Below are 72,089 nucleotides of genomic sequence, written 5' to 3' on the forward strand. Positions count from 1 at the left end.
TATGCTCTCTAATGTTGCCAAATGACCCACTTTGCCAAAGTTTTACTATCATCGCGACTGTTGTTAAGATAAACGCGTTGATGGGCGCTCTATAACAGACGGAATGCGCTGCCAGCGCGGAAGTACATGTGTTTCTCGCACTGGTCGAATTTCATGAGACAGCGCGCCTGTTATTCATATCTGATCACGCTGACATGACCTTCTTTGTTATTCGGCTGCGATGTCAGTGCTCTAGTGCAGTTGTGGACCCGCGTTGATCCAGTTTGGGCGAGTTTGTTCTAACAGCCGGCCTTCCAGATGGCTCCAGACCTGGTTGTTGGACTTGTAAATGTCACCCTCCTTTCTCTAGCATGTCTGTTTCGTCATTTGAGCCACCTTCCTTGGAGATAAGCTCATCCTCCCACCATTCATGGAGACTCCTTCTCCTATTTAAGCCTCTACCATTGCCATGAGCAGCTAGTTTGGAATTGATAGTGCTTGGAGTGTTGCTGCTAGTGTGTGAACTTGATAGGTAGTTGGTGTGACAAGTGTGGGATTGCTAGAGAGCTTAAGGAAGGTTTTGAAGTGTTTCTTTCTTGTGTAAACTTGTGTGAGAGAGAGTTTTTGTCTTGGGAGATCTACCTCCAAGGGTGAATGCTTAAGAGACTTGCTGGCTGGACCCTCTTGAGAAGGATTCGACGTCAGAACTATGGTTGTATTCTTCTTTGTTATTTATTAATAATAGATGACTATCATTATGGTTCCACTCTCATTGTTTTATGTTCGATTTTGAGTTATATCTTTTCTAACTGATATATAATTGCATCTACTAGATTTTATGCTTGTTTTCGTGTTGTTCTTTGCATGTGCAGGTGTCCAATCACGGAGATCGTGGGGACGTGACCAGTCAAGGCAAAGGAACGAGGGCGACATCTCTTCGACGAACACTAGCGTTGGAATCCAAGTAGGTTCTCACCATCTACTTTTTATTTGCAATTAGGAACTTGCGTGATAGCATTGTGTGATTGTTGCTAGACCCGGTCTGGGCTAGTAAGGATCGTCTCTATCCGCAGAGAGGATTTACCTCCATAACAATTTGGTGACTCCACTGGGGAGTTGGCCTTTGTCCCTTTTTGTTCATTCTTGCCTTGAGTTTGATTTTTGCTCTCTTTTCAAAGTTTGGGGATTAGTTCTCTGTTTTTGGATTTCCTGGTTCGGTCTGGGAGGTGCCTTGATTGTTTAAAGAGCGATTGCCTTGGTTTGGGAGTTTTTGGCTTGATTGTGCCTGTTTTTTAGCTTCAGCGCGGTTTATAATAAAACAGTCGTGCTGCCATCGCATAGCTGTTTCTTTGACTTCTTGATCATCGCGCTTATACACTGAACAGTCGCGACGGTTCTGGAAATCGGACCAGCACGGTTAAGCCGTGTACTTGCGCGCTGACATTGCTTTGTTGCTACGTGTGGTTTCTGATCAGCGCTTTGTTGCTGTGTATCACCCACGCTGATACCTGTAGAATTGGATTTCTTCAATTCTGCCTCCTGAGCCTGTTGGTCTGGCTATCCCCTACTGTTTTCACTTGGTTTATGACTTGATTTTCATTGTCTGAAGATTGAAGCACTTTCTTGAGAAGTCTTGTTGAGCGGATCTTGCTTTTTGTGTCTTCTGACCTAGTTTTATCATTCCAATTTCGTTGGATCGGCTTTGCTTGGTTACTCGCTCACAAAGGTTCGTTTACTGCTTGCTAACCTTCCTCTTTGCTTGCTTTTGCTAAGTTGTTTAGGTGATTGTTATTGAACCAGTCTTCGCATTGTTTCGATTACTTCTCACTACCCAGACACGGATCACAGTTGTTTGGGGTCAACCGGTTCTTTTCACATTTGTTTGTTATTATTTCTCAAAAGTTTGTTTAATGCACTTTGCCATCAACAAAAAAAAATCTCTTTTGCTTTGTATTGGTTAATGAGAACTAGAAGCTTTTCCTTTTGATTAATGATTAGTGATCTTAACGAAAAGATTGTGAATTTCCATTAGCTGCATTAGAGAAGCTGTTTGTTGTTTTGTAATCATTTCGTTTGTATGAAAGCCTTCTAACTCTCTCGTAATTAGCATTCATCGAATGGAATGACATATTTTGGCATATAGTTTGCATTTAGGCAGTTTTGAGAGTTTTCATACGGTAGGGCCTGAAAACCGAAACCTAATTCAAGATCAACCGTAAAATGAACTGAATGAACTTAAAAACGCATTGGAACATAACGCTCACTGTTTAGAGGTCTAGGCTAGAGACGTGCTCCGGCGTCGTTAAACCTAGTCACTGTTGTTTCACATTACGGTTGGGTGATTCCTCCTTTTGTGACTCGATAGTGGTCTAGCACGGACTTGAGCTCCCACGTACCGTTGCGTATATAGGGGAGACCCCACTAGGTTATCATCCTTTATCCATAGGAAGCCGTGTCTGCCGCCTTACAAGCCGTAACACACCGAACACAGCATTCGGGAAGATTGACTGCCGTACAGGAAGTCCTTGGTTTTCATATGACTGCCAAGGTGTATATGCAGTTTTACGGATTTGTTTGATAGACCCTTTCCCTAGTCTCTCCAGAGTAGTCACTTTTGATCCTTTTCAGACTCCTTAAAAGAAAAGGCTCACTTGAGAAGTTTGTCACTTTGGGCTCACAAAACATTCGAAGGCGACTAGAGTCACCTTTTTATCCTTTTCTCGACTCTTAAAACATGAAAAGGTCAAGTTGTGTCCTTGCGTCTTAAAATTTATTTGGCCACAATTAACATTACCCGGTTAGATCTTGTTTGTGTTCGCTTGAGTAGGTTTCTTTTTCGCTCTTGATGGCAACTTTTCCGGGGTTCACCAACCCAAGTATCCCTCCTGACGGGAATCCTGGCCATTTCCCTCCTCTCGAGAATGTTGGTGCTCCTTATATGGCAACGTTGTTCCTCCCAGGGTTAACTGTTGGGTTGCCGATGTGGTTGTTCTCAACCTCTTTGGTTCCTGCCGTCTCACCATCTAGTCAATCCGTCAATCCACCTGAACAACATCATGTTGATTCTAAGGTGGATCTCTCCCCTTCTACGCCCACTTCTATGTCCTCATCTTCCACTTCACCTGGTGAAAGTCTCGATTCGAGTAACCAGGTGGATAAGAAGAAGAAGAAGAAGAAGACAAAGAAGAAGAAGGCTCCTAAGGGAGAGGTTACAAGTGCAGCTACCCCCTCAAGTATACCTGAAGTCGGGCCCCCTTCCGCTCCTCCGCGGAAGGTCAAGTTTCCTTGTCGATTATGCAAGGAGGACCATCTTCTTCGCGATTGTCTTGGCATTCCCAGGGTTGTTATAGACATTTTTGTGCCTAACAGCATGAAGCATGAAATGTCAATAATCTAAGGGATCCAAAGTCCCTAAACATGTTGTTCCTACCCCTAGAGGAACAAGGTCAGCAAATCACAGCACTAAGTATCAGTTCTCTGCCTGAAAACACTCAAAAACAAGCTAATTCTGGATCATGTCAACTGCTCCACTGAGCATCTGCGCTGAATGTCAACTGCTCCACTCTGTACCTGCGCTGAATGTCAACTCTAATGAAGGCTACCTGCGCTGGGCGAGATTGGCCAAGTGGCACAGTCATTCCTCAAGGTGTCAAATGCCCAGGAAGCTTCCAAAATGACACTTGGATCAGGGAATTCGCCTTGTGATGAGTAAGAGGATCTAGATCTCCAAGTGGAAGCAAGAAACTCCAAGTGGACTCAAGAACTGAAGAATAACTGAAGTGGGAGAGGACACTAGTCAGCTTCATGCCAGCCTCAAGCTGACTCATCCTTTCTCCAAATCTCCTATATATAGAGCTCTCTCATGAGGTCTAGGGGGGCTGGAATCTTGTGAATGTAAGGAAGTGTTGTTGGTTTGAGTATAGAACTATTGGGTGATTTGCTTGAAGGAGGTGAAGAGGAGATTTCTTTCTGCTAGGAGGTGTTGCTGGATTGGGCCTCTTATGGTTGTAACACTCTCAGAACTTTACTTCTTCCATTAATAAAGCATTTGAGGTTCTTCTATATGCATGTGTCTCAATGGCGTATTGATACTTGTATATTTGATTTATTCTAATCCTTGAATCAATTATGAATGTATGCTTCTTGTAGTTTCCCTCTCTTGTCATTTTGCAGGATCTTGGTGTAGCTGGGCCAGTGAAAGAGCAAGGAGCTGGGAGCAAGCAGCAAAGAGGGAAGATTGGATCAATCATTAGCGAAAGATAACGGTTAGTGGATCTCTTTCTCCTCTCTCTTACATCTCATAAAGAAGTAATCTCGAATAGCTTTGCATTCGGTTGTTGCTGAGGTACTATCACCCTTAGAGTGGGATAGGGTCATTCCGTATTGGATACTTTTCCCAACAACAAATTGGCGACTCCGCTGGGGATCGTATCTTGTTGGTTGTTTGTGTTTTTGCTATTCATTTCATAAACACAGGGAGTACCGAATCGAACTGCATTTGGATCTTTCAAATGCAAAGTAGAGGGCAGCTACTCTAGCTCAGTTTCTGGGCAAGTTTATGATTTGAAGAGCTGATCCACAAGGACTCTAATAAGCTCTTAGTGATAGCCTTTCATCCTCCTTTTCATCCCTTAGTGTGTACTTGACTGATAGCTTCTGATTTGGCCAAAAACTGTGAATTTTTTAGCAATCTGTGACCCGGAAACCAAGAGAAACGAAAGTTTCGTTCTTCAGTGCAAGCTGTGTGAAGGCTGTTTGCATTTCAGTGCAGTTCCCGAAGGGGCTACCTGCGCTGAAGGTCAAACTGCCAGTGTACCACCTGCGCTGAACCAGTCTTGCCTTGTGCTACTGGGGTTCCTGTTGTTTCTTGCCCTGTTTTCACTCTTGTTTTTGCAGCCTGTTACCAGTCAATGTACCTATCTGAAACCAACTTTCCTTGCCACTATTCCGCCTCGGTTGTATAAAGGAACTGTGTTTGTTCTTTGTGTATTTCTTAAATCATTTACAGTTTCCCATAACGAAAGTGAACTAGTCTTGCTGTGGCCTCTTAGATCTAGACCTGTGATAAAGTGTTGTTTTGATCTTAAGAGTTAGTTTGTTTGTTGTTCATAGCTGATTGAGCTTTTGCTTTCGTCATATGGTTTGAGTTTATATATTTCTAGTGTCGAAACAAGTGAATCTTAAGGTGTCTTTTGATTTTGGACAAGCTTGTTTGCTTTCACTTGAAATTGAATTCAAAGTTATACAACAGCTTTCTTTTTGTGTCGCACAAACATTAAGAAAGAGAAAAGAAATACTTGCATTGTGCATGTGCATTATGACAGTTTGCATGTTGATTTAGGAAAAAGTGCATTAGTGTGTGCTCTATGATCTGTGTGAAAAGATGTTGTCTTTCTTTTCCCTCAGTAGTTAAGATTTTCAAAGTTGAAAGATTGAAAAGCTTTCTTATCATCTTAGACTGCATTTAGGAGTGTTATCATACATCTCGTGGTGATCCATAAAGGCAAACTGCTAAACAAGATCAACCTTAAAATAAATTGAATTTACATAACAACGCATTGAAACATAACGCAAACACATAGAGGTCTAAGCTAGAGACGTGTTCCGGCGTCGTTAAACGTGATATCTTAGCGTTGAGTGGTTGGGTGATTCCTCCACGGTGAAGCAATAAGTATCAATACGGACTTGTGCTCCCACGTACCGTCGCGTATATATTGGGAGACCCCTATAGGAAAAAAGCCTTTATCCATAGGAAACCGTGTCGGCCGCCGTCAGGGAAAATTTTAAGAACCCCCCCTAAATTTATAAATATAATAAATGGGCGAATCTCCATGGTATATAGGAAAAATGGAAGGCGATTTTATCAATAATATAATATGTATATATAATTTTTTGGCGAATCTCTCACTAGGCATGGCGAATATTTTACTCAATTATAAAATCTAGTAAGATCTTGGCGAGTCTTTCACTAAATAATAAAACTTTGTAAAGTCCTAGTGAATCTTAGCATAAGCTACATGCTGGTTTAATTCCCCCATTTAAATAGGCTACATTCCAAGTGAATACCATGGGTCAATACCATGTGCCATTTTGGTGAATACCATGGGTCAATACCATGTGCAATTTTTATTTTTATTAATTCTAATATTAGTGTTAATAATGGTTTTTTGCATGGTATTAATAACAATCTAGTCCATGGTATTTGTCCCATAGTATTTTGGCCATAGGTTTCACCTAAATATAACCCATTTTTTGAGTGTTCGTAAATATAAGGTGACTTATGGAGTAAATATAAAAAAATGTTTTATTTGTTTACCATACCTCTCATTTATTTATATTTTTATTAATTTACCATACCTCTTTTACAAATATGGTATTTGGCCCATAGGATTCACTTAAATAAAACCTCTTTCTTGAGCCTTCGTAAATAGAATGAGGGTTATGGACTAAATATAAAAAGAGGTTTTATTTATTTACGATACGTCTAGTTTATTTATATTTTTATTTATTTACCATACCTTTTGAGTAAGTATAAAAAGACGTTTTATTTATTTACCATACCTCCACTTTACTTATGTTTTTATTTGTTTACACCCTTACATGTATATAAGGTGACTTATGGAGTAAATATAAAAAACGTTTTATTTATTTACCATACCTCTCATTTATTTATATTTTTATTAATTTACCATACCTCTTTTATAAATATGGTATTTGGCCCATAGGACTCACTTAAATAAAACCTATTCTTGAAAATGGGCGAATGGATTCACTTAAATAAAACCTATTCTTGAAAATGGGCGAATGGAAGGTTGTAAGTCCTAATTTCAAGGGCTAAATTTACCTTTTTTACCCTCTCCCTTAAAATAAGGTGGGCTATTTGAGGTGATTTGTAAAAATGTACTATGATACAAAATATTCGCCCACTAAAAATTTAAAACCCATTAATTTCGCCAAAGGGCGAACATTCGCCCCTAAAATTATCCTTGGCCGCCGTACTGATCGCAATGCAGTGAACACAGCATTCACGAAGATCGACCACTCGTACCGTAAAACGTATTCTGTGGTTTTGCGAAAAGTTTGGCACACCCTCTGCCTAGAACTCCAGAGCAGTTTCTTTTGGCCTTTTTCAAACTCTATAACTGAAAAAGTCCATCCGAGCATTTGTCACTTCGGGCTCGTTAAAACATCGAAGGAGACTAGAGTCATCTTTAGCTTTTTCTCGACTCTTAAAAAGTGAAAAAGCAAGTTGTGTCTAAAGCGTCGTTATAAAATTTATTTTAAACGGAACATAATCACCTCCTATTCCTACGTTGATCTTTAGGTTGAGAACATGGAACGCCCCAACCAAGGAATTCCACATGATGGAAATCCTAGTCCTTTCTCCTCTTGGGGAGAAGTTGGTGCGCCCCACATGGCCACATTGTCGCTTCCAGGACTGACAATTGGCCTGCCAATTTGGCTATTCTCAACCAATGTAGTTCAGAACACCATGGGTCCTGAATAGTCGAGTCAACAGTTAGATGAGTCTAGAGCTGCCCACCAGCCTTCAACTTCCTATAACTCTTCCTCCAATCCTTCATCTTCGCAAGGTAGAGCCGGCAAAAGCCAAGCTCCCATGGAGAAGAAGGAGAAGAAGAAGAAAGAGAAGAAGAAGAAGGAGCCTAAGGCGACTGGGGGCAAGCAAAAGACATCTGACAAAAATCCACACACAGCAAAGACCGGGCCTAAATCACCATGTGTCATATGTAGAGGAGACCACTTCCATAGAGATTGTCCCTGTATTCCCCGGATACTAAGGGACTGGTCCCCTCGTTTGCACAATTCGGGAGCATCAACCTCTGATAGCCATGTTGAATGCTTACCGTCAACCAGCGAAAGTGAAGGTTCAAGACAAAGAGGGGGAGCAAGATCCCCCTGCAAACTGTGTAAGGGCGATCACGCCATCCACCATTGTCCCTTCTTAGACGAAGCGAAGAGAGTTTTGGAAGATCGTCCGGTTTCACCGTTGAGACTTCCTCCTGGATACAAAAAACTCATGCCAAGTCCTTCGTTGGTTGAAAATACAGCTGGCCCACTCAAGTGGTCAGCTGAAGTGTCAGTCATTGAAAATGAACCTACTGAATCCAGATCAGACGAAAGTCTAAAGGTCGATACGGCAGTTGACCCGGTTCTTCCTTCAGAGGTTTCATCTTCAAATGACACCGTCATTGAAGATTCATCTTCAAACGACACCCTCACTGAAGAGAATAAGGATGACACCATCCAGATTCTTTTCATCAACACCGACTCTGATGAGCATTAGGACAATGCGCCCATTCGTTTATCGCAGGAAGGAACATCGTCAGGGTCATATCCGGCCGTGTATTTGGTCCCACCACCAAGCAACCTAGTTGTGTCCTTTGATTGGAACCAACTAGGCAGACCCCGGTTACCAGCCAGTATACCATTCAGAATCATGGTCCAAATCTACAGAATGGTAATGGCTGGAACTATCATTGATGAAGGGGCATCTGTGAGTATCCTTTCCTCTATTGCTTGGAAAGCACTGGGTTCCCTGGAGCTTTTGCCTGAGATAAGAAATCTCTCGGGTTTTGATAAAGGAACCAGTCGACCATTAGGGATCCTCCCCAATGTACCTGTTACATTGAAATGGAAGACCGTTCAAATGAACGTGATGGTCGTTCAAGGACCCTTGGATTATAACCTACTCCTTGGACGAGACTATATATATTGCATGGGAGCTATAGTCTCCTCACTCTTTAGAGTAATGTGTTTTCCACACGAAGGAAGGATGGTCAAGCTCGTAGACCAACTTTCATTCCCGGGATCACGCATCGCAAATAGTCACATACCAACCCTGAATGGTCTATTCACTCAAGAAATGTCTCCACCCCCGGTCCTCCTTCCAGATGAGTGCGAGTGATTCGGAAAGATGGGACTGGAACCCAGGGGGCATGCATCCTGGTCTGCTTCGGGTAGAGGAAACCCTAGGTATAAGGTAGAATTTCCGCGAAAGAATATGACTAGTCCGTACCCCATCCGAAAGAAGGAAGAGGGGTTGTTCTGGAACAGGATTCTTTTGTTAAGGTTACTTGCTTGACAAAGGTCATTCACCATTGTCTACTTCGGTAGACAGTGCCGAGGAGATGTTTTCGTTTGATGGTGTTAACAAAACAATCTTTGGGTAGCCAGAAAGAGGCAAGCCTCCCTCAATAACATTAATGTTTTGTCTTTGAGTAGTGTTCTTCTCTTGTCGCAAGTAGCTGCTCTCTTGTCGCAAGTAGTTGTTCTCTTGCAATCTTGCAAAAGAGCTGTCAAAAGTTGGGCCGACGGGAAGACAAGTACTGCGTAAGACCCGTTTAAAATAACGAGAAGACAAGTATCGTTAACATTAGACTGGCAAGACGACAAGTAGCTGTGAACACCCAAAGAAAAGCAGAAGTGGGGGAGAGGAGGGGCAGCCTTGAAATTGTATTTTATACCTGGGGGCATGCGAACCTTTTGGAGTGCAAGCTAAGAGCGGTTATTTATCTGTTTTTTGGATTAGCCGTTTCCGAACTTGCATAAAGAAAGGATGAGAGGGAGCATAGCTTATGTGAGGTGCAAGCTCTATAAAAAATGGAATCTTGCAGGAGACATTCTTATCTTATGACTGGTATATCGAGCAGTTTTACCGCGGAATTTATGCTCGTTAAAAAATAGAAAAGCGAGATCCGAGCAGTTTTAGCACATAGTTCATGCTCGTTAAAAAATAAACATAAGATCGAGCAGTTTTACCGTGGAATTTATGCTCGTTAAAAAATAGAAAAGCGTGAGCAAGAGTTTCCTCCAGAGTTCAAGCTCATTAAAAAATGAACCTATTCCGGTAAATAACCATTGTGATCGTAAATTTATTAGCCATAAAAAGCCTTGGTCGTGTTTGCACCCGCCACCTCCATTCCATTTGGCCGATCGTTCACCTCCATATGATTGTTTACCCATTTTGAGGAACAGCTACGAAGAGTGATTTCACTTAGCCATCCTTGTGACACTGCCGTGATTGGAAAATTCCAACCTGTACCTGGAATCTGCTGCTATCCCTGTTTATCACTCGTTCCTCAAAAGACGAGTCTTCTTTGAGCTCTTTTCTCCTGACTCGTAAAATATGAAAAGTTTGCCGAGTTTTGGCCTTCCAGCTCGTTAAAGTGACCGGAAGAGCTATCCCTCCTCTAGATTTTAATCTTTTTGGACCTAAGGGATTATTACAAAAAAAGGTCGAGCGCTTGTTTTATTCGGCTCGTTAAAGTTATCGAAAACTCATCCCTTCTGTATTGTTTTATACTTTTTCGGACTTAAGGGATTAGATGACGAAAAAGGAATTTTGGAGTTAACTTTCTGTACCTTTTCAAACTCTCTAAAAATGAAAAGGACCGAGTTTTCCTTGTCGTTAGACTCGTTAAAATGATTAAATAGCGACAAACTTGTCTTTAGACGAGAACGAGTTTCCCTATCGCTAGGCTCGTTAAAACATAGCGATGGGCTTGCCCGAAGGGCAGGTTATAGAACAAGCATATGTTATCCTCCTCAAGCTTGACAAAAATAAAGAGGTACTGGTCAGAAATGACTGGGGAAAAATTGGGAGAACCTCGAAGCTTTAATGGTAGCAAGTCGCTCTTGAACATGACACTTTGTCCTCCGTATCACATCGGGTTGGGTTGTTTCATTCACCGGTCTCATCACCATGGTCCTTGCCAAACCATCCACATTTGGGGTAATGCTACCGATCCATCACATCAGTGTTGTTATATGTTCAAGAGATGTTGTTCAGAAAGAGTCAACCGTGTCCCATCCACTGCCATACATTATCCTTCATCCACCCATGATCGCCACCCTGAATCATATTTCGCAGATTGTTTTCACCTCCACTAAAATCATTAGCTCCGTTCCGTGTCACTGATGTGGGATTCATTAAGGCCCTCCTTTGACGGATCGCTTCTTGTCGACTTCAGCTCATTATCCAAGAAGTTGATCTAGGGACAAACCGCCCAGTACTTTGAAGCTTGCATGCCTCAATGGCAAGTTTCTCACTTCCGGCGACAGGTATACATTAATGACCTTCGACCAGAAGATTTTGCGTGGTGTTCGACGCCAAGTCCTTTATTCACACCACGTGAATTGTACTGCAGTACCTTGAGGGTCATTATCATTATCGGTGATTCCTCTCGCGCTTGTTAACGGTTTACATCATTGACCGGTAATCAAGCGATGTCTTTCCATGTTCGACTTCAGCGCAATTCTCACATGGATCGACTTGTACTTAGAGTGAAGATCGAACGAGTTTGAAGACCCCGGATCTAGTTTCATCCATCCGGGCTGCGATATATATTCAGGAGACATAAAGACATTTGATATGTACATCATTACAGCAGATGATCATCCTACTCAAAGGATGATAATTTCAACAGAGAATTATCAGTCTACCATCAGACGATCGTCTGTTATATGTACCAAAATAAATTTATAAAGCTGAGCATGGGAATGCCCGCCTCAGCTAGATCATGAAAGCAGAATGAAAAATAATGTATTGTATTGTATTTTATTACAGGTCACCTCTCAGCGATTGAATGAACTTCGGATCCTCCTGATAAAGCATTTCACCCGATAAACGACCTCATACTTTAGGGGGCAACTGTTATAGACATTTTTGTGCCTAACAGCATGAAGCATGAAATGTCAATAATCTAAGGGATCCAAAGTCCCTAAACATGTTGTTCCTACCCCTAGAGGAACAAGGTCAGCAAATCACAGCACTAAATATCAGTTCTCCACCTGAAAACACTCAAAAACAAGCTAATTCTGGATCATGTCAACTGCTCCACTGAGCATCTGCGCTGAATGTCAACTGCTCCACTCTGTACCTGCGCTGAATGTCAACTCTAATGAAGGCTACCTGCGCTGGGCGAGATTGGCCAAGTGGCACAGTCATTCCTCAAGGTGTCAAATGCCCAGGAAGCTTCCAAAATGACACTTGGATCAGGGAATTCGCCTTGTGATGAGTAAGAGGATCTAGATCTCCAAGTGGAAGCAAGAAACTCCAAGTGGACTCAAGAATTGAAGAATAACTGAAGTGGGAGAGGACACTAGTCAGCTTCATGCCAGCCTCAAGCTGACTCATCCTTTCTCCAAATCTCCTATATATATAGCTCTCTCATGAGGTCTAGGGGGGCTGGAATCTTGTGAATGTAAGGAAGTGCTGTTGGTTTGAGTATAGAACTATTGGGTGATTTGCTTGAAGGAAGTGAAGAGGAGATTTCTTTCTGCTAGGAGGTGTTGTTGGATTGGGCCTCTTATGGTTGTAACACTCTCAGAACTTTACTTCTTCCATTAATAAAGCATTTGAGGTTCTTCTATATGCATGTGTCTCAATGGCGTATTGATACTTGTATATTTGATTTATTCTAATCCTTGAATCAATTATGAATGTATGCTTCTTGTAGTTTCCCTCTCTTGTCATTTTGCAGGATCTTGGTGTAGCTGGGCCAGTGAAAGAGCAAGGAGCTGGGAGCAAGCAACAAAGAGGGAAGATTGGATCAATCATTAGCGAAAGATAACGGTTAGTGGATCTCTTTCTCCTCTCTCTTACATCTCATAAAGAAGTAATCTCGAATAGCTTTGCATTCGGTTGTTGCTGAGGTACTATCACCCTTAGAGTGGGATAGGGTCATTCCGTATTGGATACTTTTCCCAACAACAAGGGTCCTAGAAGTATGGTCTCTCGATCCGTCCCGCCCCTCATCGTCCTCTGAAGCTCACGGCGATGCTACCTTATCAGTTGGGAATGGTAAGGGAAAAGGGAAGATTCGAATCCCCTGTAGACTTTGTGAAGGCAATCATCCCCTTCACCTTTGTTCGCTCGTGGATAAAGCCTCCAGTGTTTTGGCAAGTCTTACAGCTCCTTCACCCCAACTACCCGTTGGATATCAACGTCTCTCTGCAGCTGTAGATCGTCCCCCTGCTGACAAAGAGATTGCTTCAAATTCTTCTCTTGTCCAGGCCCCTCTTCCCGAACCTGGCTGTCCCCAGCCTGTTCCAGACCAACCATTGGTCGGAAAGAGTGTCGACTCGAGTCCACCGCTCGCTCACTTTGTTTCGGAAGAGAATCACGCCCATGTTCTTCTCGTCTCTTCAGATTCTCCTGAGTCCCGAAATGACTCTCCTAACCCAGCTGCTCCCGAAGGTTCTCCTTCGGTTCCTTTAGCACATGGGGGCAATCATACGATTCCCCCACCAAGTAGTCTGGTCGCTTCCTTTGATTGGAATCACCTGATCGTCGGTCGCCTTCCATCCCATATGCCTTTCCAGATCACGGTACATGCCTGTGCTAAGGCAGTCCCTGGCACTGTTTTGGATGAAGGGGCGTCTGTTAGTCTTATGCCGTACACTACTTGGCAAGCCTTAGGTTCCCCGCAGCTTGGGCCAGTCACTCAGAATCTGTTGGCCTTCGACGGAGGAGCCTGTCCATCTCTAGGAGTTCTCCCGAAGTTCCCTATTACTTTGGGAGGCAAAACCGTCTATATAGACGTCTTGGTTACCCAAGGTGTTTTAGACTTTAGTCTTCTCCTTGGTCGCGTCTATGTTTACGCCATGGGGGCCCTCGTTTCTTCACTTTTCCGTGTGTTTTGCTTTCCGCACGATGGAATAATTGTGACTATCGATCAAGTGTCATTCGTTAGTCCCCCGATGCCTCCTACGCCGTTGTCGTCCCCTCCTAGTTTTCACCCACCAGTTGCATCTACCCCACCACAGATCAACTACGTGGCCACCTATCCCGTGCCTGTATCCAGTGATGACGCCGTCATGCATAGTGTCCTGGGGGCATTGGGCCCTGACTTCCAAGATGTGGTCCTTCCACCGAGAGTGACACTCTTGGAAGCAATGACTTCCTGTTCATTATGATGAAGTTCGTTTGGAGCATAGTTCCTGATCTTGTGTCAAGCTCGTTAAAAAATGAAACAAGGGTTATGAGGATAGTTCTTTTACTATGTCAACCTCATTAAAAAATGAAACAACTCCTTTTCTAAATCGAGTCTTTTGATTAAGATCTCGTAAACTACAAGTCGAGTCTTTCATCGATCTCGAGAGTGAACCTTCATTCCATCCACTTTGTTGAATGCAATGAAGCTTGGGGGGCATGTACCTCGATTTGCGTCATTATGCTGGGGGCATGCGAACTTATAATAAGCATAGTTTGTCATTTCAAGCTTGTGTAAACATGAAATTGAATCCAAGCAAAGTTCTCCATGGTTCAAGCTTGTGTAAAATGAACCCATACCCGATTTACATCTCGTGATTGCTATCTTTATCTGCTAAATTCTGCTAGATGAGCCTTGGTTGTTTTCATTCCATCGCCACCATCTCTTTCGACGATCATATGCTTTCACTTGGTTGTTTTACCTTTCCTGAGGGACCGCATTTATGAGTGGTTTTGTTAGCCAGCCTCTTGACCATTACATGTTTTGAGCAGTTCCACCATTGCCGGAACCAGTTGCTACCCTTTATACCGCTCGTTCCTCTAGGACGAGTTGCCTTTAAGCTCTTTTCTGACTCGTAAAATATGAAAAGATTGCCGAGTATTTTTCCCTTTTTGACTCGTTAAAGAGAATAAAAATGGAGGTCTGCTTTCAGCTCTTTTCCGACCGTTTAAAGACGAAAAGATAGCCGAGTCTCCCTCTCAACTCGTTAAAAAAAGCGAGAGGCGGTCGCCTTTAAGCTCTTTTTTCGACCGTTTAAACTAAAAAGATTGCCGGGTTCTTGTCGTTTCGAACTCGTTATTGGCTCCAAAACGACGTGCTTCTGACCACCTTTCTACTTTTTCGGGTCGAAGTCACAACTTACGAAAAGTACTCCTCGATCATACTGGCTGGGTGGTTCTTTCGAGCATTGTTTTATACTTTTTCGGGCTCGAGAGACATAACTTTACGAAAAAGGACCCCCCTGGAGTTGACTTTTCTGCTGTCTTTTCAGACTCTCTAAATAGGAAAAGGCGCTGAGTTCTTCCTTTGTCAGACTTGTTAAAACTCAATGACATCGGATTCTGTCAAAATGACGCCTTCCAAGCATATGCTATCCCCGTCAAGCTTGTCATCAAAAAATAATCGGGGTACTCGCCAGGAATGGTGGGGAAAATGGAATCATAATCATTGTCGTGTCGGCAGTATGTCGCTCTTGAACATGGCACTTGACCGCATTCGTGTCTGGGTGGGAGTCTCTCATCTTGTTTTACACTGGCCTCCGTGGGTTTGGGTTATCCTGTTTGACTTTTCATCTGCTCATTGACTTGTCACCATGACCCTTGATCATTTGAATATCAATACTGCCAAGTCCACTGTCGTGCCGCCGATATGTTCAAGAGAAGTTGACCTCTGCAAGAATACTCAACCCCCCTCTGATACCTCACACAAAATATCTTATCCTTCCTTTGTCTCGTGTCACTAATGTGGGAAACACTATGGCCCACCTTTGATCAAGGTCACTTCCTGTCAACTTCAGCTCATTATCCAGGAAGCTGATCTAGAGACTCCCTTCCGGTGCCTTGGAGCCTGCATGCCTCAATGGCAGGTTCTTCGTGTTCGACGAGAGGTTTTCATCATTGGCCTCCGATCGAATGATTCTGCGAGTGTTCGATGCCAGCTCACCTATTCACACGCCGCAGATTATACCTATAGTACCTTGAGGGCCATTGTCATTATTGGTGGTACCTCTCGCGTCTGTTAACAGTTTTCATCATTGACTGGTAATCAGACGATGTTCATGCATGTTCGACTTCAACTCATGTATTCGCATGCCTGAACTTGTACTTTGTTCCAGTCGAGATGGAGTGCAAGACCCTGGATTTTGTCTATTGCAATCCAGGTTGCGATTTTGTGGATTATTATGATCATTACATGACTCATTGATGGATGGCTGCGCCCATACTTGAGCCTTCATGGATGGCTGCGACCATACCTTTATTATCATCATGGTCTCTTTAGCTGGGTGGCTGCGTCCATACCACAGACCTTCTTCGTATGTCTTTTGGATGGTTGCGCCCATGCCTGAACTACATGTAATTGATTATGAGAGATATCAGTTGTACATACGTGCAGATTCTTCCTGGTGGTGTTCCAGTTCAGCGAGTTTTGTAAAGCATTTCACCCCTCCCACTCTCTCGGGCTTCATGCTTTAGGGGGCATCTGTTACACAGTAATTTGTCACTGTCTTCCTGTCAGTCTTCCTACTGCGTCATGAGTTCAAATTAATCATGCTCATGCTCTCTAATGTTGCCAAATGACCCACTTTGCGAAAGTTTTACTATCATCGCGACTGTTGTTAAGATAAACGCGCTGATGGGCGCTCTATAACAGACAGAATGCGCTGCCAGTGTGAAAGTACACGTGTTTCCCGTGCTAGTCGAATTTCATGAGACAACGCACCTGTTATTCATATCTGATCGCGCTGACATGACCTTCTTTGTTATTCGGCTGTGATGTCAGCGCTCTAGTGCAGTTATGGACCCGCGCTGATCCAGTTTGGGCGAGTTTGTTCTAACAGCCGGCTTTCCAGATGGCTCCAGACCTGGTTGTTGGCCTTGTAAATGTCGCCCTCCTTTCTTTGGCATGTTTGTTTTGTCATTTGAGCCACCTTCCTTGGAGATAAGCTCATCCTCCCACCATTCATGGAGACTCCTCCTATTTAAGCCTCTACCATTGCCATGAGCAGCTAGTTTGGAATTTATAGTGCTTGGAGTGTCGCTGCTAGTGTGTGAACTTGATAGGTAGTTGGTGTGACAAGTGTGGGATTGCTAGAGAGCTTAAGGAAGGTTTTGAAGTGTTTCTTTCTTGTGTAAACTTGTGTGAGAGAGAGTTTTTGTCTTGGGAGATCTACCTCCAAGGGTGAATGCTTAAGAGACTTGCTAGCTGGACCCTCTTGAGAAGGATTCGACGTCAGAAGTATGGTTGCATTCTTCTTTGTTATTTATTAATAATAGATGACTATCATTATGGTTCCACTCTCATTGTTTTATGTTCGATGTTGAGTTATATCTTTTCTGACTGATATATAATTGCATCTACTAGATTTTATGCTTGTTTTTGTGTTGTTCTTTGCATGTGCAGGTGTCCAATCACGAAGATCGTGGGGATCATGACCGGCCAAGGAAAAGGAACGAGGGCGACATCTCTTCGACGAACATTAGCGTTGGAATCCAAGTAGGTTCTCACCATCTACTTTTTATTTGCAATTAGGAACTTGCGTGATAGCATTGTGTGATTGTTGCTAGACCCGGTCTGGGCTAGTAGGGATCGTCTATGTCCGTAGAGAGGATTTACCTCCACAACAAAATCTATTATGTATTTATTAATTAATTGCCTACTTTTTTTATAATATTTTGAATTTTTAGGGTGTGGTGGGAGGGGGAGGGATTCTTCTAAATCCTGAAGGAATAATTGTGGAAATTTTTTTATGGGGACTTGGCAGGAAATCAAATAATAAAATAGAGATGTATGGACTTTACTTGAGGCTATCAATAACCCAAAAGAGTGGTATCAAGTACATAACTATTTGGGAGACTCCTTCCTAATTATCATTCGACTTCTAAGAGCCAATACACCTCCAAAAGATAATATGCTAAGCTTATTGTTCGATCGTATTAGAGATATCCTTTGCTCCTTTTCTAGTGCCCCCTCTTTCCATATTCTTCAAATTCTCAATAGTGAACCTGATATTCTCACCAATAAGGCTTGCCTCTTAGAAAAGGGGTGATAAAAAATTAATGGTATTGTTGGTCAAGTTGTCATCACCTAAATGAAGCTCATGATCAATCTTTGTAACCCCAATATCAACATGTGCCTTTATCCATTTATAGATCCACTGTCAAAATCCTTTTCTCATTTGAACAACCTTAAATTATCTTCTTTTCCCTAATTTCTATCTCCACGTATGATCATTAGGCATATTGATGATATGATCCCGCTTGCAATGATAATTTGGCTAGTCTTGTACTAGCCCAATGTGGCACCTCATGAGGATCAATTGCATGAAAACATGTTGCATTTATTGGCACCAATGCCACCCCTTTATATCCTTCAACTAAATCCTTTGGTATCTCTCTCCATCATCTTTATCAGTGTGCCTCATTCATGTGGACTGAGGAATATTAGATGGGAATGTAATGCATAGTTCATGGCATACGAGGAAGATGTATTCTCAATTAGTTGGGCGATGATTACTTCACCTTGGGACCCTAGCTCAAGTGATGCGAATTTGCAGAATCACATGGGATTATCTGTTGGTAGAGAGATTAAATTAAGGAGAGGTAGCTTTGCTCTTTCCATTCTGTGTGAGAGGGGATGGTTATGGTATGACCACCCTCTAAATTTAATAAAATGGAAGTTTTGTTAGCAGGGTTGTTGCATAGTTGGGGAAAATAAAAGCTCTTTGATGTGCTTTGGGTGGCTAACTAGGTCCTCTCTCACTGGGAATTTTGTTAAGGAGTCATGCATCATTGTAGTTGGGAAGTTTGGCGTCTCACTCTTTTGGGCCTAGAGGTAATTGTGTCCATTCTCTGGTTAATTAGTTTAGTGTGCACTAGGAATCATTTTATCTAATTAGAGTTCAAAACCTTGCATCTTGGAACGAACTGTATTTTCCTCTTCTGTTTCCCCTTTCCTTTTGGGTTTCCAGTCCCTAAATTGGCAATTAGGCTATATGGCCGAACATCTCTGAGCATAGGAAAAGAAACTGGAGGTTCCATTGCTACTTCATTTTCAATAGGTCCTTCTTCTTTCTTCTAGCTTCGGTCTTAGCAAGCCCTACTCATGGATTCCCGTTCAAAACCAAACTCCACTCCCTCAATCGTATGAAAACATTACATGAAGGCACATGAAGCAATGAACACTGAAATTTATGATTTACAAGTCATATTGTATCAACAACGAGCCTCTGATTGCACCACAATGGAATTAGTTGAAGTTCAACAACAACGGATTACACGCTTGGAGGATGAGGTTGAAGGTCTGCGTAGAATAATTATGGATCCGCAACACAAGAATAATCGATCGATGAGCCCAATAGGGGAACCTCCTAGAGTTCCCTACAGATAGTACTGATTAAGAATCTATGTAATGAATGGTGTTAAATGTGTATTGCTTATGTTTCATTTTTGTCAAATATATACTTTTAGGATAATAAAGTAATATCAAGGTTGGGAAATTTTGATGTATTCTGGGTGAGGGTAGATCACTGCAATTTGACAATCCAGAAGCCCATGAGAAGAACAACATTGTAACTCTCCCAAATATTTTCCATGACCCGGCATGGATTTAATATACAAGTACTCATTTATGTGTTATATTATATTTTTAGGCGTTTAAATTTATTGATAATTTTTTTTGGTGTAAGTTTGATAACGATGAGGCTGCACCATGGTCGTGTCCAAGAATAACACCTAAATAGGGTGGGAAATTGAACCAGTGACTTAATATGTAGGAGTGCCTTAACTGTGCACCTGATCATCGTCTATCCAAGACCCCATGGACAAATTTATTGATAATTCTTATAAAATAATATTTTTCCTATTATTTTTCAATGAGAGTGGGAAACAATAAGAAATACTTAACAAGTATTTCATGTTATTCCCTCCATTCCCATCTCCATCCTCAGGAAGGTGGGGAGATTAAGGACCAAAGATAACAAGTATTCCCCAATATTTCCACCCACCGCCATGAAGAGTGGGGTGGAGAGAAATACTTAATAATAAGTGTTTCCCCTGATCCCCCATCTCCATTAACACAAACAATGAGAAATACTTAATAATAAGATAGGTTTTCTTTGTTCATATTTTACAATTTCTATTGGTGTCACTACACTAATTGGATTTATCAAATTTTTAATGTATATTGTCTAAATCTTTTATGTTTTGAAGTATTTGGTTGGAATTATATTTTGAAGTGTTTAATTGGAATTAAAGAACATATTTTAGTATGATAATTTTTTATTATTATTTAAAATTTATTTTTAAATAGATCCAATAAAACACTCAATTTGTCTAGAATTCATAAATCAAACTTGCAGCAATTCAAAATAAACTTGACTAAGGAACTCCGAAAACATAGCACAGTCATGGCCGTATCTTTTGGAAATATATGTTTTATGGGAGTCCTCTAACGAGGCAGAGGAATTGCCCAGATGGCTAAAAGTGGCTGGAATCCGGGTAAATTTTTTTCAAAAAATCTTGTAGATACAGTGTTTGAATCGTGTGTTTGATGGTGGAAATAGATTCAGCACCATCAAAAACGCTTAAAACACCTAAAATTTTGAAGTTTCCTTAGACTAAGCGTGTTTTATGTTTCTCTTTATTGGGCATAACCTCAAAGTTGTCCATGGAATATTAATGTGCTTTCAACACACACACTAAACGCATATATTAGTTTTTTTTGAATAAATAAATTTTATATTTTAAAGCAAACGACCAGTTGACCAAAACCAAAAATAACACCGTCTGGGTAGACGAGATGGACGACTTGCAGTCAATAAAGAAAAATCCGCTAAAAAAAATTGAGTTCATACCATGTATTAGTATTAGTATTAGTTAGTTGAAATGGACGATATGAGTTAGACACACCACGTCTTACTTCAAATGGAGGATCTGGGTTAAGTTAACACAACTTGAGTCAACAAGAAAACGAAAATCCACCAAAATCCTTATGACTCCTTATGCCAGGAATTTCACAAATGTAGTTGATATCCACAATTGCTCAAACCCTCACAAATATTTTTGTAATTCCTTAATTTTATCGATTGCCCATCTGAGGAGCCGATGTCACCTTCCACGGATTTCATCCTCATCACCTCCACATTCATGCTCATCTTTGTTTCTGCAAACGCCCATCTTCTTGATCATTATCATGAGAAAAGTCGTGAACGACTGCAGGTCGATATAGAAGCCCTGCAAGCATTCAAAACCTCCGTCACATATGATCCTTCTCACGCCTTGGCCAACTGGGATTTTGATGCCAATCATGTCTGTAATTGGACTGGTGTCACCTGCAACCCTCACAAACTGCGCGTATCTGCCCTAAATCTATACAACATGGGCCTGCAAGGGACTATACCTCCACATTTGGGTAACATCTCCTTTCTTGGCGTGTTGAATCTCACTAGTAACAGTTTCTCTGGCACAATCCCGAACGAATTGGGCAAGCTGCGTCGCTTAAAACGTCTGTTCCTCAATAAGAATCACTTGATTTCGTCCATTCCAGAGGCTTTGAAAGATTGCACATCTCTCAGGATGCTTAATCTGTCCCACAATAATTTGACAGGAACTATTCCGAGTGGTCTCGGCCAATTGCAAAACCTGCGAAATCTTTCACTGTACACAAACCGATTGACTGGGAAAGTGCCGGAATCCTTGGGAAATTGTTCTGCGCTGGAGTTTCTGGATCTAGGAGATAACTTCCTTAGCGGCACTATCCCTTCTCAGTTTGGCTTGCTCGCTAGAATTAAAGGTCTGTATCTTGATGCAAACCATCTCAGTGGAGGAATCCCGCCTTCACTACTTAATTGCACGGAGTTACACGTCTTACAGTTACCTGACAACAGGCTCACTGGAGAAATCCCGTGGGAGATAGGTACAAAGCTCTCAAATTTAGAGTATCTGCTGCTCTGGGGAAACGAATTAAACGGTACCATTCCGAAATCTTTAGGAAATTGCTCTCAGCTTTTATGGCTCTACCTCTCTTATAATTTCTTAATGGGAGGCATACCTCAGGAATTTGGAAAGCTCCGTCTTCTAGAGAGACTTGGACTTTATGATAATCATTTGTATAGTGAGGAATCCATTTCCATCTTTGGAGCACTTTCAAACTGCACCAATCTGCAAATACTCGACCTTGCCATCAATGATTTCAAGGGGTACTTGCCTGGAAGCGTAGGCCGTCTTTCTCAGAATCTGCTTTATCTCTATTTGGGTGATAATCGTTTCACTGGTAAGATACCCCAGGAGATGAGCAACCTCACCGGATTGATCCTGTTAGCTCTAGACGACAATTTTCTCTCTGGAAGCCTTCCTTCTGCACTAGGACGGCTGTCTACTCTTCAGCTGCTGGACCTCTCCCGGAATAACCTGGAAGGTAATATACCCTATCAATTCAGTGAATTGAAAGCTCTGTATGAACTGGACCTTTCGGGAAACGCCTTTTCTGGAGAAATTCATCATGTTTTTGCAAGTTTGCAGCAGCTAAGAATATTAAATCTCAGCTATAACAAGTTCAGTGGTAATATACCGGATAATGATATAGGGAATTGTTCCAATCTCGAGCTTCTGGACCTCAGTTACAACCAGCTAAGCGGCGTGATGCCATCCAAAGTGGCTAGCCTTCATAACCTACAGTTCTACATTAATGTCTCACATAATGCACTCACAGGAAGGGTGCCTGCCGAACTGGGAGGAATGCACATGGTTCAAGCAATTGATCTCTCTGACAATAATTTTTCAGGGAGCATACCCAGCCAATTAGTGAATTGTGCTGGACTTGACTACCTTAATCTTTCTCACAATTCATTGGAAGGCACGATTCCGACATCAATCGATCAAGTTGCAGGACTTCAAGATTTGGATCTCTCTTTCAATAAGCTTTCCGGTCCCCTGCCTAGCTCTATAGAGAAATTACAGAAGCTTACGCATTTAAACTTGTCATACAATAACTTCACAGGAGAAGTACCATCCTCTGGAGCTTTCAGAAAACTGAATTTTACATCATTCTTAGGAAACACTGGACTCTGTGGCAGATGGATAGAGTTACCTCATTGTAAATTGACTACAAGGCACCATCGTGATTCCAAAAGAAGGGTAGTTATCTTGGCCACTTTGGTTGGTTTAACTTTGCTATTGGTATTTTGCTTAGCCTTCATGGTTTTGATATATTTTCGCAGAAAGTCTGCATTGTTGGAAACTATTTCAGCGAGATTAGGGAGGATGCTGAGGAGCCAACTCCGCGAGACGAAGATTGTAAGTGAGGAAGAGGTGAACAGAGCAACTAATGGTTTCAGCCCGGATAACCTAGTGGGGCGTGGCGGCCATGGGTCAGTGTATAAGGGCGTATTAGACAACGCCACAATCGTTGCTGTCAAAGTTATACAGTCTGCCACATCAGGAGGTGCATACAAGAGACTCATAAAAGAATGCAAGACGTTGGGAAGAGTCCGCCATCGGAATCTGGTGAGAATGGTGGGCGTATGCTCAAGTTTGCAGGTCAAATCTTTGATTATGGAGTTCATGTCGCAGGGAAACCTGGATAAGCATTTGCATTGTAGGGAAAATAATTGCAGGTTGGATCTGAAAAGACGGCTGAGCATTCTCAAGGACGTGGCCCATGGAATGGCATACCTTCACCATCACTGTTCTCCGGCCATTGTTCATTGTGATCTGAAACCTTCCAACGTTTTACTGGATGAGACGATGACGGCTCATGTTGGAGATTTCGGTATTTCACGCCTCATGAACGATTCAACAGCAGCAGCCTCAGGGGACACCTCCAGTCATGTGATCGGGTCTGTTGGTTACATTGCACCAGGTAAACACTGATACACTAGATTGATTGAGCAATGTTGTATATGGGAAATATTTGAGTCAGTGATAAAGGTTTTATATATAAATGCTGATATGGGATTATATATATAAAATTGGTTACAGAATATGGTACAGGAGGCCGCCCGTCCATGAAAGGGGACGTATACAGCTATGGCATCTTGGTACTGGAAATGATAACGGGAAAGAAGCCCACAGATGCAGTGTTATCAGAAGAAGAGCAATCATTGCAGAGTTGGGTGGGCGACGCATTCCCTGACAGATTGTTGGAGGTGATTGACAGGACTTTGGTGGAGGAGATTAGAATGGAAGATGAATCACATGATGTAAGTGAATTTATGGGGTTTGGAATTGTTGTGCTGTTGGCGAAGATAGGTTTGATGTGCAGCAAAGGGGATCCTCATGAACGACCGACTCTTCGAGAGGTTGAGGCATCGCTAGAGCAGCTAGTCGCCAAAATCCATAAGAATTCAGAAAATGAGTTGAACCGCCTTGGACAGGTGACGGACGAAGCCATTTCTGAATCTGATTAGGGCATGTTGTGGAAGAAAATGATTAGTGGTCAGCACATATATTTGGAGGAAAATGATTAGTTTAGATTAGATGAATAGTTCTGCATTTTCATTTGCTGTAAGTGTGATTATAGGTTTTTAGAAGTAGTTAAATCCAGAGATATTTTCTAGTTAATTAATCTCTTATATTCTTATGTGGCGAAGAGATTTGTTTAGTTAATTAATAATGTAATTAAAATAATTTTCCAAAATAACATATGTTATTAGTCGTCAGCACATATATTTGGAGGAAAATGATTAGTTTAGATTAGATGAATAGTTCTGCATTTTCATTTGCTGTAAGTGTGATTATAGGTTTTTAGAAGTAGTTAAATCCAGAGATATTTTCTAGTTAATTAATCTCTTATATTCTTATGTGGTGAAGAGATTTGTTTAGTTAATTAATAATGTAATTAAAATATTTTTTCAAAATAACATATGTTATTATTTAATTAATATACATGGCTTTTTTAATTAAAATAAAATTTTTATTTAAAAATAATCTATATTATTATTTAATTAATATAAATGTATTTTTTAATTTTTTAATTTAATATATTATTTTTTTAATCAATTTTTTTCTATATGAAATTTTCAATATAGGAAAAAACAGTATACATTTTTTGGAAGATCTCTTTATAAGTTAAAATATTTTTTTAAGATTATTGATTAAGATATTTTTTTTAGTGGTTCACAGTGATAATCATAGAATACAATTTATAATATTAAGTGGAAAGAGACTATATTGAAAACAATTTTATAAATAGTTTGAACGAGTACATTTTCTTAGTATTATCCTATTTTTTTATTTTCATTTTTAAGTTTTTAAAAATAATTGTTATTAAATAGAATTTATAGTAAACTAAAAAGTATGTATTAATTTTGGGATTTATGTATAGTTAATGGTTTAGGATTTGTTTTTTATTAGCTTATTTTATAAATAAAATTGACATGCTATTTTTTTTTGTTATATAGAGATTTAATATAGTTATAAAATTCTATAATGATTTAATTTTGACAAGTGGTCAAGGGCTAATTCATGTATGATGATAGTTTAGACCATCATTTCCAAAGTTTTATTGCCAATTTAATAGTGGCCTATAACTTGTATTTCAATATTACTAGTTATTTTACACATTAATATTACAATTGGTGGTCATCATCATACTTTGGACCAACACAAGTGGGATACTCAATAGTACATTCCTAAATTGACATTTCATTTATTAAACACTCGAATATTATGTATGCATTGTAAATATGTATATTGATTCGTTAAATATTTTTTGTTTTATTCTTGGCAATAATGCATTTATTCTAGACTTAAGGAACCCTCAATCTTGTGTATTTGGATTTGTATTCCTAATGTTCGTCAATACTTTGTGGAAGCAAAGATAGCGTGCTCAATTTACCTTGTTGTTGGTAGATTGTTGCAAGGTTTACAACATTGATGAATGTTGTCTACAAATTCTTGTGCCTTTTATTGATCTCATTATGATGGGTTGTCTATGATTCGTGGTAGTTTTCCTATATCTTTGAAAAAAATTATATAGTGGCAACTAAATATGAAATTGATATTTTATGAGAAAGGCTCACACAAATGGCTCTCAATTTACACAAAAATTTCAATCCCTATACTCCTAATCCCATTAATGAAAGTGTAATGAATATGCTTGCTTTCTTCTTGGAATACTTCCAATGATTCTCCTTGTAAAGGATGTAATGTTTCATTTATAGGAACCTTAAGGGATCCATATATAGTAGTTGCTTCTATGTTGAAAGCTACAACTCCTATCAAGGAAAGGAGTAGTATTGGTTTGCATCCATTGCGTTCTTGAGTAAGTAATGTAGCTCATAGGTTAGGATTTTCCAGTGTCTAATATTCTTTGGATGATCATATTTAGGAGTTGTTGTTTTTTCCTTGTTGATAATATTGTAGAAGTATGTGAATGTAATTACTCTACCTTTGACCCCTTGAATCTATTCAATTCAAATATGTATAAGCTGTAAATAAGTTATTATGATGATGGGAGTCAAACCGTATGAGCTTAAATAAATGAACCCTTGTGTAATTCATATAAATATTTCATGTCAATTCCTAGTGTATAGCTCAAGCCCAAGGCCCAACCCATGAGTGGCTAGGAATCTAATTCAGCTAAACATGTTTTTTATGTACCATGTGGTAGTGCATACCACGATGTACTCAATCTATGTAAATATTATTTCAAAATGTAATATAACTTGGTCCAACATTGCTATGGAGACAACATGAAAACGGTTATGGTTTCACTAGCGGGGAAGAGGAAAGGAGGCCCAAGGGCAGGGGTATACAACAATGAGCATCAATCACCATGCACACGCCTGAGGATAGTGTTTTCTTTGATTTCATTGCATTGTGGCCTATTGATCTCGTCCAATCCAATCATTTTCGATTATCATTGAGTTGCATTGCTAACCTACAAAAAATAAACTTAAAATGTATCAATGACCCTCAATTCCCTCTTAATCATGACATCAAGTGCTGACTTTATTGATTATTCATGGACCATCCAAAAACATAACCTACTATCTTTGATAAATGTAACCATTTAGATTCACATCAACACTCATTTTCCCATGTTGAGGGTATCCTACTTATGCCAAAGGCATTCGTAAAACAATAGTCTAAACATTATACTTTTTGAATTTTTCCTAACTACCTTTTTTTGATAACTTTTACCCAAAATTTGGCTAGAAATTTAAACGAATTGGTGGTTTCGCAAATATGAGTTGTTGAGATTGCACAAGTCAGGTGTGATAGGTTTTTTCAAGGTATTGAATCTGTTAATGAATTCAAAAATGCAATTTAAGCAATGGAAATTAAAACCTAACCAACCACTACTTAGTACAATTTCGATGATGTACTATAAAAGGTTTAAAAAGTAGAATGTTTAGAATTGTTCATTCCTAAAGGGCATATTCTTCTCCAAGTTTTCATCATTTTCTAATGCCATATGGAACATTTCCATCTATGTTTGTTAATACTTGGTGGGAGCAAAGATAGTATGCTCAATTTACCTTGTTGTTGTTAGATTGTTTGCGAGTTTACAACATTGATGAATGTTGTCTACAAATTCTCACTTGTATTGATCTAATTATGATGGTTTGTCTATGATTGGTGATAGTTCACCTATTTATTTGAAAAAAATATAGAGTGACAACTAAATATGAAATTTATATTTTATGAAAAAGGTTCACACAGATGGCTATCAACTTACACAAGAATTTCAGTCCTTATACTGCTAATCCCATTAATGAAAATGTAATGACTATGTTTGTTTTCTTCTTAGAATATTGATTCTACTTGTAAAGGATGTACAATGTTTCCTTTATAGGAATCTTAAGAGATGCATGTTATGAAACTAGCTCACAAAAAGATAGAAAAGACAAATCAACGACTTCAAAATCATCCTCTTCAAGGGGGCAACCTCCTTTACATTACACAAATGAACAATTCTTGGATGATACAAATGACAATACCTTCTTTCTATATATAGAAGTCTAAGTGGTCCCAATATAATTAGAGCCTACATAACAATAATATTGTAGGGACACAAAAATAACAATAGTGGGCTTTTATGGGGCACAATAATAACAACATGGGGACTACATGGGCACAACAATACCATAATGGGGTTGCACTAATAACAATAAGGGGCTACACTAGTAGTATAGGGACCTAACATGCCCCTCTCCTTCAAAAAGTGTTGTCCTCAACACTTGAGTAGTTCTATATGCTTCTGTATAAAATTCTCGTCCTCTCATGTGCAATCTTCAGCAGGTAAGTTCTTCCACCTGATGAGATACTCTGAAATTGATCGATTTCATAGTTGTCGGGTTCTTGCTTCCATGACTTCTTCAGATTCAAATATGATTTTTCCTTCCTCGTCAAGTTCCAACAATATTGTTTGAACTCGGAACTTGTCACCTATAACCTTCTTTAAGCATGAAACATGGAAAATTGGGGGCACTCAGGAAGATGCAGGAAGCTCCAATTTGTATGCCATAGTACCAATCTTTTGCATCACTTTATAAGGACCATAGTACTTTGGTGATAATATATTATCCTTCTTAGCTTGCTTGAGGGACATTTATTTGTATGGTTGTAGTCGTAAAAATACCCAGTTATCTATGTCAAAACTTTTTTCACTGCGATGTTGATCTCCCTGTTGTTATTCGATTCTACACGAAAGTGAGGTTATCATTTTTCTTCTTGATATGTCCTTCTATCTTGAGAGTTTGAGAAGTAGTAATTCCTGCCAATGAATTACAAGATATGGTCGGATTCATTTCTTCTTTCTCTCGGGTTGGTTCCTGGTGTATATCCTCTTCTTTTGACATTTCTTGATCCTTTTGTTCCTCCTCTTCACAATCAATGTAAAATAATTTCTTCTCAGCACACTTATGACCTTTAGTGTGTTTGCTATCACAACTATAACAAAGGTCATTTTCTCCTTTTTCTTCCAATTGCTGTGGTGTTAACCTTGTAGTTTGTGGAAGGCTAAGAGCAACAACACTTCCATCTTTATAATTGTGAGTGGTAGGATTTCTTCTTTCCATAATTTTGCTTTCAATTTTTCTTTCCAACCTGAATGCCTTCTCCAATGAATCAGGTTCCCAAAGATGAATGTCATGTTGAATGCTATCCTTTAAAATCCCTATGAAGACATCAATCTTCTGCTTATCTGGAATATCATTTACCTTTATATTCAATTTTTGGAAGTCCCCAATGTGCTCTTCCATTGAACCCCTTTGTTTGAGATTTATCAACTGGCTAAAAAAGGTGATGCTCTTTGTACCCTCATAACATGCTATCATTTCCTTCATGAAAACTGACCAAATGACAAGTGGTTTATGAGAACAAAGCCCTTTATACCATAAAAATTGATTTGGTTCTAAATATAAAGATGAAATACATACCTTTTGTAACATCATGTAGATCAAAATATTTGTCCATCTGTAGTATCCATGTTATGGGATCCTTGCCATCAAACTTCCTCATATCGATATTTGGAATATGGTGGGTTTTCAATCCAATGTTAGATTCTATGAAATCATGAGTAACATTTATTTTTTTCTCATCATGAGTTTCCTCTACTACCTTTTCATCATTAGGAGGCCTTTCTTATAGCAGCTTTGTCCCACCTTCCTTCAAACCTTCCATATCTTTCTTAAAATATTCCATGTATTTCTTCAAATATGCTTCCATACCATCAATATTAGCTTCCATGACACATATAAAACTATTTATCTTAGCTTCAATCACATTCTTCAAATCATCCATCCAATTTTGCTTACTAGGTGTTTCTATTTTCTTGATTCAAGTCATTATTTTTCTTGCTTTTAAGAGCTCGATATTTAAATGACCGTAATTGAATATCCTAAAGTTTTGAAATTGTGTCCTATGGTAGCTCTCTGAGTCCTATTTCTAACCCCACTAGTCTGATCGATATTGGATTCTTCAATAAAGAGTTATGCTAAATCTCCTACAATGACCCGATTATAGACTCGTTCAGTAGAGCTAACTTGTACGACCTACCATGTGTCACTATTTCGACCTTCGGACCATAAAAACATACACCGAAAATTAAAATCCATCCTCTTTCAGTAGCTTCTCATGAAATTTCAATCTTATGCTCAGAGAGAAAGTTATGATGAGTTTCCCACGGTCACCTATTTGGAATGTAATTCGGGAGTCTGCAAAAACCCTAAATTTCTTGGACCGTATCTCTGAAAATAGCGAAACAAGATCTAAAATTTGGACTCAAGCTTCACCAATATTTCAGCTCAAATGGGTTATAATTTCAAAGTCTGAACCTTCGCAGAAAAAACATTATAGCGAAAATTCCACGATAACCTGTTTGAGATGGAATTCTAGAGCTTGCAAAAACCCTAACTTCCTTAGATCATATCTCCGAAAATATAGTGAGACAATATCTGAAATTTGGACCCAACGTTCATAACGATTTTGGATCAAATGGGTTTTTTTTAGCTTCTGAAACTTCGTAGAGAAAAATTTATAGCGAAAATGCCACGATGACCTGTTTGGAGTAGTGAAACCCTAGAATCCAAAGCTCTGATACCAAATGTTATGAAACCAGCTCACAAAAAGATAGAAAAGATAGATCAATGACTTCAAACTCAGCCTCTTCGAGGGTGAAACCTCCTTTACATTACACAAATGAGCAATTCTTTGATGATACAAATGACAATACCTCCTTTCTATATATAGGAGTCTAAGTGGTCCCAATATAATCAGAGCCTACATAACAATAATATTGTAGGGGCACAACAATAACAATAGTGGGCTTCTATGGGGCACAATAATAACAACATGGGGACTACATGGGCACAACAATACCATAAGGGGGTTGCACTAATAACAATAAGGGGCTACACTAGTAGTATAGGGACCTAACAATGCATATATAGTAGTTTCTTCTATGTTGAAAGCTACAACTCCTATCAAGGCAAGGAGTAGTATTGGTATGCGTCCCATTGGGTACTTGAGCAAGTAATGTAGCTCATACGTAAGGATTTTCCAATGTCTATTATTCTTGGATGATATCTCTAGGTGTCGTTCTTTTCTCCTTGTTTATCATATTATAGGAGTATCTCAATGCTTATACTCTAGCTTTGGCCCCTTGGATCTATTTAATTAAATTATGTATAAATTGTAAATAAGTCATTATGATGAGGGTCAAAGCATATGATCTTAAATAAATGAACATATGTGAAAGTCATGTAAATATTTCATGTCAATTCCTAGTGTATAGCACAAGGCCAAGTCCCAACTCGTGAGTGGTTAGGAATCTAATTGTGCTAAACAGGTTTTCTATGTACCATGTGGTTGTACCTTCCAAGATTTACTCAATATATGTAAATATTATTTCAAAATGTAATATAACATGGTCCAATGTGGCTATGAAGAGGACATGAGGGTTATGGGGAAAACTAGTCGAGAAGAGGAAAGGAGGCCCAAGGGCAGGGGTTTATAGCAACATGAGCATCAAGCACCATGCATATGCCTGAGGATACTGTTTTATGTGATTTCATTAACTATGGCCTATTGATCTCATCCAATCCAGTGATTTTCAATTCTCATTGAGTTGTATTGCTAACCCAAAAAAATGACCTTAAAATATATTGATGACCCTCAATTCCTTCTTAATTGTGACATTCAGTGAAGCCTCTATTGATTATTCATGGACCATCCAAAAAATTGACCTCTTATATTTGATAATTGTAACCATTTGGATTCACGTAGGAAGTCCCTTTGTCATGTTGAGGGTATCCTACTTACGCCAAAGGAATTTGTAAAGAAATAGTCTAAACATTATATTTACTAAATTTTTCCTCAGTACTTTTTTTATGATTGCTTTTACCCAAAACCTGACTAGAAATTTAATCGAATTGTTGGTTTTTTTGTAACAATGGATACAGTTCCTGGCTACAAAGGGACTAGCGCCCAGGACATCTACAAGATTTATAAAATAAAATAAAATATAGGGTCAAAGAAACCTATCTAATTCTGAAACCTATCTTTACAACCAGATTGGCCAAGATAAGTGAGGGTTGCAGAGCTTAGGGTGTCAATAGATTATTAGAAGCAGATGGAGAAAACAAGGCTTAATCACTAAGGCACTTAAGAATCTCAACCTTTGTCCTTGTATAGTAAATGATGCAAAGAACAAGAAACATGGGTGAATGCTTGGTATGGTGGAGTTCCCATTAAGGGATTCAAACCAAAAATATGAGTGCCATTAATTCCAGGAAAATTCATAAAATTGATTTGAATCAACCTGCTGCATTGTTACACTCATATTAGTGGAATAAAAACAATAATGAATGATAAAAACATAAGAAGAAAATATTTTTGCAATTACCCCAATAATTGGAATCAAAACTGGTATTTATTTTTAAGTTTCAGAGAGATGCTTTCATTACATATCATCATCAGCTTCACACTCCAAACCCCTACTTTTTACTCATTTCTGATCTTTTGCTTCTCCCCCTGCGACCGATTGTCTCAATCAATTTCAAAAACGGATTCTTGAAACAATTATAAAAATGATTTTTTTGAAGTGTTTGGAAATAATAAAATTACAAGAAATATTAATTTAATATCATATATATTAAATATAACCCCTTGTTAAAAATAAAACTTCGGCCCTTTTAAAAACAAATCAATACAAACATATATCGGGCATTCTAATTAAAACAAAAATATTAAATCCATGCATGTCTGATCTTTGTCACACGCCATGTGGAGATGAGCTAGATGTATGGAGACCTTGGTGGCAGTGGAAAACTATGTGTGAGTCCTAGATTCGTTGTGTGTATATCATCAAAAGTCTTAGTGGTTTTATAAAACCAAAAACCATTTTTCACCACCCTCCTTCGTGGTTTTGGAAAAATGAGGTAGGGATGGTGCAATAAATCTGGACCGTCCATTAATCATATTGTTGGTTTTGCAATACCATTTTGTGAAACCTTGAGTCTTGTTAAACTTTGGATATGTAGACCCATCAAAATTTGGTCATCTGGAAAAGGAATATAATAAACATTGATTTCTTTTGGTACTCACACAAAAGTTAACTAATTTTTGTCAACTCATGATGCTTCAAACTCTTCATCCAGGCAACATCCACCAAATCATTATGATTTTTCAACTGAGCCCAGGTTGGTCAATACTAGATTTCAGAGTTTTGGAATTTCCTTTAAAACCAAAACATGAACATCTTGAAGTTGAGATAAATTCACTAGAAAAACATTATCATCACTAAGTTGAGTGCCAACATGGTCACCTATCTCAAACTCCTCATAAAACTGCAACAAATTCATTAGTTGTGCATAGAGCTTCTCTTTTCACTGCTAACCATTTGGTTAAAACCTAAGGTATGATCTATAGTTGGTGAAACATTACAGATACATGAATCAAGATAAGCATTGATAGTACCAAGCTTCCACACAAAGAATGTATGGTCCTTTAAAATATTAGTGACCTTCAAGATTGACTCAAATCCGAAAAAAGTAGCAGTGACAATCTCTATCTGATCCACTGAGCTCTTTCTCAAGGAGGATTCATACCCAAACAAAGGAAACTTTCAATCATAGGGTTCCAGTTTAGAGAATTACCTAGAAAATGTTGCAAGTAAAAGCTTTACCCCTTATAGGATGCATGTCTCCATCTCGTTCAATAGTTATAAGAGACTCAAACCATTGTTTAGCTGCGAGAAAAGTACCACGTGCACTTGTCTTTTTCTTCATAAGTGTCGAAGCTTGAGAATCTCATTGGTCCCATGCATCCTTCTGTTTATCTAGCTAGGCTTGACTTGCAAGCTCTCTGCTTCTCCCCAAGAAAGGTTTCCCTACACTTTTCGATAGCCATTTCAGGTGACACTTTCCATTTAGTGATTTCTTCAACATTTGCATAGTAGAATATCTCAAGTTCTTAGCCTTCGCATTTCAATGTTAGCCAATTGTTCAGGTGCCACATCAACAACTCCTCTTTTTTGTGAAAGTGAACCAAATGCCTCCATAATTGTAGGGTTGTGGAAAATAATTGATCTTATTGATTTTATAATTGCACATCCAACTAGGTGACCCACTAGTCTACGAATTTTAGTTAAGTAACCTTGAAAGCTCAAATTCCTATCTTCATCTACATAAGCCATTATGTCCCACCATCCTAATCCATGTTAGATTGAATTTTGTCTACTCATTCACTGAACTTAATTCACAATTCCTAAAATAAGCATACATTTTCCAACTTGCTCCTCCAAATTAGGTAAACACCATTTCCAATTTTGGTGTCCTTTATATTCTCCCGGACCTACCGTAATTCATTCTATCAAATAATTATAGGTATTAAATATCGTTCCTTCCATCTTGTTGTATAGAGCAACTTTTGCAGAACAAGTAATACCTTGACCTTCCTTGACTGTGAAATTGCACTAGTTACATGCATATTTGTTTTGAAAACAAATATCCCACATCTATGAGGCAACAATGTACCCTTTACATTTACCATCATACACAATGCCTTCCAATGCATTGTGCACATATAATGTTACTTCCACTTGGCCTTGGGCTCCTGCCTTGGTGTCTTCTATGGGTTATGGTTGTAGATTGGTGGACTTTGGTTGGAGATTGGGATAAAACCCAATAATATTAATAAAATTAAAATCTCAGCAAAAAATTAAAAAGGAATTTGTCACGTGATATCATAGCCCCCAATGAAAATGTTGTCCTCCCTATGAGATAGAAAACATCCTATGAGTTTTTCTTGAAAAATATTTATCATTTTTTCTTGGTAGGATTTGGCTACAATAGGTTTCACAAATATGAGTTGTTACAATTACATAAGTCAGGTGTGATAGGGGTTTTTCAAGGCATTGTTCCCTTAATGCATTCAAAAATACAATTTAAGAAATGGAAATTCCAATCTAACCAGCCACTACTTAGTCAAATTTCAATGATGATTACTAGAAAAGGTTTAAAAGTAGAATGATTAGAATTGTTCATTCCTAAAGGGCCTATTCTTCTCCAATATTTCATCATTTTCTAATTCCCTATGGAACATTTCCATGTATCCTTGTTCTATAACCTATTACAACCCACCACACATCACCGATATGAAGCACCGACAAAGATTTGATTGGTGGATGTTTGATGAATTGTTGCATCATTGTTTCCCATGTTTGACCTACTAAACTTTCCTTCTACTTAGTGAAATACGTTTCATGGTTTCTTTATTCAAACATATAGGATTTGCACCTACTATTTGTGAATAATTGAAAATTGGGCATTGCAAAGGGAAGATAGGGATTCATATTTTTCATATGAAATTATGTGTTTACAATTTGCATAATTTTTCCCTCATGGAAGTTTATTTATTTAATTTTGATGTTGCACAAGAAAAATCACACACAAGGGAAACTTATGTAGTTAGAGGTGGTAAAGAGTTTTGAAATGTTATCAAGTGGCAAGCCACAACCATTAAATATGTAGCTTCCACCTATCAAAGTTAGTGCTTCCCACATGATGAAGGCACCAAAACCTATCAAAGTTAGTGCTTCCATTGTTTATCTCTACTAACTTCCTTCTACCTCATCTTGTCCCTCTAATCTGATTTAGAACATTAGTTTGCAGTGCTAAGATCTTCCTCAGATTATTAACAAAATGCTTTCATTATGCTTAAGGATTCATGAATTTTTTGCAAGTGAAATGAAGAGTTTTTATGTTAATTTTATAAGTAATTTAACATAAACCAGAAACTGAAGAACAACATAAACATGTAAAAAACATCATCAAAAACACATTACAAAAAGCACATGATAAAGGAGTTCACCCCTCCTGGGCTACGTCTCCTTGGTCTAGCTTCCAATGGCTTGGGCCTCTCTATTATGCTCAAAAATGTAAAAATCTGTGTTTACAATGCTCAAGTGCTTTTGAAACCTGCTCCAATCAGTCCAAAATACTCAAAAATGGCTATCTAGCCTCTTTTTGCATCCAATTTGGTGGAAAAATGATGAAGTTATGACTTCCACTTGTTTTCCCATTATTCGCTTCACAAATTTCTCCACATCTGACAGGAACCCACATTTTCGCTCCAAAAATCCGCTAACCGAGCGAGAATTTTGCCACGTGGCGAGCCATAATTCATCGGCACTGACTGTCCATCACAAATCACAATCAACAAAGTCTAGCAAGTCTTATGGTTTGTGAACGTGGTGAGCGATGTGCGATTGCGATACGATGGACCTGACGAGACATTAAACTGCAGCCTAACCTTATCACATCTGGGATATCGCAATCGACAGAAAACCAATGGTCCTATACAATGTAGGACTTGTCCTGTTGTGATATGTGATTGCGATATCACATCGCAACCCTGATATTACCAAGGGGGTGGGGGATTTTATAAGACCTCCCTTTGCCGATGTGCGATTGCGATCCATCGCATCACGCCTCCAGCCGATTCTTGAATGCCTTCCCGCCTGCCTTATCGCATCACAACCCTTCCCTGCTCGGGGGCCAAGTTTTAATGTCAACCTGCCTGCGATTGCAATTTGCGACATGCAGGAGCCAATGGTGGCTTGCCACTTGGCGCCTCCTCATTTGCTGAAGGACCTTGCCACATCATCCAATCCTTCCATGTGTGCAAGTCAAACCTAAACTTTGACTTGCTCTAACTTTTGCATATGAGCTAAGATTTGAGTGTCATTCACACCATTGGAATCAGAATGACGAGCTCTTCGATCTGAAGCAAAGTTTAACAAGATTCTGACACTTTGATTTTTGAGCCTAATTTTGAGCACCTGATCACTCCTCCGCACTAGAAGCCTTTTGGACCCAAAAAGGATCAGTTTCAATTGTTCAACAGGTGAGGGTATAGTTCCCTCACATTTCCAACCTCTGTCCATTTGGATTTTGAAGGTATTGTACCCTTGAGCCCCACTCAAAGATAATCGATACTTCCCCTTTTTGTTGTCCTTGTTCTTCTGTCAAGTATAGTGTCTTGCTGAAGCACATCATGGAATTCTTGAGAAAATTATTCAATAGATGGGATTTGAATATTCTCTCCTTCATCTTCAATCAAAGGAGGCTCATACAACCTTAAATTCTCAACATTAACAACAACATAAATTTTCATATATGAAGGAAAATCCATCATGAAGGCATTATTACCAATCTTTTCCAAAGTTCTGAATGGACCATCTCCAATTGGTTTGAGATTTTTACCTTCTCCTTGGAGCCTCTCTTTGTTAATGTGAAGCCAAACTTCATCTCCAACTTGGAACTTGTGATCTTGACTATGCTTTTTGTGCCTTGCTTTGTACTTCCCTTGACTTTTCTCAAGCTATTGTTGAACCTTTTGGTGTACTAATTGTATTTGTTCAATGAACTTTCTTGCTTTGTCTATGTCATTATGACCTTTAATAGCAACATATTTTCCAAAAATAAAATCCAAAGGATATTTAGGCAAGTATCCCATGTGTTGTCACTCACTGCATTGTGGGTTTCAATTGGTCAAGGTTGCCCAAGAGAAGTAAAGTTTGAAGCAACATTCCTAGGCCACAGAATCCCTAAGCACCAAATCAATCCAAGTCCACTGCATAGTGCCCGGAATGAGATTTCCAACAATATATAGAAGTCCCAAAATGGACTTCTGGATCAGAATATATGGCCTGTTGAAGATTAAGAGTTTTGCTACCCTAAAATGAAGGAAAAGAGCTTATTAGAGGACCCCGGGCATAGTAAAGAGCTTATTAGAGGACCCCGGGCATAGTAAGTCAAGCATATTGGGCACCCCATAGTCCCGCAATCTTGCATGTTGCATCATTTCAATCCCATACAATGGCTTATCGGGCATATCGGTGGGCCCTAGGAGTTCATAGGCTTATCGATGATCAGCGATGGGAAAATCCTGCATTCCGCAATCCTGCATGGCCCCCGCAATACTTGATGGGCCATCCTTAAGGAATTGCGGGGGGGGGGGGGACCACCGATTTAATGTGAAATTGCCAGGGAGGGCTGAAATAGTTTAACAAAGGAAATGCATGCAAACACAGGGACATGCAAGCCCTTTCTCTATCCTCCACATGGCAATAGGATTTGTCGGAGGTTAGGGGCCCCGGGCACAGTGAAATGTGTAGATCATCCATGTCAAAGTCCTGCATCCTACAATATCATAGTCCCGCAAGACTGGAAAATCAGCGATCAGCGTGGCGAAGAGGTTCTAACTTAAAAATCTTTCGATGTTGCCAATTTGTGATATAGTGTTAGATGTTGGGTTTTGTTATATTCTTTCCACAACTAGCCCACGTAGTTAACCAGGGGGTTAGAACGGGGGCAGAGCCCCCCCTTCATTGCGTCGATTGCATAGTGGGGGGGGCGGTCACAGGGGGTTTGAGGGGTGCAAGTAACCCCACTCTATGGGGTTCGAGGCACCACCCTAGAAAATTTTGGTTTTGGACACTATGTTAGGTTAGGCGGACTCACCTATGGTTTTGTGCATGATTTTTGCACATGGATTTGGATGCGATGGTTTTCGGTCCAGGGTTTTGGACACGATGGTTTTCATTCCATGGTATTGGATGCTTCGGCATGTATAAATATGTATTGTAACATTGAAAAGAATATAATGAAAAATCAATCTGGTAGTTCCAGTTTTGGGATCCAGGGGAAAATCTCTAAGTATATGTTTTTTCTTATGTGTTATGCTCGCACATTGTTTATTTTCTATGTTTTAGAATTCGTATGCAGGTAATTTTTGTACAGGGTTAAAACCTACATTTGGAATTAGAGATGTTTTGGCTTCAAGGGGATGCCTTTATTGCTGAGGGGTTTCTCTCAGGCCTGTGGTAGACCCTGTTCAATGGGAGATCTACGGGATCGATTTTAGTGGTGAAAGAAGATGGCGAGCAATGGAAAGATAAAGATCGAGAAATTTAATGGTCAGTTTTTTGAGTTGTGGAAACTCAAGATGGAGGATCTGTTGGTGGATAAAGATAAGTGGATCGCGGTAGATTCAGATACTAAACCAACGGGAGTGTTTGATGAAGAATGGAAGAAGTTGGATCAGAAGGAAAAGAGCACAATACGATTGTGTGTCTCAGATTCAGTATTGTTGAATGTATCAGGGGAAGCTATGACTAAGGCTTTGTGGGACAAGTTAGGGAATTTGTACCAATCTAAGTCCCTGGTGAATAAATTGTTCCTACGGAAAAAGTTGTATAACCTGAGGATGAAATATGGAGACTCGATGACAGAGCATCTAAATGCATTTAATACTATGGTAAGTCAGTTATTATCTATTGATATTAAAATTTCAGATGAAGATAAGTGCATCAGTTTGTTTTGTTCTCTACGAGAGTCGTGGGATAGTCTGGTTGTTGCAATAGGTAGCAATGAAACTTTCTTGTTGTTTGATGAAATAGTCTCATCCTTGCTGACAAAGGAGATAAGACAGAAAAATATGGAGAGCCAGAATGGTGATGACTTGTCTGTATGAGGACAGTCCCAAAAAAGAAACAAAAATAAGTCATCGAGTGGGAGATCTAAATCTCTAGGAAAACCTGTAAAGGTGGTGTACTGGAAATTCAGAAAGGAAGGGAACTACAAAAGCGACTGTAAATCTAAAGCTCCTGATAAAGGAAAGGGATTTGATGATGCTCCTTCTGCAGAGGCGAAAACCAACTCAAATGAAGGTGGGGATATGTACTTGGCTTCTTCAAGTACACATGTAGATCATGAGGCATGGTTGATTGACTGAGGTGCATCCTTTCACTTCACTCCCCATAAAGAGTGGTTTTGCGAGTATGAGAAATATGATGGTGGTGATGCCTTCTTGGGAGATGACAGGAAGGCTAGAATCATTGGTCGTGGAAACGTAAAGTTGTTGTTTCAAGGTGGAAGGGTTAGAACACTTCCTATTGTTCTGCATATTCCTGCATTAGCCAGAAATTTGATTTCTGTAAGCAAGCTGGATGATGCAGGTGTAAAAAGAGTGTTCGAGAAGGATATCTACAAGATGGTTCAAGGGGCACTGCTATTGATGCAGGTAGTTCGAATTGGAAGTCTGTACAAGCTGCAAGGTAGCACTATTATTGATGGGTGCAACAGTTTTGTGGTTCCTGAAAGTGGAGCAGAAAATCTAGTGGTCTCTGGAGAAAAGACCATGTTGTGGCATCAAAGGTTTGGACATATTGGAGAGAAGGGCCTTTGAATACTTCATGGTAAAGGTATGGTAGAAGGTATGAGTAATAGCTCTTTGGATTTTTATTTCTATGAAAATTTTGTATATGGGAAGCAAAATTGGGTGAGTTTCTCCTCTAGTGGTAAGAGAGCGAAACAGATATTAGAGCTTGTGCACAGTGATGTGTTTGGACCTGTGAAGGTTCCATCACTGGGTAATTCTATGTACTATGTATCATTTATAGATGACTTCTCAAGGAATACATGGATATATTTCCTTAATAAGAAATATGAAGTCTTTGATAGGTTTAAAGAATTTAAAGCTCTAGTGGAAAACCAGACAGAGAAGAAGATAAAGGTGCCGAGGACAGATAACGGTTGAGAGTTTTGCAGTAAGGAATTTGAAGAATCCTGTAAGAAGTGTGGTATATCACGGCAGAAGACTACTCCATATACACCTCAGCAAAATGGAGCTGCAGAAAGAATGAACAAGACGTTGATGGAAAGGGCAAGAAGCATGCTCAGTGGTGCCGAGTTAGGACAGGAATTCTGGGCAGAGGCAGTGGAGACAACATGTTACCTAGTCAACATATCACCTTCATCAGCGTTGGAGGATAAGACTCCACAAGAGGTATGGACTGGTAAGAAACCCTCTCTTTCACATCTGAGGGTATTTGGATGTGATGCATATGTACATGTTCCAAAGGAGAAACAAACCAAGTCGGATAGTAAATCTGAAAAGTGCATCTTTATTGGGTATAAGGATGGTTTAAAGGGTTATAAGCTTTGGAACCCAATAACAAGGAAGGTTGTGTACAACCAAGATGTGGTGTTCAGAGAGATGAAAGATGTTATTAAACATGAAGTCCAACCAAAGGAAACTAAGAAGATAGAGTTTGAGCTAAAGGAGGAAGAGCTAGACTCTACAGCAGAGGAGGAATCAGAAGATGAAGAACCACAAACTCTGGGCGTGATAAGATCAGTTCAAGAAAGAAGGTAGCCAGAAAGGTATCATCCATTTGCTTTCTGTTCAAATTTTGCTTTATCTATTACTAATGATGATACTAGAACTATGAAGGAAGTAGTAGATCTAGAGGATGGAAAACTCTAGAAAGAGGCCATGGTTGATGAAATGGCATCTTTGCACAAAAATGAGGCTTGGGATTTGGTGGAGTTGTCGACTAGAAGGAAACCCATTGGTAGAAAATGGGTGTTCAAGAAGAAGACAAATGCAGAAGGAAAGGTGGAGAAATACAAAGCTCGGTTGGTAAAAAAAGGTTATTCCCAGGTGTCAGGAATTGATTTTGGTGATATTTTTTCTCCTGTTGCCAAGGTAACTTCTATTAGATTACTTTTATCTATTGTTGTTGCTTTTGATTTTGAGGTAGAATAAATGGATGTGAAGATAAAATTTCTTCACGGGGATCTGGAAGAGAAAATATACATGAAGCAACCTGAAGGCTTTACAGTGAAGGGTAAGAAAGAACTGGTATGCAAGTTAAAGAAGTCTCTGTATGGGTTAAAACAGTCACCAAGGATGTGGTATCAGAAATTTGATACATTTATACGGGGACTTGGCTTCACTAGAAGTAAAGTAGATCACTCTGTGTATTTTAAATTAATTGGTGGTTGTGTTATTTATCTAGTCTTATATGTGCATGATATGTTGCTGGTTGGAAATGACAAAGAAATTATCCAGGATTTGAAGACCCATTTGTCCTCCAAATTCGACATGAAAGATCTTAGTTCTGCAAACTATATTTTGGGCATGGAAATTAAAAGAGATCGTACAAAGAGGAAGCTCTGGTTAAACTAGAGGAAGTATGTCGAGACAATATTACAGAGGTTTAATATGTAGGATAGTAAACTGGTGAAGGTTCCTATTCCTGTAGGTGTAAAGTTATCTGCTGAACAGTGTCCCAAGATACAAGAAGAGGAAGAGTACATGTCTCGTGTTCCATATGCAAGTGCAGTCGGTAGCCTAATGTATGCTATGGTCTGTACGAGACCAGACATTGCACATGCAGTGGAAGTATTGAGCAGGTTTATATCAAAACCAGGGAAGTAGCACTAGACAACAGTGAAGCAGGTTTTCAGGCATTTGCATGGCACTAGTGTGTTGGCATTATCACACAGATTTGGCACTATGACACAGGTGTTGTCCTTTATGGCAACTCACTTAGATGACAGATTACAGTTCAGCACGTTAACAGCACAAAGTTACAAATCAGACTTCACAGAATGAGGAAAGAGAGGTATATGCAAGTTCACGTTAACAAAGTAGTGTATACACGTGGGTTAACAGACCAAAAGGAGCGCATATGTACACACGCACTTTCACAGAATGAAAGGCGCGTATATCTTGGAAAACTAAGTTTTGGTCCAAGGTATTTGGCCGATGGTATTTTGGTCCATGGTATTTTGATCCATGGTACTGGTCCAAGATATATGGTCTGAGGTATTTGGTCCAAGGTATTGGTCCTAAGTGGTTTTGGTCCATGGTATTGAGTAAGGCCTAAGACTATAAAGGAAGAGAAGATCATTAGGAAAAGGAACTCAAGTATTGAATATCTGATGAAGAGTAAGATTTAGTATACAGGTTATTGGGCATAGATGGATTTGAACCAAGGATGAACCTTAGCTCTTGATGAAGGATAAGATCTAATGATGGGTCAAGATCTTAAGCCTTGAAGTGAAGTATCTTTATATGGTTTGATCATTTATCTAAATAATTGGCACATGTTGTAGTCTATAACTAGGATGATCTCGGTATAACTAAAGTCTAGAATTGTTGTAATCTTTAAATCATCATTTACATATCTGTATGTAGGTTCACTTCAGAAAAGGCGCATATACACGCTGCTTTTGCATATCAAAACAATGTATACATCTTAAATTTGATTTGCATATCTGTACACAAGTTCGCCTTGAGAAAAGAGCATATGCACGTAGGTTCGACACATGGAAGTACCATATACCTCATAAAATATGTTTTAGCTACTTTTATTTATTGTTGCAGTGTTCTGGGTTCTGGCTTGGGTTCTGGTTATTGTATTCTGGTTACAGCATTTTGAAAAATCAGATTGAAGGGTTGTCAAAGTGATTTAATGATTCAGTTGTGGTTGGTGGAAAGTAGATTGGTTGATGCAAATATATTTGATCATTGAATGATGTTATTGATGGATCCAGTTTGAAAATTTGTGAAACGTGGTCCCTAGAAGAAAATAGAAGGTTGTAGCCTTCTGTAGGCCAGCACCTATGTAGCAGTAAACATATCAGCTAGTACAAGAGCTAGGGGTTGTAGCTCCCTTCCAGGAGAAGCTGGAGAATGAGAGAAGGTTGTAGCCTTCTGCATGTAGAAACCTGTATACTGGTATAAGACTGCACCAGTACAAAAATTGTAAATAGAAGTTTCTTATTAAAAAGGAGATAGAGACAATTGCAGCTGGTGGTTTTCACCCACATTGGGTTTCCACCTTATATCTTGTGTTCATATGTGTGATTGTGTGTTCTGTTTTTTACTGCACCTGGTTACTGTTTATATGTTTATGATGCACTAATTAAAGAACAACATATGATGAATTAATTGAATCATAAGTTTGCAGGATATACGCTAGTTTCCTTAAACACAGTTGCGTATACACACGAGTTCCAATAACTGAATTAGCATATATGAATCTACTTATGGAAATGAAAAATTATTGACTTGCTAATACTGATTCACCCCCCCCCCTCAGTATTATTTCCAGCAATTGGTATCAGAGCAGGTCCTTTAGAAGAAGCTTGATCGCTTGAGGGAAGATCCATCATTATGAGTAATCAAGAAAGAGAGGTATCTAGCAGACCACCAATCTTTGATGGAAGCAACTTCATTTACTGGAAGGTAAGAACTACAACCTATCTTCAATCTCTTGGAACAGATGTCTGGGAAATTGTGGAAGGAGGATATACATTTCCATCAGCAATTCCTATAGATGCAGCAGGTAAAAATCAATATGAAACCAATGACAAGGCTGTTAATACATTATTGGGAAGTCTGTCACAATCAGAATTTGTCAAATTTATGCAGCTCAAATCCCAAAGAAATATGGGATAAAACCATTCGAAGCTATGAAGGAGACTCTCAGGTAAAACATGCAAAACCGCAAACTCTCAGAATTCAACATGAAACTCTCAAAATGCACAATGGTGAAAGTATAGCTAGTTACTTCTTACGTATAGATGAGATTGCTAATTGTATGAAGAATTTTAGTGAAGAGATAAAAGAAGTTACTTTAGTTGAAAAGGTTTTAAGATCCTTGTCTACTAAGTTTGAATCAAAAGTATCTGCCATAGAAGAAAAGCAAGATCTTCAGACTATTACTATGACAGCTGCACGGAATCTTAACTACTTTTGAAATGAGAAAAGGAGGTCCATCAGATATGATAGAAGCCACATTTAAAGCTTCAGGAAGAGAAGAACTCAATGAATTAGGACATATTTTAGAAGGAGAGGAAGAAGCAAACTTTGTCAAGAACCTTCAACGGGGTTCTGAAAGATTTAGAGGTAAACTACCTTTCAAATGTTTTGCTTGTGGAAGAGTCAGTCATTATGCTGCCAAATGTCCTCATAAAGATAAGTTTGATAAAGGTAAGGAATCAGCAAAATGGAATAGAAAACAAAGTGTAAGTAAGAATAGCTACTATACGCATGAAGATAGCGATGGTTTATCAATTAGTGATGAAGATGAAAATAGTAATGACTATATACTTCTGATGACTTTTGAAGATGATGATTTCTTGGATGCTTTAGATGAAGATTACCTTTATGAAGAAATCTCTAAACTCAAAATCTGTTTAGAAGAAAAGAATATGATTATAGATACTTTCACATTCCAACTTGCTAAAAGAGAAAAACACAATGAAAAACTAGAATGTGAAATTGTGGGTCTAAGAAAGGATATTGAGAAAACAAAAGATCTCAATCTTAGATTTGCTAAAGGATCAGAAACCTTAAATGAAATTATCAAAGTGCAGTGTTCTCCTCTGATAAAGACAAGTCTTGGATATACTGAAGAAGCATCTCAAGCACAGAAGCCATCAACCTCCACTAAAAGCTATCTTGATGCAGCAAAGAGCAGTGAATAGTTTGACAATTGTCAGCAAAGGCATAAAGTAGATCACCAGGAAAATTAGGCTCAATTTACTTCAAGGATGAATAGAAGCTACAACCAACCTTGGGTAAATCATACTCAATCTACTTCAAGAATGAATATCAATAGAAACTATAATCACCAGGTCAATAGATTCGATAATCACAGGAACTTCTTTAATGGCCAATGTTTTTCATGTCATAACTTTGGACACAAAGCTATTCAGTGTGTTTCTTACAAGACCATAATTACTAGAGAAGCACAAAATCAAAGGAATGTGACAGGGATCATGAAAAGGACCTACAATACCTTTTCTCTTCTTGTAAATGAAATAGAATGCTCTATCTGCAACAACTTTAGTCATGAAGAATCTGAATGCAAGAGTAAATTTCAGCAAACATCTCAAAAGGAGAAAACTCCATTAAGTCCCAAAATATGGAGAAAGAAAGAACCACAAACAGAAAGATGTGGTATAGCCTTGTATGCAGAAGGATAATAAAATCAGTCGTACATCAATAGTGGATGCTCAAAACACATGACAGGTGACCAAGAAAAACTTCATTCATATAATGCCTTAGAAAAGGAAAAGAAGGTCTCATTTGGAAATGACACTCTTGCTGTCATAAAACGTAAAGGCTCTGTTCTCTTAAAAGAAAAATTTAAAGCTGGGAATGTTATGTGTGTTGATGGTCTAAAGCATTACCTGTTGAGTGTCAATCAAATGTGTGATCAAGGAAATGAAGTAGTATTTCGATCAAATGGATGTGTTGTTCGTGAGATCAATATAGGAGAAACCATGATCAAAGATATAAGAAATCCAAACAACTTATACATACTCAAGGGAGGACAACAACAGTGCTATCTAAGCAAAAATGATGAACACTGGCTATGGCACAAAAGATTGGGGCATCTAAGCTTCTCTCAAATAAGAAAAGCATGCAGATTCCAGGTTGTTCGTGATCTTCTTGATATCAACATTCCAGAAAATACAATATGCAAATCATGTCAATTTGGTAAGAAAACCAGATCGCACTTCCCTGAAAAAGAAGGATTGGCTAGTAAGCCTCTTGAACTTGTTCATACTGATTTATGTGTACCATCAAGGAAAAAGTCACCTCGTGGAGAAGAATACTTTATATTGTTCATTGATGATTTTTCCAGAATGTGTTGGATAGGACTTCTAAAGCATAAAGATGAAGCATTTAAAAAGTTCAAAGCCTTCAAATCTTTGGTTGAAAATGAATCAGATCACAAAATCAAATGCCTCAGATCTAATCAAGGAGGAGAATTTACCTCAGATGAATTATTTGACTTTTGTGAAGAACATGGAATAAAAAAGGCAATTCTCCACTACAAGGACTCCTCAGCAAAATGGAGTGGTAGAAAGGATGAACAAAACTATTCAACAGATGGCTCATGGTATGCTAGATGAGTCTGGAACTCCTGCAACCTTCTAGGGTGAAGCTGCATTCGCTGCCGTCACTATTCTCAACCAAGAAAATGTTTGGGTAAACAACACTCAAACTCCACATGAACTTTGGTATGGTAAGACTCCTACTGTAAAATACTTCAAAGTTTTTGGAAGAAAATGTTACATCAAAAGGATTGATGAAAAACTTGGTAAGTTTGAACCCAGAGCAGATGATGGTATTCTCCTTGGTTACTCTTCCCGAAGTAAAGGATATAAATGTTATAATAAAGACTTGGGAAAATTATTGAAAGTATTGATGTTGTGGTTGATGAAGCATGCAAAAATCCAGAACAAATCAAAACTGAAGATTATGAAGAAGATGAGGATTATCCTCCCACATCAAATCAGACTAGTTCTGAAGAAGAAACCAATGAAGCACCAAAAGAAGAGATAACGGTAGAATAAAAGACTCCGTCTAGGTATGTTCATAAAAATCATCCAAAGACTCAAATTTTGGGATAGAAAGAGGCAGGTGTGCAGACAAGAAGAACTGTTACATAAGGTTCAAGCTATCTAGCATTGCTATCCTCCACCGAACCACAAAATGTAAATGAAGCATGCAAAGATGAATGTTGGGTCAAAGCCATGAATGAAGAACTTGAGAAAATTGAAAAGAATAATGCTTGGGAATTAGTTCCTAGACCTCATGACAAGAATATCATAGGAACTAAATGGATATTCAAAAACAAGTTGAATGAAAATGCAGAAGTAATTAGAAACAAGGCTAGACTTGTTTGTAAAGGATATGCTCAACAAGAAGGTATATATTTTGAAGAAACTTTTGCACCTATTGCTAGAATTGAAGCCATAAGAATGTTCCTTGCTCTTTCTAGCTTTCAGAAATTCAAAGAATACCAAATGGATGTAAAATCCTCCTTTCTTAATGGAGACTTAGAAGAAGAAGTCTATATTGAGCAACTAGATGGATTCATTCTTGGAAATGATGCAAAACTTGTAGGCAGACTCAGAAAGGCTCTCTATGGTCTAAAACAAGCTCCAAGGGCCTGGTATTACCGTCTTGACAAATATCTCCATCAACAAGGTTTTTCAAAGGGATCAGCTTATAGCAATCTATATACAAAGATTGACAATAATAAATTGCTAATACTTGTTGTGTATGTTGATGGTATCATTTTTGGTAGCAATGAAGAAACCATGAGTCGGAATTTTTCTTTGGTAATGTAGCAAGAATTTGAAATGTCCTTGCTTAGTGAGCTTACATATTTTCTTGGTCTACAAGTTCAACAAAATAAAGATGGTATTTTTTTGTCACAAACCAAATATCTCAAACAGATCTTGAAAAAATACGGCATGAAAGATTCTAAACCAGTATGTACCCCAATGGTAACAGGATGCAGTATCAGCTCAAATGATGAATCAGCAATAGTACATCAAACAAATTACAGATCCATGATTGACAGTCTGCTTTATCTAATAGGTACTCGACTAGACATCATGCATGTAGTAGGAATACTTGGAAGATTCCAAGCAAATCCAAAGGAAGCACACCTTCAGGAAGTCAAAAGGATTTTCAAATATCTTCAAGGAACATAAAATTTTGGTTTATAGTATCCTAGAGATACAGATCTTACACTTAATGCATATACAGATGCAGATTGGGCAGGAAGCGTCGATGACAGAAAAAGCACTAGTGGTGGTGCATTCTATATGGGTTCCAGATTAGTGTCTTGGTTCAGCAAGAAACAAAGTTCAATTGCATTATCTAAAGCTGAAGCAGAATATGTGGCTACTACATCTTGCTACACACAACTCCTTTGGATGATGTAAACATTGCAAGACATTGAGATCACATGTACTCCACCCATCTCCATTTTATGTGATAATACAATTTCCATTAGTATTTCAAAGAATGCAGTCATGCATTCCAAGACCAAGCACATACCCATCAAATATCATTTTATACGTGAACAAGTGCTTGAAAAAAAGGTCAAATTGGAGTGTGTTCCCTCCAAAGAACATGTTGCTGATATATTCACCAAACCACTGCCCAGAGAGACATTTGAATAGCTCAAACAGAAGCTGGGAGTAGTTGATGCATCATCCTGCTGTGAAAACCTAACTGTTTCACATAAAGGTGGCTATACGCGAGTTTCATGAAGCGTAGTCGTGTACATATGCTTGTTTTTATGGATACAGTCGCGTATATGTTGGTTTGAGGAAAAGTAGTGAGCCAGACTCAAGATGAAAGGGGTCTGATATGGTTAAGTGAATTATTTGCTCTACTTGATTATGGTTACAGTCTGTGGATGACATGTGGAAATATGTTGGCTCTCATAAGTTGTTGATAACTTGATGTATATCTAATTGATGATGATGCCTTGATAACTCTTCTACTATATGAAATGATCAGATCTGATAGTGATCATCTGGCACAGGTTCAGGGGGAGCATATACTTCTAATAATTCATTGTTGGCATTATCTTAGAAGATATTGGTAGAAGTTATTTTTTGATTCAGGTGGAATAGGTTCAAGGGGAGAACATGGTTTCTAGTCTGGATGCTAATTAACAGATGTTGTTGATGATAGTTTCTAATATGGTTTTGTTTGAGATATTTGGTCTCTGTTATATATGTCATGTATATCTTTTCATGTAAAGGTCGTGAAATGACCTATGTTTTTACCCCACTATTCATGGGATGGATGATGTAATGTTCTTGTTTTGACATGTATAAACAATTGGTATATCCCCACTCGGTTGGGTGGATGAGTCAAACTTGGTATATCCCCACTTGGTTGGGAGATGGATGTATTTATGAGTCATTAGTGATAGGAAGGTCATTTATGATGAATGTATAGATTCATGTTCTTCTTTTAGAACATATTTTTGCAGACCTTGCTTATATTCAGGGTCATCATGGACTTGATCATGGAACTCAATTGGCACACTTTAGCATATTAGAGAATTCAGTGTGTACTCAGGGGGAGCATAACCCTTTTTCCTTGATGACAAAGGGGGAGAGTGACTTGGAGTTTCCATCAAGTCCAAAGGGGGAGATTATTGGCATTATGACATAGATTTGGCACTATGACACAGGTGTTGTCCTTGATGGAAACTCACTCAGATGACAAATTACAGTTCAGCAGGTTAACAGCACAAAGTTATAGATCAGACTTCACAGAATGAGGAAAGAGAGGTATACATAGGTTCACCTTGAAAAAGTAGCATATACACGCAGGTTAACAGACCAAAAGGAGCGCATATCTTTTAAAACTAAGTTTTGGTCCAAGGTATTTGGTCCATGGTATTTTGGTCCATGGTATTTTGATCCATGGTATTGGTCCAAGATATATGGTCCGAGGTATTTGGTCCAAGGTATTGGTTTTAAGTGGTTTTGGTCCATGGTATTGAGTAACCCGTAAGACTATAAAAGGAGGAGAAGATCATTAGGAAAAGGAACTCAAGTATTGAATATCTAATGAAGAGCAAGATCTAGTTTACAGGTTATTGGGCATAGCTGGATCTGAACCAAGGATGAACCTTAGTGCTTGATGAAGGATAAGATCTAATGATGGGTCAAGATCTTAAGCCTTGAAGTGAAGTATCTTTATATGGTTTGATCATTTATCTAAATAATCGGTGCATGTTGTAGTCTGTAAATAGGATGATATGGGTATAACTAAAGTATGGAATTGTTGTAATGTTTAAATCATCATTTACAGATCTGTATGTAGGTTCACTTTAGAAAAGGCACGTATACACATTGGTTCTGCATATCAAAACATCATATACATCTTAAATTTTATTTGTAGATCTGTATGCAGGTTCTCCTTGAGAAAAGAGCATATGCACGCAGGTTCGACACATAGAAGTAGCGTATACCTCATAAAATATGTTTTAGTTGCTTCTGTTTGTTGTTGCAGTGTTTTGGGTTCTGGCTTGGGTTTTGGTTACTGTATTCTAGTTACAGCATTTTAAAATATCAGATTGAAGGGTTGTCAAAGTGATTGAATGATTCAGTTGTGGTTGGTGCAAAGGAGATTGGTCGATGCAGATATATTTGATGATTGAATGATGTTATTGATGGATCTAGTATGAAAATTTATGAAACGTGGTCCCTAGAAGAAAAGAGAAGGTTGTAGCCTTCTATAGGCCGACACCTACATACTAGTAAACATATCAGCTAGTACAAGAGCTAGGGGGTTGTAGCTCCCTTCAAGGAGAAGATGGAGAATGAGAGAAGGTTGTAGCCTTTTGTAGGTAGAAGCCTGCATACTGGTATAAGACTGCACAAGTGCAAAAAATTTAAAAAGAAGTTTCTTATTAAAAAGGAGATAGAGACGATTACAGCAGGTGGTTTTCACCCACACTGGGTTTCCACCTTATATCTTATGTTTATGTGTGTGATTGTCTTTTCTATTTTTTATTGCACCTGGTTACTCTTTATATGGTTCTGATGCACTGATTAAAGAACAACATATTATGAATTAACCGAATCATAAGTTTGCAGGATATATGCTAGTTTCCTTAAACACAGTTGCGTATACACGCAAGTTCCATTAACTGAAGTAGCGTATATGAATCTGATTATGGAAATGAAAAATTATTGACTTGCTAATACTGATTCACCCCCCCTCTCAGTATTATTTCCAACATAGTGATTATGGTTTGTGCTACTAAGGAAGACCAGGATTGGACAGAGTGTTGGATATTCGTGGCTTTGTTGATGCAGACTGGGATGGAGATTTGGATCAGAGAAGATCTACATGTGGGTATGTGTTTAACCTATTCGGAGGTGTAGTTAGTTGGATAAGTAAGAAATAATTTGTAGTGGCACGATCAACTATAGAGGCAAAATACATGGCAGCCACTCATGCAAGCAAGGAAGTAGTTTGGTTGAAGAGATTGTGTTCAAGTATGGGTTAGTACAGGGAGCTATAAGGATACACTGTGACAGCCAAAGTGCAATTTTCTTAGCAAAGAACCCCACATATCATTCAAAGACAAAGCACATTGATGTTCAGTATCACTTTGTGAGGGATATGATAGAATACAAAAAGGTGTTGCTGGTAAAGGTGGACACTTTGAAGAATACTGCAGATGCATTGAAAAAATCTGTGAGATTTGAGAAGTTCTCTTGGTGTAGAGAAACAACGGGCATTACAAGGCTGGATAAATGACTAAGCTCTCTTGTGGCCCCGTGTGGAAAGAAAACAACAAGGGGGAGAATGTTGGGTTGTGTTATATTTTTTCCACAACTAACCCATGTAGTTAACTAGGGGGCTAGAAGGGGGGTAGAGCCCCCCCTTCGTTGTGCCAATTGCGTAGCAGGGGGGGTTCACAGGGGGTTTGAGGGGTGCAGGTAACCCCACTCTATGGGGTGGACCCTATGTTAGGTTGGGTGGACCCACCTATGGTTTTGTGCATGATTTTCGCACATGGATTTGGATGCGATGGTTTTCGGTCCATAGTATTGGATGCTTTGGCATGTATAAATATGTATTGTAACTTTGAAAGGAATATAATGAAAATTCAATCTGGTAGTCCCGATTTTGCGATCCAGGGGAAAATCTCTGTGTATATGTTTTTTTTATGTGTTATGCTTGCGCATTGTTTATTTTTTATGTTTTAGAATTCATATGTAGGTAATTTCTGCACGGGGTTAAATCCTATAGTTAGATCATCAGGAAGGGGCCGATTCTATTTAAAAAAGGAATTCACGAATAGACCAAGGCCAGGCAAGACATTTTCTCTCTCCTCCAGAGGGCCACGTGGCGGATATGATTGGCCCTTATTGTTGATATGACAACTAACATCATTATTGACGTGGCAGTACAGGTGACATGTGGCACACAAATTCAGCATTTTGATGGTCCTATGGGGTCATTTCTGGGGACATGTGTCATCAATCACAAGGTGACACATGGCAGTGATGACGTCACCCCCCGCAGATCGGCGATCGGTGATCACGTAGGTTAATGTGCTCCTACACTAGAGTTCCTTCTAGGCTTGCGATTGCGATAAGAAGGGATCCTCCTGGACACAACATATTATGTGATCTAGCTTATAAATCTCTTGTGTCTAGATAGGCAACCAGTGCTGATAAAGAAGGTAGAAGGTCCCCCTCTCCGGTGCTATGATTGCGATACTTCTGGTGGGCCTGACCCCGCAGATCAGTGATCACAGGGTTCATGGGGAAATAATAGTGGCAACGCTTGGAAAGCATGGAAGTGTGAGGTTTCATAAAAAAAAGGAAGAAGGCCTTAGGTAGGAGCCTAAAGGCCTTAGCGCCCGAGGACTCAGCACTTGGTCACAACCCCCAGTCATATGATAAGAAAATAAGAAAGGGGCTAAACCAAAGGGGACAAGGAGCATCAGAGCCCGCCACTCTACAATGCTTTGAAGAGTAAAAGTCTCACTACCTCACAACCCCAATAGCATGGTACAAAGTAAGTATGACGCAAAGTTCGAAGACAGTATGGGGGGCTTGGTAATATTAAATGGCTTGTCATGGAGCCTCGCTCCTATACACAGTGAAGGACCACTGAAACAGGCACTTACAATCAACCCACTCCATACTCCACATAACAAGGCATTCAAGCAGTAAAGGCAGAAGTGACGGGGTCAGTCGAGCAGCACAAGAGGCCATACTGGGAGAAAATTACAGTGTGAGGCAGAGGAGATCACATGATGGGAACAAAGGCTTTTCATTTACTTTTATGTCTGGTTGTTGACTTATTTTTGTCCTGTAACATGCCTTCTTTCAATGTGGTCATTAATTCCATAATATTTTTGGGCCACAGAGCCATCACGGCTGAGACAGCTAGTCAACCTGACAATTGAGACTCGACCAAAGATATTTTTTTGTAATGAATGTCCATGTGCCCCTCTCCAGAATAAATAGGAGGAAGCAAGACTTCATTCAGGTTCAAAAATCTACAAGAAAAAGACATGTTGTTTCAGATTGTATAATTTTAAGATACAGATCTTTAAGAATATGAAGAAATGGTGGTGATTCCCCCTTTGAGTATTACAATATGTTTTTCTCTCTTTTAAAACCCATTATGTTCATGTTTCTTCTGAATTCATGCAATTATAGATGCTAGAAATGTTTCTTACCTCCTTATAGATTCACGTGTATTGATTGGTTGATGCATGTGCCTATGAGGATTGCTGAAACCACCTCTTTAAACTACGCTACATGAATCATAGCACCCATTTTCCCTTCAATCCATTATATCTTCTTGTAACTCAAATAAGTATAGGATTTCTTACTTGCTTCAAGCTCTATGTGTCAAATATAGAATTCTTGATGTCGTGAGCTCTATATGATGAGTTATCCTTTCTCCTTATCCTCTTTCATTTTCTCTATAAATCTTATTGAGCTGTAAGTCCTCAAACTACTCGGCCTCCACTCTTTTATGTTATATTTTTGTGAGCTATGTACGAGAAGAAATACCCGAAATACATAACTCATATCTTTGTATGAATGAACCAGCCCAATTCCTATATATATAACATAAGTGATGTCTCCAATTTCCTGCAAATCATTTTAGACACACAAATCTAGATGTGCCCAGGCACTAGTCTTGTAAGCAATCCAAGGTTGTCTCTGGGAGCTACAACATCTTTTGGCGCCATTGCTGCGAAACATATTGAAGGATTTTCCCCCTGGGATATGACAAGTTGAGCACATTTTTCATAGGTGAATAAAGAGGTTCTTATTGCATTCATCATCACCTTGGCGACTCCACAAACCCCCATTATTATTCATCACCCTGGTGACTCCATTGTCTGAATATTAATTGTAAACACTCTAGAAGCTACATTTGTCAAGCAATGGAAGAGAAAATGGAAGATATGGAAAGCTCAATAAAGAACTCCTTATATGGGCTGATAAAATTGGAGTTAGAAAATATAAACCTTTGACGATAGTATTCCTCTTTCTCTAAAGAAGAACAAGAAGTCAAGATGCATGAAGAAGAGGAGGATAATCTTGATGTAACGCTAAATGATGATGAGATGGATGATTGATGGAAGCAGTTCTTCGATTTCATAATGGCTTAGTTGCACAATAGAAATGCTCTTCGATCATCTAGAAAGACATCAATGGGACATGACCAAAACGAAGGCACTCCCTCCAAAGAGCCTCTGAGGCCAGCTGAGAAGGGGAAGGTACTTTTAGATCCAAATTGCTTTAAGCCCGAAGTCCTCAAAGAAGAGAAGTCACCCTCCCTTTCCTGGCCCATATGTGAAGAAGGAAAGGAGCCAAGTAGTGTTTGTGGCTACCCTGATCAAAAGGATATTGGTCAGCAGATATTTCATGAAAATAAGGCAACTAAAAATTTCACTGGTCAGTTCTATGACCCTGTGGGTGACTACATAATGACATTCTTAAGCCAAAAATAGAGGATGTTTCAAGAGAATGTATCAAGTTATTTGTTTGAATATTTTTCATGGTGCATGCTTGTTTTAATTTTTATTTTTCACGAGCATGAGGACACTAGGTCCAACACCCAAACTTTGGCTTCGCTCCAATAGAAGGTTGAACTCACTTAGGTGAATTGAGCCCTATGCATAAGAGAGAATGTACATAAATAAGCTCACCAGATGTTATAGCAACATTTACCACCCTTGGTAGAATTGATGCTCTATGACATGACCTAGGGCAACTCTTCCCTACCAAACTTGGTCCATTTTCTAAAAAACAATGTTTTAAATCCCATTCACAATTATGCCCTATCTAAATCACATGTACATGCGGGTAAGCCTATATCCAACCCATATATATGCGTTAAAACATTAAAAACTATATAATCTCCCTTAATTCGAGCGGGGTTTATGGTTTTGACCCGATACCCGCCTACTATAGCCCTTGGCCCAACTATTTCCCAACTGAGAAAACTAATTTGGCGAAGTATAAATACATCTCCATGGGAAGGCCTAAAGGAATGGAAAGGATTAGATATTGATATTATAGTTGATTATATCCATGATCAAGTCTGAAGATATCCCTATGCCTTCTGCACTCCTAGTCATAGGAAACCCCTGTTTCCTTCTTAAGATGTTCATCATCACTTCTTGACATCCTTGTGTATAATTATGGAGGAGGATTGCTGAGACCTGGGCAGGATGGATCTAGGGATGGTTTCGTTTGGAGCCGACAGACGACTCAGGTTATAGTTCTTCCGTATTTTCTTTAGCTTACATTAATAAAGAGGCATTGTCATTTTCCTGATGATTATGGTCTTTATGCATTAATTTATGTCATGATTTGCTTATAAAATATCATGTTAATGCTTATTTTATTACATGCTTATATGATCTAACCTTGATATCATGAACATGCTTTTAGTTATTTTTGGTGTATATGCTTTTCCTTGAATGAATTGTAGGTCTTAAAGCGCAAGAAAGAAGAAGAGGGTTTGAACCCTATGGGAACGACCTCAAATGTAGGATCTACGGGTAAGACCTTATGTACCAAGTTTAACTGTTTAAGTATTAGGACTGCTTGTTTGTGTGTATCTTTATGTTGTATGCCCTCCGCTCTGTTGGGGTTCCCAACCCAAGACCCTAGGGTGATTCTACTCGAAACAGAATTGGCAACTCCACTAGGGAAAGCATTCTTGTTTTTCCTAGATTGGGTTGTTTCTTCTTGATCAGGGCCTGCTTGATTGATTTCTTTCTTTTACAGTGCCTGTGACTTGTTTTCTTCCTGGGCATCAAGTCTGATCTTTTGGATTAGGCCTGGATTTTTTGTTTTTCTTTATTGAGCTTTATATACACACTTTTCAGAGGATACAGTAGTGTATACACACTAGTTTCTTCAAAGAAACTCGCGTATACGTGGGTTTCATTTGTTTCAGTCGCATATACACACTTCTTTGTCTTTTCACAATCACGTATACCTTATTTTGAATAAATTTTTCAAAATCTTGGACCCAGTTAAGATTGTTGCTTGGTGGTTTTTGTTGTTTTCTAGTCATTCACTATCAGTAAAACTTTGCTTTCATGCAAGTTTTTAGTTTCTAATATTCTTCTTTTTGAAAAACCTAATCAACCTAGGGTTTTCTTTTTGAGTAAAGTTTCAGTGTGGGCTTTGGGTTCAAGGCTTCTTGCAGAATTTCTTGTTTTTTTTGACTTTGTGGAACAAGAAATTTGTGGCAGTTTTGTTTATAACCCAACTTTTGGATTGCTTTGCTTTTCTTTCCTTTTTTGGTTGACCTATTTTGTTTTTCATGGTTTTTGAGTGCCTCTTTGGCAATCTTGAAAGTATTTATTGACGTTCTTTTGGTTTTCTGAAGTCCTCTATATTGTTTTTCAGATCAATCTATGCAATTCTGTAGTCCTTTGTTGTTTCAAGTTTTATTATATTAATGATGTGCATAACTTGTGAATTTTGGGACTCTTTATGCTTGTTTTTGGTCTTGGAATTTTAGTAGTCTTTGTGTTCTCAAAAAATTCTTTGGGTTCTTTAAAAAATAAAAAGACGAAAACATCATTCTTGCCTTTCTTTTTCTTTTTAGTTTTTAGTTTTTGGTTTCTTCATTATTTTTGAGCAATTGTGAACTTTTTTCGATTGGTTTTGCTTGGTTTCGAGGGAAGTTTGTCACTGAATTTGTGCCCTCCTTGTAGTCAAGTTGGCCTATTTATCTTGTGAAGGGACACATTTTATTATTGTATGAGCATCCATAGAATATTGCACCATCATTATAGTTTGCATTAAGTTAATTTGCACTGCAAGCATTTTAGTCTTTTTGTTAGATTTTGAGTGTGTGGAGCGTGTTTTCTGAAAAAGGAAAAAATTGTTTTTACAAGTTTATTCGTAGAACCTTATAGAAATCTCTTTTCATCAAAGAAAAATAGTTGCATTTTCATATAGATAAGTTTCTATTGATTTATTTTGCATCAAAACACCACAAGTTTCACTCTCATTTTATGCGTAACCTAAAGAATTACTTTTTAAAATCAAGCACCTAATTAAAAAGAACTAGAAATTTTTTTGATTTGTCATTAATTACATCAACAAGTCTAGCTATTTAAGGCCTTGGAATAGGTGAGTGGAGATTTAACTCTCCAAGGCCACTCAAACTGTTAAATATAGATGTTGAATAATGAGTGAAATCCAGTGTCGTTAGAAAGACCAGGAAAGCTCCTTTCTACTGGGAGTCAAGCACGAGGGAGAGTGAAGAAAAGGAAAAGGAGATACCCCCTCTCCTACTTTTTGGATCCTGCCTTGAGACTGTTCCACCCAACTTTTGATACCAACTGGTGTCCATAGTTTTTATTCCTAGGGACCACATAGGTCGCTATGGAGGGGAATCCCGCAACACCTGAGGTAGATGTTGCATCACGTTCATTAGTACTTCTGGAGGGTACCCTTGCAAAGCTTGGGTACTTTCACCAGCAAAGGATTTTGTTTGGGGGTCAGCGTAACTGTTTCTATCACCTTCACTGGTAGGTTTGGGTCATCATTATCCCAAACTATCTTCGGAAGGTCCTTGATTTCACTTTCTTGTATTTTGGTGTTCGGTCCTCATCACCCAAAATGAAAATACTTGGAAGTTGCTTGATTTGGAGAGGAACACTCCAATCCTTTCTAGAGTCCTCTTCCAATCGGAAGACGTTATAGAGGTTGAAGAACTCCCTGAGTCTCCTATGACTCCTTCTTCTCCTCTCCCTCCCAATTATCCAGATGTTCTATTATCCGTCGTGACCCTGACCCATAGGCCTTCGAGCCCTGTTCTATATTAGTCCTTTCCTTCAATGGCCACTATTTGGAGCATGGTTTCAACTATGAGTGCTACTAGTGTACATGCTCCTTTCTCAGTACAAGGATGACATACAATTTTCATACCTTCCATCACTCCTAGCACTGCAATCTTTGGCTCTACCTCCATTCCATCTTCGAGTGGGAGAACCCAAGTTTTTTTGTTATAGACATTTTTGGGCACTGCAACCCCAAGCATGAAATGTCCATAAACCAAGGGCTCCTAAATCCCTAAAAGTGTTGTTCTAACCCCTAAAGGAACAAGGTCAACTGATTACAGCTTCTCCCAGAAGTTCTCCATGAAAAACTGCTCAGAATTAGTCAAAACATGATCATTTCAGTTGCTCCATAGGCAAAGTGCGTTGCATCTCACCTAAACACACTGTGTGGGTGCGTTGCATTTCAAAAAGCCCTTCTATGGGGTGTGATGGGCAAGAAATGACAAATGGCAGTGTCATTCTGTGAGGTGGAGAGGCAGTGTCATTTCTGGGCCACGAGGTTTTCCTTATGGTTTAGGCACTTCTACGAATCACCTTAAGCAACTTGGTGCCTTCACAAATCCATGATATTCTTTTCAGAACATTGGGAATTTTGCCCAGAGTGGGTGGAATCTTCAAGGTCCTCCGCACTTACCTTTCCTGGAAACTTTAAACTCGCCAGATATATCAAAGTTGACTAACGATCCTATCCGATACAACTCGGTTTGGCCTTCGATTCCAACCAAACTTCCATCGAACATACCAAAATTCGAAGGGAAGACTGGTGAAGATCTGACCGACCATATAACCACTTTCCATTTATGGTGTTCGTCGAACTCCCTAATTGATGATTCAATCAGGTTGAGACTATTTCAACACACCCTAACTAGGAATGAGGATAAATGGTATATTAAGCATCCATGGGGAACCTTCGCTTCATTTGGTGACTTGGCCACCATATTTTTAAACCATTTTCAGTTTCTCATTCGTTATGATGCTGGAACTAAGCTCTTAGCTAATTTCCACCAAGACGAGGCAACCCACATTTCTGATCACATCCAGGAATGGAGGAGAAGGAAGAGGCTCATTAAAGCTGATATTCCCCAAGAATTCCTTCTTGAATGGTTTCTCAAATCTTTGTAGCCTAAAATTTCTAAGGATGTATCACTCTCTGGTGTATTCACCGAAGAACAGGGTATTTTTAGAGCCCAACAGCTAGAACTCATATATTCTCAATCTGGGATTCTTGAGAAAATTTTTCCTGATGCTCCTAGATCTAAGGTTGATCTTTCCAAGCTGAAGTTGGGTCCCCATGCTGACGGGCTAGTCGGATCAATTGATAATAGCACAACTAACCTGCTAAACCAATTGCAACAATTGTCTTTGCAAACTGCTTCTTCTATTCAAGCATCACCATCAGTGCCCATGACTTCTCAACCTTCGTCTATCAACGTCGTTCAAACTTCTAACCCCAAAGGAAATAAAAAATCTAGTGGGAAGAAGAAAGGTTGTGTAAGAAAAAGAATCAAGATGGGAAGGGAAATGCAAATAAGCTCGGTAGTGATGCTGGGGAAGGTAAAAATGAGTCCAAGAAGAAAGTCAAGTTTCCATTCAGGTTATGCAATGGTGACCATTTGACTCATATCTTCCCAAAGATTTAGGATGCTCGACACTTGTTGGTTTAGAAAGGGTCTTCTAGCTCCAAGGTTGTGCTAAATAACCCTTTTCCCTAAGGGTAGTAGTTGTTAGCTGGTGTTAATTCTAGTACTTACACCCCCACTGGGGGTAACGAGGAAGGGGAAAATGCATCAAATGTTTATATGATGAGTTCACATGTTGAAATTTCTACACGGTCACATGATTAAGGAGAACTAGAATCAACTGAGGCCAAGAATACTCCTGATGTTTCAAAGCCACTCCATATCGAGAGGCCCATAGTTGAGCCTATACCTCGGATGCTGAAAGGCTTCGCAAAGCATTCAAAAATCAACCCCAATGCCAAGGCAGCTCAGAACTACTCCATTGTAGAAGATCTAGCTTAGAGTCCTTGTGCCATGTCAGCGTTAGAGGTACTCCAGTCATGCCCAACACAAAGGAGTGCATTTCTCACTTTGATCGGAGTGGTAGATCCAAAGAACTCTCTTATCCTTACATTTGACATGTTGAATATCAAGAAGAGACTCCCACATCATATGGCTTTTCAAATCAAGTCTACATACCAAAAGACCAATATCTTTCAAACCGTAGTTGATGAGGGAGCTTCCACATGCGTAATTTCTATATCATGTTGGAAGGCTATTGGATCACCTCAGGCTGTTCTGTCACCTACTCTCTTAACAACATTTGATGGTCATTCTCATAGGCCACATGGGATTATTTCATCCTTTCCCATCTGTGTTGGGGGAAATGTTGTAAATATCGAAGTAGAAATAGTTGGTGCAAATTTGGATTATAATATCCTTTTGGGAAGAAATTAGGTTTACGAGATGGATGTTGTTGTATCATCGTTATTCCACATCCTCTATTTTCCTCATATGGATTATTCTCTGGGTGAATCCAATGCATCTTCTGAATCTACGGTTCCCTTAGTGAACAATCCTAAGCAACCTATTGAGAATCTAGAAGTTGGGATGTATTCTTCCTTAATGGCTACCTTTGATTTTCCTGCTCCTATTGCTTGTATTAGTACTATTTCATCTTCCAAGTCACCATCTCAAAGAGAGTTCTTTGGAACTCATTATTTTTCGGATCCTTGGCCCTTACCCTCTTCTACCACCACGTTAGATGAGGGGCAAGTGGCTGGAATGGCATTTCATATGTCTGCAGCTTAAATTGATTATGAATCTATATTTAACACTGCAGACTCCGATCCTACTCCTCTTTCAACGAAGGATCTGGATGGGGATGTGGCTTTGTCCTGGACTCTAGATTCAGCTTCTACTATGGATTTCCTAGATATTGTTTTTCCATCCAAATAAGCAATTCTAGAAGAAATGATGGGTATTGAGAGGTCATGGGATGATTTGCATCATCGATCATGTTTCCTCCCTGATTTGTGAGAAGTAGAATCAAGCTTTCCCAATCCTTCATCTACTGGTGATGTTTACGCAGTTTTAAATCCTTTGGCTCCAACGCAGGTTTCGGGTGAAGGTAACATGTCTATCATTTCAAAAATTGTTCCAGTGAACATCTCTAGGAATCCCAACGTTATCAAGAATGTCTTCATTGGAGCTAATTGATCCCCTGAAGAAATTTGAATTTATACCGATCTCTTTAAAGAGTTTTGAGACGTGTTTGCTTGGTCTTATGAGGAAATGCCTGGGATATATCCATCTATAGTCTAGCATGAGATCAAGACATATGAAAATGCAAAACCTATTCACCAGAAGCTTCAACCAGTAAAACCTAGGAAAGAAGTAGCTATCAAAGTTGAGGTTGAAAAGTTGCTTAAGGTGGGTTTCATATACCCCGTTCCTTTAATTGAGTGGGTCTCAATTCCAGTCCTGGTTGATAAGAAGCAAGGAATGATCCATGCATGCATTGACTTTAGGGACTTGAATAAGGCTTGTCCTAAAGATAATTACCCCACACCATTGATTGATCAGATTATCGATGAGTGTGTGGGTAATGACAATTTCTCTTTTACGAACTGATTTTCCGGTTATAATCAAATCACTATTCATCCCAAAGGTCATAATAAGATAGATTTTATTTGCCCCTGGGGTACATTTGCATATAAGAAGATTCCTTTTGGACTTAAGAATGTTAGAGCTACCTTTCAGCGGGCCATGTCATATGCTTTCCACGATATCAAACATATTATCGAAGCCTACTTGAATGATTTAGCTGCTCATTCTCGAAAGAGGATTGATCATCCCAAGATTCTTCAATTAATTTTTGAACGATGTCATTTCTACAAAATCCGTTTGAATCCGAATAAGTGTGTTTTCATCGTCACGTCCGATCGGTTGTTGGGATTCATCATTTCTACTGAAGGGATTCGTGTAGATCCCTTCAAGGTTGAGGCAATACTTCAGTTGCCTCCCACATCAACTATTCATCAACTTCAGAGTCTTCAAGGAAAAGCTAATTTCTTAAGGAGATTTATCACTAATTCTGTCGAGATTACTAAAGGATTTATGAGACTTCTCAAGAAAGGGGTTCCATTTCTATGGGACGATTTCACGCAACACTCATTTGATGCTTTGAAAAAATAATTAACCTCTACTCCTTTATTGAGTCCAACTGATTATAGCAAACACTTCCTTTTATTTCTCACTGCAATAGATACTTCCTTAATTTTATCGATTTCCCATCTGAGGACTAATGGAAGCTTCCACATATTTCATCCTCATCATCACTGCACTAATGCTCATCTTTGATTCTACAAACACCCATCTCATGATTTATCATTATGATGAGAAAAGTTGTGAATGACTACAAGTCGATATAGAATCCATACAAGCATTCAATACCTCCCTCACATATGATCCTTCTCACGCCTTGGCCAATAGGGATTTTGCTGCCAACCATGGCTGCAATTGGACTGGTGTCACCTACCATCCTCAGAAACTGTGCGTATCTTGCCTAACTATATACAACATGAGCCTGCAAGGGACTATACCTCCACATTTGGGTAACATCTCCTTTCTTGGCATGTTGAACCTCACTTTTAACAGTTTCTCTAGCACAATCCCGAATGAATTGGGCAAGTTGTGTCACTTAAAATGTCTGTTACTTAATAAGAATGACTTGATATCATCCATTCCAGAGGTTGTGAAAGATTGCACATATCTCAAGATGCTTAACTTGTCCTTCAATAATTTGATAGGGACTATTCCAAGTGGTCTCGGCCAATTACAAAACCTATGAAATCTTTCACTGTACACAAACGGATTGACTGGGAAAGTGCCTAAATCCTTGGGAAATTTTTCCGCATTGGGAATTTCTCATTTTAGGAAATAACTTCCTTAGTGTCACTATCCCTTCTCAGCTTGTCTTGTTTGCTAGAATTAAAATTTTGTCTCTTGGAGAAAACTAGCTTAGTGGAGAAATATTTTCTTCACTACTTAATTGCATGGAGTTACGCAGATTATATTTGTTCCAACATGGGCTTACTGGAGAAATATCATGGGAAATAGGTATAAAGCTCTCAAATTTAGAGTATTTTCCACTCTAGGGAAACGAATTAAACTGTACCATTATGAAATCTTTTGGAATTTGCTCTTAGATTTTAGTGTTCCAACTCAGTCAAAATTTCTTAATGAGAGGCATACCTTAAGAATTTGGAAAGCTTTATCTTCTACAGAAACTTGCACTTCATTATAATCATTTGTATAGTGAGGAATCCATTTCCATATTTGGAGCACTTTCAAACTTCACCAATATGCAAACACTCGATTTTTCCATCACTGATCTTAAGGGTGACTTGCCTAGAAGCATATCTTGTCTTTATCAAAATCTTCTTCATCTCTATTTGTATGAGAATCGTTTCACTGGTAAGATACCCCAGGAGATGAGAAACCTCACTGGATTGATCCTGTTGAGTCTAGTTGGAAATTTTTTCTCTGGAGAAGTTCCTTCTGCACTAGGAGGGTTGTCTACTCTTCAAGTGTTGGACCTTGGCGAGAATAACTTGGAAGGTAATATACCCTATCAATTCAGTCAATTGAAAGCTCTTTTTGTACTGGACCTTTCTAAAAATGCGTTTTCTGGAAAAAATCATCATTTTTTTGCAAGTTTATAGCAGTTGAGAATATTAGATCTCAGCTATAACAAGTTCAGTAGTAATATACCAGATAGTGATATAGGGAATTGTTCCAATCTCGAGCTTCTGGACCTCAGTTACAATCAGCGAAGCAGTGTGATGTCATCCAAAGTGGCTAGCCTTCATAACCTATAGTTCTACATTAATGTCTCACATAATGTGCTCACAGGAAGGATGCCTGCCGAACTGGGAGGAATGCATATGGTTCAAGCAATTGACCTCTCTGCCAATAATTTTTCAGGGAGCATACCCAACCAATTAGTGAATTTCGCTGGAGTGGATTACCTTAAAATTTCTTAAAATTCTTTGAAAGGCACAATTATGACATCAGTCAATCAAGTTGCAGAACTTCAAGATTTGGATCCCTCTTTCAATAAGCTTTCCAGTCCCCTACCTCGCTTTATAGAGAAATTACAGAAGCTTACGCATTTAAACTTGTCATAAAATAACTTCACAGGAGAAGTACCATCGTTTGGAGCTTTCATAAAACTGAATGTTACATCATTCTTAGGAAACACTGGACTGTGTGGCAGATGGATAGAGTTACCTCATTGTAAATTGACGACAAGGCACCATCATGATTCCAAAAGAAGGGTAGTTATCTTGGCCACTTCGGTTGGTTTGACTTTGCTATTTTTATTTTGCCTAGCCTTCATGGTTTTGATATATTTTTGTAGTAGAAAGTCTGCATTGTGGGAAATATTTCTGCGAGATTAGGGAGGATGCTCAGGAGCCAACTCTGGGAGAGAAAGATTGTAAGTGAAGAAGAGGTGAACAAAGAAACTAATGGTTTCAACCCTGATAACCTAGTGGGACATGGCACCCATGCGTCAATTTATAAGGGCGTATTATACAATGCCACAATCATTGTTGTAAAATTTATACAGTCGGCCACATCAGGAGGTGCATACAAGAGACTCATAAAAAAATGCAAGATGTTGGGCAGAGTCTGACATCAGAATCTGGTGAGAATGGTGGGCGTATGCTCAAGTTTGTAGGTCAAATATTTGATTATGGAGTTCATGTTGGAGGGAAGCCTGGATAAGAATTTTCATTGTAGTGAAAATAATTGGAGGTTGGGTCTGAAAAGATGGTTGAGCATTCTCAAGGATGTGGCTCATGGAATGACATATCTTCACCATCACTGCTCTCCGACCATTGTTCATTGCAATCTGAAACTGGATGACACTATGATGACCCATGTTGGAGATTTCAGTATTTCACGCCTCATGATCTCGCCGCAAGCTCATGACGATTCAACAACAACAACCTCAAGGGACACCTCTAGTCCTGTGATATGATCTGTTAGTTACATTGCAACAAGTAAATACTGATACACTTGATTGATGAGCCATATTGTATATGGGATATTTATGAGTCACTAATTTATAAAGATAATATATATAAATATTGATTATATATATATATATATATATATATATATATATAGATATATATATATATATATATCTATCTATATATCTATATCTATATATATATATATATATCTATATATATATATATAGATAGATATATATATATATATATATATATATATATATATATATATATATATATATATATATATATATATATATATATATATATATATATATATATATATATATATATATATATTGATTACAAAATATGGTATAGGAGGGCGACTATCCATGAAAGGGGACGTGTATAGCTACAACATCTTGGTGTTGGAAACGATCACCGAAAAGAAGCCGATAGATGGAGTGTTCTCAGAAGAAGGGAAATCATTGCAAAGTTGGGTGAGTGATGCATTCCCTGAGAGATTTTGTGATATGATCTGTTAGTTACATTGCAACAAGTAAATACTGATACACTTGATTGATGAGCCATATTGTATATGGGATATATATGAGTCACTAATTTATAAAGATAATATATATGTATAAATTGATTACAGAATATGGTATAGGAGGGCGGCTATCCATGAAAGGGGACGTGTATAGCTACACCATCTTGGTGTTGGAAACGATCACCGAAAAGAAGTTGATAGATGGAGTGTTCTCAAAAGAAGGGAAATCATTGCAAAGTTGGATGAGCAATGCATTCCCTAAGAGATTTTTAGAGGTTATTGACATGAATTTGATGGAGGAGATAAGAAAGGAAGAAGAGGATGAAGAACAGGAATCACATGATGTTATGGGGCATGGAATTGTTGTGCGGTTGGCAAAGATAAGTGTGATGTGTAGCAAAGGTGTTACAGATCCATTTGGGCACATCAATCCCATCATGAAGATCAGTGTTTTAGGGCTCATCAAACCCTAATTTCAGTTGCTACATGCCCTAAACAAGTCACCCATTGTGCCTCCTTCCTGGAAAGTTTCATGACCTAAGACATCCAGAAATGGTCTCTAAAGGGACCAGTGTAGGTAGATACACTGCCAGGGTGCTCTGCAGCGGAGGTAGATACATTGTCAGGGTGCTCTGCAGAGCCGCTAAGCCCTCTTTAGGCTGTGTTGGCTGAATTTGAATGAAATTCAATTGGGGTTTGGGGAATATTCTTATCTCTTGGAGTCATCTAGAAGCTTCCCTCAGTTATCTAATCCTATGAGCTTGAAAATGGATGAGGAATGAGTTAATGTGCATCCTATTCTCTCATCCCTTCCTCCATGGAACTAATTCTAAGTATGGAAGACCATTCAATGCCACCATTTATGAAAAAACCTCCTTCATCCTCCTATAAATTGACCACTCATCTAAGTGATCAAGGGCTAGAATATGTTGAATTGTAAGGAGATAATGCTGCTATGAGATTTGGCTTTGAAGCAAGTGTTGTGATGCTACAAGTTTGTCATGCTTTTGATGTGATGTGGATGGGATCCAAGCTAGAGGAATTACTTTGAATCAGACACTGATGGTTGTAATTCCTTATTCTATCTAATAAATTGTTTGAACCTTTTTCCATATGTTGTGTTCTTTCATAATGCTTATATGTGTGAATTTCTTCTGATTTCTTTCATTTATATTCAATGGATCATATGCTTTGAACGGTTTTTGTCTTCTGTTGTTTTTACAGGGTACTTCTTAAGCGGATTAAGTATGGGAAGGAACGACAGAATCGATACAAGGGAGACTCCTCCCGCTCTCGTAACTCAAGGGGTTAATTCTTCCCCCCCTCCAAGTAGTCTGGTCACTTCCTTTGATTGGAATCGACTGGCAGGATTTTGTCTTCCTTCTTATGTGCCTTTCCAGATCATAGTACAGGTTTGTAATATGATTGTATCTGGCACTATTATAGATGAAGGTGCATCAGTGAGTATCCTTTCCTCAACTACTTGGAAAGCGCTCGGTTCACCGCTGCTTATGCTAGTTATGCAGAATCTGTTGTCTTTTAATAGAGGAACCATTCAACCATTAGGGATCCTTCCTCATTTGCCTATTACTTTGGGAAGAAAAATCGTTTATCTGAATGTGATGGTAGTCCCAAGCCCTTTATATTACAACTTACTTCTAGGGTGCGACTATGTTTATGACATGGGAGCTATTGTTTCAACACTCTTTCAAGTGATTTGTTTCCCGCATGAAGGCAGAATTGTCACCATTGACCAGCTTTCATTTCCTGGTCCAAATATGTCTCCCAGTCAACCATATTCCCTAAATGGTCCTTTTGTACCAATGGTATCATCCCCACCATGGGTTAATTATGTGGCAACCCGTTCCATACCTACATCAACTAACGATCAATTCAGTGATGTTGTACATTATGTACTAGGGGCATTGGAACCAGATCTCAGTTTCCTTGATATAGATCCCTTCCAGAGCATTGTTATCCCATCATATGAGAACCTCTTGGAAGTCATGACCTCGTATGGGTTTTGATCAAGGATATGAGGACAATTCTTGGTCTTGTGTCAACCTCGTTAAAAAATGAAACAAGGAGTATGAGGATAGTTCCTAGTCTTGTGTCAACCTCGTTAAAAAATGAAACCAAGGATCTGAGGAGAGTTCTTTGTCTTGTGTCAACCTCGTTAAAAAATGAAACAAGGAGTATGAGGATAGTTCCTGGTCTTGTGTCAACCTCGTTAAAAAATGAAACTAAGGAGCTGAGGAGAGTTCTTTGTCTTGTGTCAACCTCGTTAATAAAATGAAACAAGGAATATGAGGATAGTTCTTTTACTGTGTCAACCTCATTAAAAAATGAAACAGGTCAATGAGGATAGTTCCTTGTCTTGTGTCAACCTCGTTAAAAAATGAAACCAAGGATATGAGCATAGTTCCTTGTCTTGTGTCAAGCTCGTTCAAAAATGAAACAAGGAATATGAGCAGAGTTCCTTGTCTTTGTTAAGTTCATTAAAAAATGAAACAAGGTCCCTTGGAGCAAAGTTTCAAGTCGAGCCTTTGATTAGATCTTGTAAAATCTCAGTTGAGTCTTTCACTTGATCTCTTAAAAGAACATTCATTCCATCCACCTGATATCCACCAGTAGTCTAATTAGGTGAATGTAATGAAGCTTAGGGGGCATGCACCTAGGGGTAAATTTAAGTTTCCCTGTAGGTTATGTGAAGGGAATCACCCCATTCACCTGTTTCCCTATCTGGACGAAGCCCAAAATGTGTTGGATAACCGTCATGCTTCTCCGCAGCGACTTCCATTTGGTTACAGGAGACTCTCCCTTTCATCTTGCTGGGGGAATGTAAACCCATTTCAAGCATAGTTCTTCGTTTCAATCTTCTGTAAAAATGAAACTGAACTCAAGCATAGTTCTTCGTTTCAAGCTTGTGTAAAAATGAAACTAAATTCAAGCATAGTTTTCGTTTCAAGCTTGTGTAAACATGAAACTGAACCCAAGCATAGTTCCCTATGGTTCAAGCTTGTGTAAAAATGAACCCATTTCCATTTTTAACCCTCGTGATTTCCATTCTATCAGTCTCTTTCATCATATGAGCCTTGGTTGTTTTCATCCCATCACCACCATCCCTTTGGCCAATCATACGCTTTCACTTGGTTGTTTTACCCTTTTTGAGGAACAGTTGCAATGAGTGGTCTTATTAGCCAACCTCTTCACATAAATCAACATGTTTTGAGAAGTTCCAACATCACCAGGAACCAGTTGCTACCCTAGACACCACTCATTCCTCAAAGTGGAGTCCTCTTTAAGCTCTTTTCAAACTCTCTAAACATGAAAATATTGTCGAGCACTTGTCCTTTCTAGCTCGTTAAAGGATTGGAAATGATATCTCTCTTGTATTATTTTACGCTTTTTCAGACTTGAGAGATTAATTTACGAAAATGAAATTGTGGAGTTTTATTTTTGTCCCTTTTCAAACTCTCTAAACATGAAAAGGACCAAGTTATCTTTGTCGTTAAACTCATTAAAACATCAAATAGCGACAACCTTGTCCATCTAGACAAGACCGAATTTCACCTTCACTAGACTTGTTAAAACATCAAATAGTGATGGATTCACCTAAAGGGTGAAATTATACAACAAGCATATGTTATCCTCCTCAAGCTTGACAAAAATAAAGAGGTACTGGTCAGCAATGACTGGGGAAAATGGGAAAAATGGAAAACCACTTTATGGTAGCAGGTCGCTCTTGAACATGACACTTTCACTCCATCACCGTGACTATCTAGGTTGGGTTATTAGCTTGATGGTCATCACACCGTTGGTCTATCATACCATCCATCACTTTGGTTTTGGGTCAATGCTGCCAATTCATTTAGATTATTTGGGTTGGGTTATCTGCTTGATGGTTATCACACTATGGTCTATCACACCATCCATTACTTTGGTTTTGGGTCAATGCTTCCAATTCATTCAGTGTCGCCGATATGTTCAAGAGAAGTCATCTTTTGCAATACCATAAACCTTCATTTTCATGACCGCCATTCCTGAACCTTGTGTCGTCAGTCAAATTCCATCTCTAAAATCACTACACTCGTTTCATGTCATTGATGTGGGATACATCAAGGCCCTCCTGTGATGAATCGCTTCTTGTCAACATCAGCACATTATCCAAGAAGTTGATTTAGAAACACCCATTCAATACCTTGAAGCTTGCATGCATCAATGGCAAGATTCTCACTTCCAGTGATAGGCATACATCAATGGCCTTTGACTGAAAGACTTTGTATGGTGTTCGACATCAAATCATCCATTCACACCATGCAGAATGTATTGTAGTACCTTGAGGATCATTATCATTATCAGTGATTTCTCTTGCATCTGTTAACAACTTACATCATTGGCTAGTAATCAGATGGTGTCTTCCCATGTTCAACTTCAGATCACATATTCACATGGTTAGACTCGTACTTGAGCAAACGGTTGAACGAGATTGAAGACCCTGGATCTAGTTTCATCCATCCGGGCTGCGATATCAGGAGTACTAAATCATATGTACAATGGCTTTACATTGATATTCATTCCGATCATGGGTCTATATCTGTAGATGACTATTTATGTACATGTAATGAAAGTTTATAAGTTAAGCATGGGTATGCCTTCCCTCAGAAATTCATGTAAAATCAAATATCATGATATATGTATTGTAATTGATGCAGGTCACCTTCCACTTTGATACCTCCTCATCACATCGTAAAGAATTTCATTTGACATTGACATTTTTCTGACTTCATGCTTTAGGGGGGAAGCTGTTACAGATCCATTTGGGCACATCAATCCCATCATCCAAATTAGTGTTTTAAGGCTCAGAAAACCCTAATTTTAGTTGCTACATGCCCTAAACAAGTCACCCCTTTGAATGCCTCCTTCCCAAAAAGTTTCATGACCTAAGACATCCAGGAAAGGGTCTCTAGAGGGACCAGCATAGGTAGATACACTACCATGGTGCTCTGTAGCGCAGGTAGATACACTATTAGGGTGCTATGTAGAGCACCTAAGCCCTCTTTAGGCTGTGCTGGGTGAATTTGAGTGAAATTCAATTGGGGTTTGGGGAATATTCTTATCTCTTGGAGTCATCTAGAAGCTTCCCTCAGTTATCTAATCCTATGAGCTCGAAAATGGATGAGGAATGAGTTAAGGTGCATACTATCCTCTCATCCCTTCCTCCATGCAACTAATTCTAAGTATGGAAGGCCATTCAATGCCACCATTTATGACAAAACCTCCTTCATCATCCTATAAATTGACCACTCATCTAAGTGATCAGGGGCTGGACTATGTTGAATTGTAAGGAGATAATGCTGCTATGAGATTTGGCTTTGAAGCAAGTGTTGTGCTGCTACATGTTTGTCATGCTTTTTATGTGATGTGGATGGGATCCAAGCTGGAGGAATGACTTTGAATTAGACACTGATGGTTGTAATTCCTTCTTCTATCTAATAAAGTGTTTGAACCGTTTTCCAAATGTTGTGTTCTTTCATAATGCTTATAGGTGTGAATTTCTTCTGATTCATTTCATTTATATTCAATGGATCGTATGCTTTGATTAGTTTTTGTCTCCTGTTGTGTTTACAGGGTACTTCTCAAGCAGATTAAGTACGGGAAGGAGTGATGGAATCGATACAAGGGAGACGAGAGGAATGAAAAACTACAAGTAAGCCCTCTATCTTCTTATCTTATCCATTACTTATAGGAAAAGTCTCAAACACTTTAAACTTTTGTTCTAGGCACAACTACTTGTCTAGTGAATTAGTGTTCCGTAGGTGCTAAATTCTCCAAAACAAAAGGGGATCCCCATGAATGACTGACCCTTCAACAGGTTGACGCATCCCTGGAGAAGCTAGATGTTGTTATCGAGAAATCTAGTGTCTATGCAGAGCTGCTAGTCCCACTAAGGCTGGTAGCTACCTTAGAAACAAAAAAACTAAAACCACTTCCGTTTTCCTTTATGAGAGGTAGATAAGAGTGGAAAGAAGGAGACCAACCTCTGTCTTGCGCTTGGTTCCTTGCTTGATTCCTCTCCCTTCTGATAGATCTTTGCCACTTGCTTCCTCGTTTACCTTGCTTCAGAGAGTACTTGTAAAATCAAAGCAGCATAACACTATCCAAGAACATAGATCTACTATCATAAAAAATATAGGACCAGATATATATTGACCACACAAATGCATAAATCATCAATCATACAAGAATGTGGAGGAAAACTTGAATAGCTTTATTAATAATCAAGAATAGCAAAGAGGATTAC

At 38.8% G+C, this 72,089-nt stretch overlaps 1 protein-coding gene across 2 annotated transcripts; it reads left to right on the forward strand.

Annotated features, from left to right (window-relative positions):
- Positions 1 to 20,783: 20,783 nt before the first annotated feature.
- On the forward strand, positions 20,784 to 24,274 carry LOC149244241 (uncharacterized). Of its 2 annotated transcripts, none has more exons than XM_089367953.1 (2): positions 20,784 to 23,570; positions 23,702 to 24,274. In XM_089367953.1, the coding sequence occupies exons 1-2, from the start codon at positions 20,816 to 20,818 to the stop codon at positions 24,115 to 24,117; spliced, it is 3,171 nt and encodes a 1,056-aa protein (XP_089224079.1). In that variant the 5' UTR covers positions 20,784 to 20,815; the 3' UTR covers positions 24,118 to 24,274. The 2 variants fall into 2 exon arrangements, with proteins under 2 accessions (XP_089224079.1, XP_089224078.1); XM_089367952.1 differs by having other exon boundaries at positions 23,690 to 24,273.
- The last annotated feature ends 47,815 nt before the right edge of the window (positions 24,275 to 72,089 follow it).

This window comes from Pinus tabuliformis, chromosome 8 (genome assembly GCF_031772625.1).
Source record: "Pinus tabuliformis cultivar Carrire ecotype Pingquan chromosome 8, CPIR1, whole genome shotgun sequence".
In the NCBI taxonomy this organism is placed as follows: Eukaryota; Viridiplantae; Streptophyta; class Pinopsida; order Pinales; family Pinaceae; genus Pinus; species Pinus tabuliformis.

What these genes read in the sequence shown, in the direction of transcription:
- LOC149244241 (XM_089367952.1), top strand. Translation starts at nt 20,816, where the DNA reads ATGTCACCTTCCACGGATTTCATCCTCATCACCTCCACATTCATGCTC. An exon ending in TGTTGGTTACATTGCACCAG is followed by an intron (nt 23,571 to 23,689) that starts GTAAACACTGAT and finishes AATTGGTTACAG; the next exon opens with AATATGGTACAGGAGGCCGC.